This window comes from Amia ocellicauda, chromosome 3 (assembly GCF_036373705.1).
Source record: "Amia ocellicauda isolate fAmiCal2 chromosome 3, fAmiCal2.hap1, whole genome shotgun sequence".
Lineage (NCBI taxonomy): Eukaryota > Metazoa > Chordata > Actinopteri > Amiiformes > Amiidae > Amia > Amia ocellicauda.
The window spans coordinates 42,764,616-42,836,704 of record NC_089852.1 but is presented as its reverse complement, the minus strand read 5'-3'; the positions used below and the strand labels follow the sequence as shown (position 1 = coordinate 42,836,704).

The window sequence follows — 72,089 nt, the reverse complement described above, 5'->3', positions numbered from 1 at the left end:
CCTCCAAACGGTATTTCAACACATTTTTTGTTATTTTATATTGTTTTGTGAGAGAGGCTTTGGTTATGATAAAATAAAAACACAGCCTCTCTCTGCACAACACAAAACTTTTTCCTTTTTTTCAATCTGATTAAGTTTCACATTTTACAAGGCACTGGGGGCTATTAAAAATGAAACATGATTTCAATATCTCTTAACACTATGAACACCATAAAGCAGCAATGTACATCCATTTCTGAGGAGTTTTTTTTGTCCTTTCCTTTATTGGCATATTGTACAAATGCAGTAGTTGCACCATGCTAGGAAATGAAAGTAATTACTGACAAGTTTGGCTTATCGTCTCTTCTGACAACAAGACCGAGGTTTGTATTCTGCTCATTACTCTGCGAATATTGCACCTGTGTCTGAGATAAAGCAACCTTCACAACCTCTTGTTATTCCTGTTCTGTGTCTTTCAATGACCCATTTAATTCTAGGTTTCGAGGGTGTCTGTGGATGTAAGTCTAAACCAATGGAGCATTTTCCTCCGTTTTAACCAAAAATAAGTATATGTATTCCTGGTTAAATCATCTGACTGCATCAAACCTGAGCAGATAAAGAACAATATGGGGGTCTCTGGTATCCCAGATATTAAGTAGGTATCAAGCAAGGCTAAACTGAGACAAATCTTTCTCTTTATTGGCCGGATTTCAACCAGTCACAAGGGCGTATTTCTACTTAACAAACGTAACAATGAGGATTTGATTATCCCTTTGTAAGTCCATTCGGGCCTCCCGACTTCGAGTGAAATGACAACAGAATGTCCCCTTAAAGAGATATATATATATATATATATATATATATATATATATATATATATATATATATATATATAAACAGATAGAATGAAAGACAGGTGAGTACATAAGCTCACCCTTTCAAACAGATGGGTCAACAGCCAGGTGGCGTTCATCCCACAATAGCAGACAAAGGTTTGTCCTGATCTTATTCTACGAAACATGGGACAGGATTATCGTCTCTTTCGTAGTAAGATCAATTTGATCACCTGACTGCTTAGAGGGGTTCACCAAGGTACATTGGCAAGATAATTCAAGGTTCACTACGACTTCCCAATTTTCCACTGAGACAGCCTGCTTTAAAGAGCTTCACATGTTTTGTTTTGTTTTGTTTTTCTACATGTTGGAACAGAGCCTGGTGTATAAAGCCAGAGTTGCATGTTTGAGGATTTGCAAACTATGTGTTTTCACATGGGAAACAAATAGCTGAGATAATGGTTTAAGTGTAAAAGAAACAATCAAACAAAGAAAAATACATATTTATAAAAAGAGCTACAATATTTCTTAGTGTAACTTGTAACTAATAATAAAACATAACTCTTAAATTAAAGAGGCAATACAGCACATCAGGAGTCAATAAGTAACAAGACAGCTAACTCTATCCACAATTATGTATATGAATTTAGCAGCTTTGGTGTTAAATGTATAAACCAAGTCTACCTATATACATCTAAGTCAATATCAAAAAGAGAAAAGAAAAAACAGCCACAATAAAAAGATCCCTATTAAACCTATAACACTTTCAGACAGAGAAATCCGCCTGCTTATTTCAACTCCAACTACCAAGCACCCCTTTTCATTCATTACACTCAACTGTGTGCCGTATTAACTGTACAGTAAGTAGCGTTGCTATATATTTTCAGTGCTTATTAGTGTCCAATTGAGCTTGTATCAGATTCGCCCCCAGGCATCTTTCAGAGGAAAAAAAAAACATTAAAGCAGTTTCCTACTCTATCTATCTAATGATAAATCTGTTGTTGTAATTATGTTTGTATTTTAATAGACGGAAATGAGAGCACTCCAAAGCACAAGTGTCATATAAATCACCACTGTTCTGTTTTTATATAATTTGGAAAATTATAATTCACAGTATTGTTTTAAAAAGGAAAAAAAAAGCCAAAAACGTTAGTGATGGAACGGAAATTCAAATTTGGAAGACGACATGATTCCTGCTGTAAAATAAGGACACATTCAAATCCCCTAGTGTATTAAACCCTTTCACCTTTGTTCAGTTTAGCATAAAACAATCAAAGGAGATATGGGTCTACAGCCAAAGATGTATGGGCACAGCAAATGAAAGTAATACAAAAATCCTCCTCACAAGAATTAATACCAAAAACCCTTCATTGCTTTTTTAAATTCTCTGCCAAAACTTCTTGACTTTCTTATTAAATATAAGATATGTTCTCATGACTTTGAGTGATGGATCACTAAGCATTAATTGTTTTCCCCTGGTGTATAAAAAATACATGTATTTATTATTCATGTATTTATATATATATCCTCTAGTGTAATGACCAATAGTAATTTCTCACAAAAATACACATTTGCTATTCATAAACATCCATTCATTAGTTTATGTTTAATTGGCCTTTTTTTTTCCATTCACAAGAAGTAAATTAATCTGTGCTATAAAAACACAGAATAAATACATTGCATGTAAATAAAGTAACACTGAACCAATGCTTTTTACAAATTACAGAAGGGATATTAATTTTATTTGGATCACAAAATATATATATTTAATTTTAAATATATATGTAAATATGTATATATATTATATATAAAAATCAACACTGCTTTTAAGAAATTAAATATCACTCATATATTTGGTAAAGATCATAAGAGTATTATAAGTTGATTTGAAGATATTGTTAACAGCTATATAGAAAACTGTAGTCCATTTTAAACATTTCAGATGATCAAAGTGACCGATTAGACTGCCATGAGTCTTGGCCTACAGCAAGCAATAAAAAAACAAATGCTGAAAATGCCACGAATCAAAATTCCTTTGAAAGAAAATTAAATTAAGATAGTGGCAGCAGCCATCGGTGAAACAAAGTCAAATACATAGATGTATGTTTAAATATATAATTTTTAGTTTTTCTTGCTGAGAATACGATTGTACCCTTTACTTGAATTATCAAATGGGAATGCAGGAAGCTCTTTTGGACTAGTTTCTACCACTTCCGGGTCACCTGCGTACAGTGCGGCCTAACTCAACAAAACTCTCCCTGAGCTGACATTCATTATGGAGGTTTCCATAGAGACAGCTCCAAGGAGCATGTGCTAGCCTAAACCCAATTCTAAAAGCACACATTTTCTGGAATCGAGTCTTTCAGCTGAGCAAAGAGGCTGGAGTCCGACTGGTAGGCTGTAGAAACTGACATCAGCAGCGTCGTCCAGTAAACCACATCAGGAAAAAAATAATCAATTCACCACCGAGCAAGCCTGACTGCAAACCAGCATTGAAACGACAAAATAATACAAATACACAATTGCACAAAGAAAATTCCACTCCTTTGTCAAATGTTCTTTTCCCCTCACAAATCATAGACATTTTAATTTCAGTCCTCAATTCAGTTTAAGATTAAACCGTCCAGATAAAAAAATGACCATCTGAGTATAATAACTAATTTCATTTGCTCAACCCTTCCTAGTCAGATTTGTATCCTTTCTTATTTTTAATGGACTGGAGTTTCAGATGCGGTCAAGCCAAGTGTAGATGATGATAAATGCTTATTGCTTGAGAATGCATGCAAAGGCAGGGAGGAGGTGCCATATCACTATAAAGAGACCAAAAAAAGAAAAGAAGAAGATTGGATTAAAAAATGCTAATCAGATAATTGTCTTAGCAATGAAAAGGGGGGAAACTGCTGTTTTAAAAAATGTTTTTATGACTGTTCATATTTTTGTATTTCAATGTAAAGCTGTTTCGGAGGCAGAACACAGGATATAATTTGTGGTGGCTTATGACCCCCCTCCCATACACACACACACACACAAAAACACAGGCATACACACACACACACACACACACACACACACACACACCCTTCCCAGCTTAATGAGAATTGATGATTGTCCCTCAAGGTGTTGAGAAATGCGTATCTCTCCTTCCCTCCCTGCCTCTCTTTTTTTTTTTTTTTTTTTTTGCTTTGTGCTGTACAACCATGGCCCCTCTCTGCGCTCCACGTCTGCGGTGCGTCCTCCCCTTCCTGCAGGCTTCCTGTGCGTCCAGCGCTTGCCCTCTACGTCCAGTTCCCATTCCTCACCTTCCTGCGCTCTTATTTCCCCTCCATCTTTCGTGGAGATCAACCAAATAACCCCCTTTTCTCTCCCTCTCCCTTCCTATCTCTTCCCCTCTCTCTCTGTGTCTCTCTCTCCACCCCCCACCCCCCGCCTCGCTCCTACTACACTCCTCACTCCTGGTGTGTCAGTTCTCCATCCATAAACACACATGCCTTTTTATAGAGGCACCCTTAAGATGAATTATTGTTCAATCAGATTTAATTTGAAGGGAACCTGTTGTTCGGTGTGTGTGTGTGTGTGTGTGTGTGTGTGTGTGTGTGTGTGTGTGTGTTTTTGCATGTGTGTATGTGTGTGTGTTTGTGTGTGAGGGGGGGTGGGGGGGATCATAATTGTCTTTGAACAAGGTCTTTTAGTGTTGTGAATATGGCATCTCTTACAAGATGTGTTAAATAAAACAACCCCCCAGTTTTATTTCATGGATTCTTAATAGGCTACTTGGCCCTTTGCGAGCTCTTACAAAGGCGGCTGCACTGCCCATTAATCTCAATAAGCTTCTAAGATAATTTGTCTCCAGATTTTTTAATTTAAACTATTCTTCTTCTATGCATGGAAAGCTGATTTTATTAACTTTATTATTTTATTACCTCCTCCTTCCTACACAAACCTGGGCCTAAAATATTTAGGTGTATGCTTGACATAACTAATCTCACATAGCTCGCAATTGCATGAATTACACTACCCACTATTGAGCACTTGCAATGCAATTAACTTATCAGCATTTTAAACATCTGGAGATGATCTAGTGGCAATTCAGAAAGATTCCCCCCCAAAAAGGCTCACACATTGGAGGTAAATTATTACAGCCAAAAACATCTTTTAAGTCAATGAATATACTGTAGAGAGGGGGGGTGGTTGAGGAATACAAATGTACATGTAGATGCAGCACGTCACTCAATTCAGGGTCCTTACGACTGCATGACATCATTTGGAAACGAAGGCTTTCTTACTTGGAATGCTGAAGTCATTTCGATTAAAAAACAAATCAAAAATCAAAGTAACAACAATTAAACCAACGAACAATAAAGTGCACTGCATAATTACTTTGACATTAAAACAAATAAACGCATGCAATAGTAAGCATACAACAATTCCGGTGCAATAGCACAGGCTGGAGCAACCACGCATTATCAATATATATTTTTTGAACAGTCTGGTGAAACTTAATGTGATCTATACTGTATTTATTAAATGCACAATATGCCTGCAGTTAGGAGCAGTTTAGCCCGGGGATGTGACGAGGTAAGCTAGTTTAAATGATTACAGTGCAATTCCCTCCTAGCTCCCTCTCCCCTGTCTCTCTGGCTTCAGTGAAATAAAGCAGCAACAGTACAATGTTACAATTTGCGAGACAAGCCACTGCACTGTCTTATCCTCTGAACAGCATGAAAACACTTTTGCATGACGGATTGGGAAGTATTTTAACTTAAGAGAGGAATAAAGAACAGAACTTACCATTCAAGATGCTCTGGAAAAAGATAACAGCCAATATCCACATGCCCTGCTCCTTTCAATCCCCCCAACTATGCTCTTTTCTTCTCCCTCTGCACACTTTTCTCCTTAATATTGTTATTTCCCTTCAATTTGTCAGTGGCAAGGTTACAGAGGCTGTAAGCTAAGGGAAATCGGTCCAGCTTTTTTACTGGTAGCGTTTGCTCTTTCTTTCTGCCCCCTCCTCTCTCTCTCTCTCTCTCTCTCTCTCCCTCTCTCTCTCTCTCTCTCTCTCTCTTTCTGTGCGCTTGGAGGATGTCTGTGCGTCTGTGATGGTCTTCGGTAAAGCTATGATCCAACTCCACTGCGCTCTTGATGTCGCTCCCCCAGTTGCTGTCCTTCTTTGGCTCTATGTGTTTCAGACAGAGATGCTCGAAGATGGGCTGAAAGGGGAGGCTTGCTTTGCCAGAATTAAAGCCCAGGTGTGTTGCTGAGTCAGAAACAAGGTTGAAGAGAGGAGGCAGGTCCAGAAGAGGACGCACAGGTGGGAATGGACACACACACACACACACACAAAGATTGCAATCATCAACAAACAAGCACAAAATTAAAAATAAATCATATTGTAAACGAATTTATAAGGAAATAAATGCATTCTTTGCAAGAAAAAAAAAAAAAAAAAAAAAACAGGACTGAAATCATAGGAAAAAAGAAACCATAAACGGTTGCAACTAATCCAAACCGAAATGAATTTAGTGGCCAAAGCAGCCCAGCCCCGATGATGTGAAGCAGCAGTAGTAATGATTAGACTCCAAACTCAGACCCTCTTCACCACCTCTCTCCATCCAGCAGGCAGCACGCAAACACATCTTCCCACTGCTGCTTTAATCACATTGATCCCTGCGCTCACCCTCACTGCCTCAGAGCATTACAGAATAACCCGCTCCGCGCACTCCGCGGCCGCTTTCATTCGCCTCGCCTTAAAGGTGCAGCAGCGCCCGCCTGCCTGGTGCGGGGCGAGGTGCGGGACCGCAGAGCCGGGAGTACACACACACACACACACACACACACACACTCACACACACACACACTCACACACACACACACACACACACACACTCACACTCACACACACACACACACACACACACACACACTCACACACACACACACACACACTCACACACAAACAGAGAGACACACTGACGAACAGAGAGACACACTGACGAACACAATCATAGAGACACACACACACAGACTCACAATCACAGACACACACACTCAAACAATCACCCACACACACACACACAGAGACTCACACACAAACAGAGAGACACACTGACGAACAGAGAGACACACTGACGAACACAATCATAGAGACACACACACACAGACTCACAATCACAGACACACACTCAAACAATCACCCACACACACACACACACACACACACACACACACAGACTCACACACACACACACACACACACACACACACTCACACACACACACACACACACACACACACTCACACACACTCACACACACACACACAGACTCACACACAAACAGAGAGACACACTGACAAACAGAGAGACACACTGACGAACACAATCATAGAGACACACACACACAGACTCACAATCACAGACACACACACTCAAACAATCACCCACACACACACACACACACACACACACACACACACACACACACACAAAAACAGAGAGACACACTGACGAACACAATCATAGAGACACACACACACAGACTCACAATCACAGACACACACTCAAACAATCACCCACGCACACACACACACACACACACACACACACAAAAACAGAGAGACACACTGCCGAACACAATCATAGAGACACACACACACAGACTCACAATCACAGACACACACTCAAACAATCACCCACACACACACACACACACACACACACACACACAGACTCACACACACACACACACACACACACACAGACTCACACACACACACACACACACACACACACAAACAGAGAGACACACTGACGAACACAATCATAGAGACACACACACACAGACTCACAATCACAGACACACACACTCAAACAATCACCCACGTACACACACACACACACACACAAAAACAGAGAGACACACACAAAAACAGAGAGACACACTGACGAACACAATCATAGAGACACACACACACAGACTCACAATCACAGACACACACACTCAAACAATCACCCACGCACACACACACACACACACAGACTCACACACACACACACACACACACACACACAGAGACTCACAACACAATCACAGAGACAAACACACAAAAACAGAGAGACACACTGACGAACACAATCATAGAGACACACACACACAGAGTCACAATCACAGACACACACACTCAAACAATCACCCACACACACACACACACACACACAGACTCACAACACAATCACAGAGACAAACACACAAAAACAGAGAGACACACTGTCGAACACAATCATAGAGACACACACACACACACACACACACAGAGACACAGACTCACAATCACAGACACACACACTCAAACAATCACCCACGCACACACACACCACACACACAGAGAGACACACACAGAGACTCACAAACACAATCACAGAGACAAACACACAAAAACAGAGACACACTGACGAACACAATCATAGAGACACACACACACAGACTCACAATCACAGACACACACACTCAAACAATCACCCACGTACACACACACACACACACAAAAACAGAGAGACACACACAAAAACAGAGAGACACACTGACGAACACAATCATAGAGACACACACACACAGACTCACAATCACAGACACACACACTCAAACAATCACCCACGCACACACACACACACACACACACACACACACAGAGACTCACAACACAATCACAGAGACAAACACACAAAAACAGAGACACACACTGACGAACACAATCATAGAGACACACACACAGAGACACAGACTCACAATCACAGACACACACACTCAAACAATCACCCACGCACACAAACACAGAGAGAGACACACACAGAGACTCATAAACACAATCACAGAGACAAACACACAAAAACAGAAACACACACACAGACACACACAGACACACAGACTCACAAACACAGACACACACACTCAAACAATCACCCACGCACACACACACAGAGAGAGACACACACAGAGACTCATAAACACAATCACAGAGACAAACACACAAAAACAGAGACACACACACAGACACACAGACTCACAAACACAGACACACACACTCAAACAATCACCCACGCACACACACACACACACACAGAGACACACACAGAGACTCACAAACACAATCACAGAGACAAACACACAAAAACAGAGACACACACACAGACACACACAGACTCACAATCACAGACACACACACTCAAACAATCACCCACGCACACACACACACAGAGAGACACACACAGAGACTCATAAACACAATCACAGAGACAAACACACAAAAACAGAGAGACACACTGACGAACACAATCATAGAGACACACACACACACACACATACACACAGACTCACAATCACAGACACACACACTCAAACAATCACCCACGCACACAAACACAGAGAGAGACACACACAGAGACTCACAAACACAATCACAGAGACAAACACACAAAAACAGAGAGACACACTGACGAACACAATCATAGAGACACACACACAATCACACACACACAGAGACACACACAGACTCACAAGCTTAATCACAGAGACACACACAAAATCACACAGACACACATACACACACACACACAGAGACTCGCAAACACAATCACAGATACAGACACAAACTCACAAACACAATCACAGTTACACACACAAAATCACAGAGGCACACACACAATCACAGACATGCAAACACAGAGACACACAGACACACATACAAACAATCACAGACACACACACACAATCACAGAGACACACACTCAGATATGTATACATATATATATACACACACTCTTTACACACACACTCTCTCTCACTCTCACACACGGACACACACACATGGCACAGGTGCTCTGGGATGAAATATGAAACGGGAGAATAACAATATCCCTATGTATATGTGCAAAAAGATAATTTTACAATTTTCTTTTATGAGGCTATGTGTGATGGGCAATTACAATGCACCGTTTACTTTTTAAACTGTATGTCTTACAGTTCCAGCAGATGGTGTTGTGCATGATGGAGCTTCTACATGTATCGATTGACCTTGATTAACAAGGCCAATGGCTTCCCACGCACAAAGGGCAGGGAGTTTAGGACACAGTATTCTTCCCCTGTGGTTGCACAGGCAGATACCTTGTAACCCTTGAGTGACTGGTTAATCTTTACCAACTATTAAGGTAACCAAAATATAATTTCCGTGAATTAATTTTTGTTTTCCTGAAATCTAGTTCACACAAGAGTGCATAAACAGTGCCTGAATAATCACATCAAATTATCTCGACATGAAGGTGAAAAGGATACAGTTTGAATTGAGAACATCGTGACCCAGTTGATTGATATTAGTTACACGAAAGAGTTTTAGTGATCCCAAAATGAAACCATCACGAAAGATGAAATAAATAACTATCCCAAGAAGCCTTTGGTATTTGGCGATGCACTTATTACTTAAATGGACTGCATGAAACCCAATGTTTTATTTTCTCATTAGTGCACACAAACAAAAACATTCATTCTCATCGGATGTATGACTACAAGAAACGAAGAAGGAGATGAAAAAACTAGAAAAAAAGAAAATCTAAAATGCCCACAAGCAAGAGTGTCTATAAGCATCAAAGTCATCTTGCAGTATTTATATGTGAAACAACACTGCTGTTGTTTTCTGTCCAGAAAAAAGGGATGGTGTGCTATATTATTGTTCACCAAATAAATCTATAACATTATTTTAGCTTTCCTTCTTTCTTTCTTTCTTTCTTTCTTTGTATGTAAATGTAGTTTAAATTTCCCCAGTTCAGAAAATCTTTTACACCTGTTCTAACAGGGACATTTGCACATAAAAATTGTGCCACCCAGTGTATTTTAATGGCAATGATTGGAGCATGGGAAGAAGTCGAGCTGGTCTCTCTTTCTCATAAATATAGCACCGTGATACAGTGGGTTTCATTTTTTTTTTTGTTCTTGTTCTGTATTTGAAGTATGTTATATTGTATTCTGTAATGACAGGAAAATATTAAATCTCCCAATAATAAAAAGTGTTACAGCAAATGGAGCTCTGGGTATTTTAGTTCCCCACCCTTTGGGTCAGTTAAAACAGTACAATGTTTACCCATTTCTCACTACTGTGTTGTTCATCTTTGGTAGTATAAATATTTGTTGGGAAATAATTTAATATCAAAATCAGATATTTTTCTATGCTGTGAAAAATAAATGGTGTCTGGTTTTAATACTAAAGCAAAATGAGTATGCAGTATTAGTGAATTATTATTATTATTATTATTATTATTATTATTATTATTATTATTATTATTATCATCAGATATACTTGTTTACTATCTGTTTGCACTGGGTGTTGATGGTGAATCAGTCAGAATGAGGAAGGCTCTGAAGCAGGCTATTTTAATACATTGCGGCCTGCCTTTGTTGTGCCTCAGGTACTACTGTGTTTGGTAGAGTTTAACTGGAGCTTCTCCTCCTATATGCAAGTCCTGTCTAATAAGCTTAGCATCCACATCAGACCTGCACAGGCACTTAGAATACAAGACCTGTCATCAGTCACTGCCTGCAGCCAAAGATTCAGACTTCAGATGCATCACAGAGGCTTGCCTACATTATTATTATTATTATTATTATTATTATTAGTAGTAGTAGTAGTAGTAGTAGTAGTAGTAGTAGTAGTAGTAGTAGTAGTAGTATTAATAGTTCCTGTAGAATTTGAACAAAAATCTTTCCTCATGAAATGAAAATCAGTTTTAGTCCTGAAATGGCGCTCTGTCTCTTTCCCATTTTTATCCTCTCTTTCTTTCGTTCCATTTTGAATCTGCCTGTTTCTCGGAGATGATGCCGCTCAGCCTGGTTATCAGTACAGCTCCAGGATCCTGTCTGCTGTGTTCAAATGCTGGACTGCTGTGTGCAGCTCGAGCCATTCCCGCAGCATCCTGAATGGTATTATTAGCAACCATTTCATGAATTCTGTGGCTTATAGCTCTGACGCTTTGGTTTTTTTTACTCGAGAAATGTTGCCCTTGCTCAGTTCAGGGCCTACATCATGAACCCTGGATCAAACCTATTTATTAAACTGGTCCAGCTAAGATTTAACCTTCTGAATTATTATAATTATTATTAATAATAAAGATAATAATAATGTTTTGTTTAAAACAACTGGTCACAGCAGTCTGACCGTCTGAAAACCAGCACAAATCCAACCCTGGACCGTGGAGGGAAATATTCTACAGTTCTGCAAATGTGTCCGTCTCTTTATATCACTGCATGCTTAAACCTTAAAATCATGTTTAATTTGATCATTTTAGCAAATAATTAGTTCAATTTAACAGTACAGAGCTCTGAAGTCCATGCAGCCCTCCAGGCCTGGGGCTACCACCCTTGATCTAGGGGCTAAGAGAGCATTTAGTTCCCCAAGGCCTTATTCAGATTCCACACATTGTGTTAAAATCTGAAAGGTAGTGTCTACAGAGGAGTAAAAAAAAAGTATCAATTATCCCGTTATAGATATGGGATCAGTTGTGCAGCCTTCAAATTAATTAACCCACCTGCCATCAGATATTATATTTTATACCATTGCTAAACTCCAAGCTGTGAAACTTTAACGTGTTCAGACCCCCATTTGAAATAAAGTGGAAGAATTGTCTGACCATGTGTCTGTTAACAAGAACAATGTTACTAAATTGTATGTTAATGCATTTCTCTGTAGTAGAATAAATAATTACGTATCATCCATCTCAATTCAAAATTTGGTCCAAGACTGAGTGTGTGTGGGTGTGCATGCGTGTGTGCGTGTGTGTGTGTTTGTTTGTGTGTCTGTGCTAGAGTGCCACTTTCGAAACTTGCAATTGTTTGTGTCTTTGTTTGGTTTAATTTAGCTCAAGGTCGATGGCACAGATGTTCCCAAACATTCCTGTAAATAAGGTGCATCTTAAGATATAATCTTGTTCAGTCATGTTCATAGATTGGAAAACAACTGAAAATGACAGAAAAACATCAGATCAATCACGGTCAAGACTCAGAGAGGGTGGTAGTGCATCCAGCACCCCTGTAGATTTGTGTCCATCGAAGCAGATCTTTGGGACTGGACAGGACACTTTTAAGAAGCACAATAAAACCTGCAAAATGGAAGCAGAGCTGACAAAGAAAAGGTAGGTCTGTGATTGGCAAACTTCAAAAAGCAACGAGTAGATTTACATAATAAGGCACAAGCAGGGGTTAAATTCCGAAGAAGAAAAAAACTAATGAAAGAGAACAAGAGAAAGAAAGAGAGATACTAAATCAGGCCAGTGCGAGTTAATATTCGTGTCTCTCTCTCTTTATTTTGCTTTTGCATGTTACAAAGCATATACAATATGTTACATGATTTTGACAGGCTGTAGTACTACAAAGACACTGAGTGCGCTTTAGGGGAATCTGTTGGTTCTAACAGGCTGCTATCACAGAATACATCTCACAGGGTTGTGTCATGGTGTGCTACCAACACAGGCAGAAAGCTTCATTGGTGACTATTAGGAGATTATTATAACCACGGCCAACAGAGGATAGCCTGTGGATAAACCTTCTGCACTTGGGGATCGCAGGAACAGATCTGGCCAGCAACAGGAGACCACCTAAAGGACTGTATGGCTCAGTGGGCTGATGATAATATATGGAGCATTGGGTCTGTGGTAGCAGCTGATTGCAGTACTGGCATGTTTTTTTATTTAGTTCTTTATGTACTATGTTAACTTATATTCTGGAATAGATCTGTCCCACTCTGACCTTTTCCTTCATTATAACCCAGAAAACTATAGGCAGAGCAGGCCTGTGATATGCTGATTCTAGTGTCTACCAGGTTTGCCATGAGGGGTTAAACTGGCACAGCCAACTCCCCTGTGCCAGGCCAACCAGATAGATAAACCATCAGTGCATCAGTGCTTTCTCTCCTGAAAAATATGGCAGTGCTGTCTTACCAGTGGCTGTTTCTCTCTGCAGAAGGTTATTTTCGTATTTCTTATAGGTACCATACCCTGGACAGGTAATATAAAAACACACAACATGTATGAAACCACTCTTTTAAGGGTGCATTTATGCCTGGCAGAGAGAAATAAAGAAAAAGATTAAGCAAAAAAGAGAGAGAGAGTAGGTAGCATCAGTAAGGTATATTAATCATCACAGGAGGGGAAAGACCTGATAAATATGACACTTCCCTCTAAAGCATTAATTATACAACAGGCCTATGTTACTTTATGTATTTGCATTTGTTGTGTTGTTTCTGCTCTTTTTATGGTTTATTATTTAATGCAAGTAGCTGTTTATATTTAATTAACATTCTGGATGAATTTGAAATGGTGGACAAAATAAAAACATGGAGTAAAGCAGATATTATTAAAACAAAAGATAAGTATGATTTCTCTTGTTAATGATGGCACAAATTTATATATACACTGTAAGAAAGCAAGTTGTGAAATATCCAGACAGAATGAACCAATTTGATCCAGCATTGATTTTTTCTTTAAATTAATTAATCCTTATAGAATACACAGCATGGAGCATTGTGTCTAGTTTTTAACCGTGAACGAGAGACTGTGTGAGAGGTAGAGATCAAAGGCAGAGCAAGCTGTAATATTTTATATTTTTTGTAATATTGCAGACAGCCGCTGTAGGGTCTGAATGCCAGTATACTGCCAAAGGCTTCAAGATACCTCTGCAAAAAAAAAAAAAAAAAAGAAACAGTTTCAGAAAGGGGTTTGGAGAACTTCGCAGGAGGGGGTGAGAGAGAGAAGACCGGTGAGTGAAAAAAAAAATGCTTTGAATGTTTTGAAGAGAAATGCATCCAAATGAACGCTATTGATTTGTTTTCATTATCATTGTTTGAAAAGCTAAAAACAATGTAATTTAATCTACATTGTTAGATGCATGCAGAGAGAATCCAGTTGCTGTTTACATATTCTGTAAGTGCTTGGAGATTTGATAGTATTACCAAACTGCTGGAATATTTAGCTAATATCCACTAGTTCAATACCTGTTTACTCATTTTAAACTTCCTCATAGTTAGCCTGGAATAATATCCAGAGTTACCGTTAATATTCTGCTAGATTTCCTCTTTTTCCAATGTGAGATGTCAGAAGCGTACTGTGTGTGTTGGGAGTGAGCCGGGGGGGTTATGCTATTTTGTGGGACAACAGGTGCGTACTAGCGTTGGTTTTTCAAATACCATTTAGGAAACAACTGGGCCATGTCCACAGTCTATGTACACTGTAAATTACACTGTTAAGGAACATGACACACACAATGAGAAAAAAAAGGCATAGATTGTATTTAATGATGTTCTCCAGCCATACTTTTGATTTCAACTGTAGTCTGAGCTGGTTATCAGTGCCAGCTCAGAAAGCAGTCAGAAAACAACCTTTCGGCTTCCTGTTTCTGCCTAACATATGCCGCATGTAAAGTGCTGTTTTATTGTTTTACAGCTATTTATTAATACCCAGACCCGAGGGTGAAGAGGATTTAGACCCGGACACATCAATTGCCGATTCATTGTGGGAAGAGTTCATGTAAAAATAAATAAATAAAAAGTGGCGCACATTTAATCAAATAAAACTTAATAACCCATATCAAAAACACACTTAGCTCACAGATAAGATTGTCGTAAAACTGTCTAAAGTCATAAAGCCCAGAGAAGTTGTCAGGTTGAGGCCTTCTGAAATATTTGCTCACCTTGAGGGAGTAATGCTCTGCGGCAAATGTGCAACAAAACCCATTTCCTCAATACCAGCTTAATATGAGTGCTGTTCTGCTTGTGTGTACAATTATCAGAAGCATCAGAACTAATGTGTATCTTAGGAGTTTAAACCTTACTGTTCTACTCGACCAAAGACAAGAATCACTGATTAGCCCAAAAGCACAAACAAAACAACATATCAACTTCTTGGAACATCACTGAAAGAGTTTTTGTAACAATAATGCATTGTCTGATTTCACATTTCTCTAATTCCCATCTTGACAACTACATAAATGATCATAAATTAGGTAAATCATATTACTCTTAGAAAAGGGAAAACATGCAAGGAACAAAACTCATTATTTACAGCATGCTTTGGGAATGGAATTGTTGGACTCTGTTCTGTGAAATAGTGTAAATGGCAGTGTAAACCTGTCCTGGAGTATCCCTCGCCCTGCTGGTTTTTGTTCCAAATGAACTCTGAATTGCTTAATTGAATCCTTAATTGAACTAACAATCCACTATACGGTTCAATTATGTAATTGAGAGCTCTGTTGGAATAAAAACCACTAGGGCGGGGGGTTTGAGAATCCCTGATTCTCGAAGATTGACAGGAGAAGGAGAGAAGTCTTGAAGGGCTAGACCCCCTCTCTCTGGAGTGGACTGACCCAAGTCAGACAGGTTTATTCCAGTATTGGTCTTCCCTCTTCAGATACCATGAATAAGACTGTTCTTTTCCCAGTTTAATATAGGCAAATTTATAGAAACTTTGCTGATTTTATAATGGAATTGTCATCCTTTTTTCTTGCAGTTCGGAATAAACTTTTGGAAATGCCAAGGAAGGCACCAGACATCACAACTACAAAGCAGAGATAATGGCACAAATCTTCTTCTTTGTTAAAGAGTCATTTTGTAGGACTGTTTCTTTTCTAATCCAAGCCCTGCCAAAATCTGTTCTGATTATATGTCTTTTTTTTTTTTCCCCAACAAGACACCAAACCTTGACTGAATTGTAAGGTTCTAACTTACTTATGCCACTGGATTTCTTTTAAGGCTTCCTCGGGTTTTAAACAGCCGTAGGCAGACATGACTTAAAAGGGGTATTCATTTTCAGTGCTCTGCTCCCTTGTCTGGCAGCAGTGTCTGAGAAAATATATCTGCCCAGATGAGTTTCATGGGGTTAAATCATGCTGCCTAGTAAAAGAACTCAGCTTTAAATCAATACCTCTGTTTATAAATCACTGTGCTTTTACTGTTTTACGCCACGATTTACAAGTTGAAGGTTATGATGTAATCACAACGCATTAATATCAGCGCAGCCTAAATCACTGCAATAATTATGCACACGGCTGATCAATACACCCACTCAGCAGTTTTTGGCAGTTTTTAAAATACTAGCAGAGGGCCAATATTAAAGGGGAACTGTAATTTGTTCCTCACAGTTGTCACCTTTATGGCTATTTTATTTATTGAGGATATACCAACGCAATGGCTCTCCCCATCAACCCCCACTCCCTCGGAAATTAGAGTGAGTGACTTCCAGGTCATGACAGGAGGCATGTATCTGACTCGATAGCAATGTCTTGATTAGATGGACACACATGAACACAGGAAGCTTAATAACTATAGACAAGGGGGTTTCATTGAGCTTTAGGTTTCTATTGGTTTCCGTTGGTACACTCTGATTCTTCCCACTGACGTGCACTTACTCGGACAGATCGTAAAAACCCACGCGTATTGATTAACAGTTTTTGTTTGGCAAAGTGATAGTACCTCCCAACACTGCTCTGTGTGCAGAAAAAATGTGTTTATTATTTGTGTGGTTCTTTAAAATGAAACTGTGAATTATGGGTAATTTAAGTCAGAAAGGGATTTTTAAAAACAACTCCCAAGCAGAAAAAGTTTGCTGCACTGGCTTCAGGTTGAGGCCAGTCACTCCTCAGGGTGTCATGCAATCAGCAAGCATGCCAACAAGGCACTAAACACACAGTCCTGAGCACGGGGACTTGTGTACAAACTGAGTCAATCCACATCGATTCCTCCCATTGATTAATTATGATTTGGTTTTCAGAGCCTCAGCACATTGCGCTTGCCTGTATATTACTCACTCAGCATATGCAGGGTGTACGTTTCTCTTTCCATTTAAAAATTACATGCTGATTAATCACAAACAAACTCAGAGCTGTGTTTTTGCTGCTTTACCTGGCTCTGAACAGAATCAGCAATATCTAAATGTTGGGGGGGGGGGGGGGTTATATATATTTTCCATTACCAGGATCATTTTTGTCCTTATTATTCCCAGGATATATAAAACAATGAGTGTAAATTGACCAACTGCTATACCACAAAATATAGAATTTCACAGACAGGAAAAGAGCTTATGCTGAGAATCAGTAGGTGTTAAAAAATATGCAGTTGTTTTATTTTAGCAGAAGCAGCCAACATATAATAAGATACACATTAAACATTACATTGCACATATTGAGTCTTGTGTTTTCTGGTGTGCTTGGCCATTGCCGGTTGGTTTTAGTAAACAGATGAGACAAGCTGCCCTCGAGCCACTGTAGGCGCTCTGCTATCTGAATGTGAGGTGCAGCCGTGGATTGAAACACAGACTCCTGGCTAGGAAGGTTAAGAGAATTGGGTTTTTCAAACGGAGGCCCTGATTGATACTGTGGGATTCTGATTCATCTTATCAGTCGACTAATCAGGAAAGGCACCTTGGGCTAAGAAGTTTCAACAGATTCCCACAGCTCAAAGACGGAGATGTTTCTTTAACACTGCGGGAAAGTCATTACAACCAGTTTTGAGCCCCCACTGTGATCCTGTGCTGGATGATGCGGTTATTGATAAAGGATGGATCTTGTGTGTTGATTGATTTGTCGTAACCATCTAAAGATTTTAAGGAATGGCGAGGAGATATGCCATTGGATACGGTAACAATGCAATGGAGCACAGAAGAGATGATCCCCTTGCTTGTGTACTGTAAATGATCCCAAGCGATTTACTCAAACACTGCCACGGTCACTACAGGAGGACACAAACACAATCATGTTTGAAGGCTACATTAGGCGTCGACGGGGCCCGGATACTCACAGCACCCCCCATCACACCGATAAAAGAAGGAACGATACACCGTCTCAGGTCACCAAGAAATCTGGCACGAGATCCATTTTAGGCGGGTCTGTAATCCCCAAAGGCAGAACCTTGTTTTGACAACTCATTTGAACTCCGGTGTCTCTACAGTAGAGATCAGATTCCCCCTCTTGCACCAGTACAATGCAGAGCTGGCCTTCTCCTTGTCATTTCGTGTTGCTCAAATTCCATCGCACTATGCCGCCTATTAGCTCAGAATAGAAAAGCCCTAAGTACAGTAAAACGATCCTCTTTGTTACCCCAAACAATGGTGCTGAGAGAGACAAACAGCCAGCCTGCGTCCAAATATAACAGTGTGTAGTGTTTCATGTTGGCCAGACTCATCCAGCGTGAAAACCTATTGACGTGCCCGTGTTGGGTTTCTCCGCAGCTCATCCAGGAAACCCAGTCAAATCATTCAATTTTGAGACACATGGCAGCCCTATAAATATCTCAGATGAGTTGAGGCAGTTTTTAGTGGGTGGATTCCCTCACTCTGCAACGCTCTCTGGAGTCTTGCATTTGATCTTGTTGTCCTCAAGATTTAAGAAGAAAGAAGAAAGGAAGAGGGAAAGAGCCTGTACTATAATTATCTGCAAACCATTTGTTTCTTCATATGTTATATATACTTATATGGGTAAGCCCAGGGCAAACATTGTGAGTCACCTGCTTATAGAGTTTTAAAGATAAATAGTTAATGAAAGTTGGTACAATAGACGTCCTTTTATATATGTATTACTGAAAGCTGCTCAGCAGAACTAATTTAAATGCTCATTCAGTGTCATTGATTCAAGTTTTTTGGCCCCTGAAATGTAAAATTGTTCTCAGACCATACTTCATAATCACTACTGCCTTGCTTCTCTCGTCTTCGTTTTCAGAGGTCACATGTCTTATTTTGCCTTGTGAGTGAATGTTTATTGGCCGGTCAATACAGGATAAGTTTTCTCAGATGTATTTGCTGAAGGATGACCCCGTCCTAGCCTGTGTTTGTAGCCCAAGTCAGTCACATGTACGGTATAGTTCCAGGAGCGAAGAGGGATTCAGTGGTCTGTTTTTTATGGCCTTTTACATTATTAACGGGTCCATTAAAAAAGCAGGTCTGGTTTAATAAGATTGCAGTGTGGGATATCTCTTTAGAACTGAGAACACAATTAGCACATTGTCTGGTTATGGCAGAATTTAGCTTCAACCATTACAGTGAATTAATAAGCCCAGATGGGTGTTGAGGTATGGTAGTTGAGGCTGGTTTGGGTTAAAAATTAAGCTTTAATCTCTGGCTGTTGTGGCTTAATTTGGTGTCAAAGAGAACAGAACATACCCCTGTCCTTTTATATTGTTACATCTGTGCGCCACACTTCCCCTGTTCATCATCAGAGGTCATCGTCTCCAGAATACTAACCCTGTCTCTCACATTCCCCAGCAATCATCCCATTAACATTCCTCCGCACCTTGTGCACTCGCACCATTTACAGTCTTCTCCCATTGGCCCAACAGTACACATCCCTGTCCCCTGCTTCCCTCCATTCTGTATTTAAACCCCCTGTTCCCAGCATTCAATGCTAAGTCTTGATCTCTCCCTAGAGTCATTTCTAAGTATTCCCCATCTCTTTTGATTGCTACTGCCTTTCGACCTCTTATTGCCTCCTTTTGATCATCGCTTCTCGGATTACCCCCTACGGACTTGATTGCTCGATGGTCTGACTTCCTGCCTGCCCCCTTGTCCATTCTTCTTGGATTCCTTTTGCTGGCACTCGACCCATGCTTGTACGTCTACTCTGTGCTTCTCCACACCTGGGTTCCACCTTTCTGCCCCTCGCCAGGTATTACAGAAGACTTAGCCCTCTATGGACCCAGCGGAGAGTACTCAACGCAGTTCAGCTATGGCTGCCCAGGATGCCTGACTAGATGAGCACAACTCAAAACTCCAGCAGATTGCGGACACCCTGAACTGCATTCTTTTACGCCTACCAGAGAGCAATGCTCCCAACCTCTCAACATCAGCGGCTGCGGTCACGGCGCCTTCTGCTGTATCTGCGGGCCCACAGCTGAGACGTGGAAGGTCCACTTCGCTGTCCCGGATAAATATGATGGCACTCCGAAAAGATAAGACGGATTTTTGTTGCAGTGCTTCCTGTACTTCACCAACCGACCCACTGCCTTCCCTGATGACACCACCAGAATTACCTTCATGATCACCCTTCTGACAGGGAGAGCCTTGCAGTGGGCTGCAGCGTTTTGGACTCATCATGGTCCCTTCACATGTTCCTTGAGGGTTTTCCGCGCACACTTCAAGGACGTGTTTAACCACCCTGTGGAGGGAAAGGGGGCTGGGGAGCAGCTTCTTACTCTTCAGAAGGGCACGTCCTCCGCAGCGGATTATGCACTGAGGTTTCGCACCCTGGCGGCATGCAGTGGATCGGACCAACCAGCTCTGTTGACAGTATTCAGATGAGGATTACATGCTAATCTGCATTCTGAAGTAGCATGTTGAGACGGGGATCTGGGATTAGAGGAGATCATACAACTGGCGGTTCGCTTGGACTGCTTGGAGTCCCTCAACCACAGCATTCTAGTCCTGACCCGGAAACCATGCAGTTAGGGCTCACTCGTCTTCCGAGGAAAGACAGAGGGGGATGCAGCAGCACCTATGCCCATATTGCGGCCAGGCCTGGCACTATCATGAGTCCTGTCCAACTCATCCAAGACCGCTTCCCGAAGCACCTGCGAGTGCTGGATAGTGTCCGCTCTTGACCTGCAAGCAATGTTTCTTCTCGGCTAGTATCACGTGGGAAGCTACTAATGCCCTGTGTTGCTTGATTCTGGTTCTGCCGGCAACTTCATTCACCGGACAACGGTGATTAAACTGGGAATTCCCCTGATGACCATTCCCATCACTCTCCAGATCAGCTGCCTGCATTTGGAAACACTCTGTCTGTTTGTCATCGACTCCCCTGGGGCTGACATTGTTCTGGGACTTCCATGGCTTTTCTTCCATGATCCAGTAATTTCCTGGACTAAGGAGGACATACTGTCCTGGGGACATAGGTGTTTCTCTCACTGCCTGTCATCTGTGCCACTCACATTGAAAGTCCCCTGCTTTCCACACCAACAGACATTCCACAGGGTATCAGGTCCTGTCTTTAAAAAGACCCAAGCCACCAAGTTGCATCCTCATTGTTCATGGGATTGTGCCATAGACCTCCTTCCAGGCACCTCTCCACCTAGAAGGCGCATTTATCCACTGTCTCTCCCAGAGTCTCACGCCTTGGAGGATTATATCAAGGAGGCATTAGAACAGGGCATCATCCGTACCTAAACGCCACCCACAGCAGCAAGTTTTTCCTTCATGGCCAAGAAGGATGGGGGACTTTGGCCGTGGACTGAATACGAACATTGTGAAATACCGCTACCCGCTATCCCTGGTACCTGCTGCCCTGGAACAGATTCGTGGAGCAAAATTCTTCACCAAATTGGACCTGCACAGCACATATAATTTAATCAGAATCAGAGAGGGTGACGAATGGAAGATGGCGTTCATTACACCCATTGGACATTACGAATATTTGGTCATGCCATTTGGTCTTGTCAATGGCCCCTTGATCTTCCAGGCATTCGTCAATTAAGTACTGAGAGTTTCTTATGTTTATTATGGTAATCATTGCATGAATGGAGCTTGTTTATGATGGACAACTATGCCAGTTCTGAAAGCCACACAGCAGTTTTAATTAAACCCTTCAAAGTTGTCCATCTAGTGTACAGAACACAAACAAAAGATGAGCACTCAGTTTGGGGAAAATCACACCCATGAGTCACCCAGCCCCATTACTAATGATAAATAGCAGTCAGTACGTGATCTACAATTTTGTCGTCAATTATCAGTGGCCAGTATAATTACACAAATAGCACTGAGCTCATTAGAATGCTTAGGTCTTTTTTATTGCTGTTACATTATTCAAGGTGCATTAAAAAGATTGCTTTGCCTTTGGAAGTACAAGAGTTCCAAAGGTACTCCCCCTCCTTGCCCCCAACGCCGCCACATAAATCGGGCCTGTTAAAAAGATATCGTTCGAGGTCTCAGGCACATAACTTTTAAAGGCAATGTGGAATGAAGTAAGCAGTTGAGATTTCAATGAGGCGACGTGTTTCTGTGGGATGAAATATGAGGCTGCATGTGCTCATAAACACACAAGTGCCAGCTGAGGTCTCCCTCTGCCAAATTGTGAAGCAGCCACCTGGGCTGAATGAAGCCCTCATCAAGACGAGCTCCCGGGCTTTGTTGAAGACCTTCAAGGAGTGCCATATTGGCTTGGCTTTTACATTGTAATAAATTAGTCCAGACACAGTTTTTGAACCCTGTGTTAATTAGAGAATAGTTGTGGGAACAATACAGCAATAGGCTACTGCCACAGAACTCGACCTGGACTGTTGTCACATCCTTGTGATCTATCATGTATGTACAATATTGTGCACATTGAACTGCTCTCACCTGCAGCCCAGCAACTCTAAAACATCCACCAATAATATCACTTTGAAAATACAACAGGTATTTTACAATGGCAAATGCCAATGGCAACAATACAGAGCATGTATCAAATTTCATTCCCTCGCTCTCGTCGATGAGCAACGATGACAATTGCCTTACCTCATCCAATCCCCAATAATCTTGTGTAAATAAGCCTGGTCTATGATTGGAATATCCCTTTGGTTTCAGAATCTGACAAAGCTTACTTGACAACAGCCGAAACCAACACAAACTCTCCCCTCACCGCCCCCTCCCCTTGCATTCTCTCTCTCTTCCTTGTGTCTGTTTTAGCATCAACAGTCATTCATTTACATCCTCCAACTTGTCTTGACAGCCGCCCTCCCCCCCTGGCCTCCCAGAGCAATCCAGTCCCATGGCACCATAACCCCACCCTGCCACTGAAACCGCTGCTTCCCTTCCATTGGCTAGCCTTAGGGCGCAGGGCAACATATCCATTGCCAACCTTGATGTGCTAAACTAGGGCACTGAGGGAGTGAGAGTGAGGGAGGGAGGCATAGGGAGGGAGGGAGAAAGAGACATCACTCGTAGAGACGTAAACAGCAGCAAGACAGTTAAAAACAAAAAGCTGTTGGGTGCAAAGACTTGCATTTCCTTTGCATGTATCAGTACTATTTATTGGCCAGTTGATGAAGCTCTCTCACTATTTGGCAACACCTCTTCAGAAATTCAACTTTACTTAAATGCGGGCTGTGGGGGGGAAGTTCAGGGAACCTATACAACAAAAATAATAATATATGGTAACACGAACAAGGTTGAATGTGGAATAAAACAAGCTACAATATCTAGTAATACACCAGGCTTTCCAGCCCCCCCCCCAAAAAAAATCACATTTTGTTTGTGATTAAAATTCCACATCCTCCCTCTCCATTGCTCAGCCCTGACACAGCCTCACAATAGCCACCAAGGGCTCAGAGTGGAAGGGGGCTCTGCTAGGTTAACAAATGTACGAGCATGGCTGTAATAATCATCTTGAATTTGACTTCTGCAGCTCACAACTCCATCCAATGCAAGGTCGGGATGTTGCTTAGTAACCATGACATATAACTGACCTTCTCTGTGTGGTCATAAAAATGTATGAAGTCCCCTTTTCCTTTCCTTCACTTTATCCCTCTCCCTCTCAGCAGGCCCAGGCACACACACATCCACATGCACGCACATGAACACACACAGCCGAAAGCACACACCTTGCATTCTCTTATTGCAGCATCTGTAGTGTCAGTGCTTGTATCTGCTTGTGAGAGCCAGCAGTCGTGTTTTTCCATTGTATGCTGACCAGGGTGTAGCAATATGAGTTGCAGAGGGGGTGGGGGATGATTCAGCTAAAGACAGACAGATCAGCTGTGACACTGAAGACTGGTTTTGAATGGCTGTAAGTGAAAAATTGTCATTTATAATGGAGATGATAACAAAAATGTAATAACAAATAAGATCAGTCATGTTAAAGTTGGCTTGCGCAATTTTAATTTTGTTGACAATAAGCCGCAGTTCACAATTATTGACCTGCAAAAATGAAAGGCCTTAGAAACATGACTGTTTGATATATAGACATAAAATCATAATTTGCAAGATTCACAAATAAGAAACGAACAGGCACCCACCAGCAGCCATGGCCAAGAGATCACATTGCTGCGCTCTGCAGTGAACTTTTCTGTGTTCCCCAGACGGAGAAGCAGTACACAAAAAGGGTTGTAATGCCAAGGGCTACACTCTTGTTCTCACAGGGCATACAGATGTTTAGGGTGGCAGTGCTGCCACAGTCCTTCTGCTGCCATGGGAACATATGTGCAGCGAAGGAATAGCTTGCCATACACAGTACACATCTGTCAGTTAGCTCAGAAGCAGGGCTGGCAGATGGCACTCATACACAGTACCAGGAAGTGGTACATGGGTGCTGAAACATACACAGTTGGTATTAGGGGCTTATGGTACCTGTTCTGGACCTGCTTGGCCTTTGGCACGATGCTCTACATATTTGAGGCTTTTGAATTTCACTGTTTGACCAATATGAACTTAAGCAGTGATGGTATTAGGAGGGATGATTATGAATGGCCCTGCTTTCAGGAGAGGTCACACATAACTATAGCCCGGATCACTATATAACCCTAATTTTAACACTTAGCTTGAGTTGAAATGCAAAATGTAACTTTATGAAAAAACAAATGTTCTGTTAACAATCTAAATGTAACCATAAGACTTGTGTTACCTTGTTCTGTATTCATAATTTAAGCTTAGTCAACCTTCCTAATTTGGGATTTCCATATTTTGTTTTCTTAAATATCAAAATCTTTAGGTAATACAGATATGGCAAACACATCAATCATATTTACAATCTTTATGTTCAATTGTGAAAGCAGACAGGTTCCACAATTTAAAAAATAAATTACATTAATAGGTGACCTACCCCCATTTTAAGGCCAAGCAGCAGCCTGAACCCCAAGCGTTGCCAACACCAAAATGTCAAATGTCAGTAGAAAAGAAATCCCAACATGAACAAAAGCCCAAGTTTACTGGGGACTCTAACCCTAATCCTAGACTGGACCAAAACATAACCCTAATCTGAACACTTAATATAAATTCACAGATTAGCTAAACCAATCAAAATAATGCTCTCTAAACAATCTTAATGTAGACCAGTCCTACTCATGTCATCTGTATCCTTTTTTATTGCAATTTTTTAATTATGCTATAAATAAATGTCTTTAATGATTTATTGACATTCTCAAACATGGACTATGAGTACTTTAAAAAGCAACAGATTGCTTTTTACACTGAGTATGTCCGAATCATGTACATATGAGGTTTGTTTCTCTTTCTGCCCTTTCTGCTATGACGCATGGGAAAGTGGAGCTTCCATGTCTCCTCCAGGTGCTCTAGAACTCCTCCGGAAGGCAGCTGTGCCTTTCGGTCCATGTCAAGTAGAGACAGCTGTGCAGGAGGACACTTAAAATTCAATATTGGAGCAACAGAACTTTACAAAAAAAAGCTCATTTACAAAGGCGTAGAGTAGTACATCATTCCAGTGCATGTCAATTCTCTGCTTTAATACTGGCAGAAGCAGGGCCAGGGCCAGGGCCTACAATACCTTATCCCCAACAGGCTGTGGCCTTGAGTTCTTAGAACCTTTATTTTCAGCAGCTCTTTCCTTTCATGTTGAGATGAAAGCTATTACAGTGGTTCCACGCGCAAGTTTGAAGCAACTTGTAACTCCGGCTGATGCTCAAAAGGTTAGAGCCAATCCCTGCTGCTGCATCTCAATGCAGTTTATTCTTAGAACTATTGAAGCAGAGCGGCGTCTTGGGAAATGAGGGGTCAAGACCACGTAATTTCAATTCCGCAATAAATAAACCATTTTACATCTCCTTGTTGGTTTCTGCATTTCACTCGATAATATGTGCTGCATCTCTCCAGCAGACATGCACGTCCTCAGCGCCATATACAGGGGCCTGGGTCTGCCAGTGCTACCTTGTCCACATGTGACTCGAAGTACCTCCCATGATGCACCATTTGTTAGATATTACTAATAAAACATAAAAAAAGGACCCAACATTCCACCTTAACACATAAGCAACATCAGCACCAATTTTCACTCTTTCCCATTGGCTAATAATGGACAAACTGAAGAAATAGATTTGATGATGGACAAGTCAAAATCTTGCTTTCTGTCTATTCATAGGCATCATTTAAGTTGACATCAGACCAGGATGTATGGAACATTTTTTTAGCCTAGATCAAAAGGCTTGCTGTAAAATACACTTGAAACCATGATGATTTGCAAAAAAACAACAGAGAAGCAAAGCTCTTAGCAGTACTATGACAGATGAACCCTAGTTTTGCTGCCCTCTTATGCACTTTAATAAAACAAACACGTTTCTGATAGAATACACTGTTGTTGAGTCTTTGATAGTTGCTAACTGCACTTTTGACAAGTGATATGAAGTAATCATTTCTACACAACAGGACTGTGCCACTGAAATATTCACTCGCTCTGCCCTGTTCCCTGCTAATGAACAGGCAGGTAAATGCTAAACACAAAACCCAATCACCCAATCCACATCTTAAAGAGTAGACAATCAAGAACTGTCCATGGGTCGAGGTGCACACCATCCCATGACCATATATGCTTCACAACATCCTGTGCGGTAGTGTTCATGCTAGACAAAGAACACCCCCACCAATCTACTTTTTATTATTATTATTTTCATGGTCCGAATGCTTACCCATGAGATGAATTGACGCCAAGCTCAAATCAATAGCATTTCCCCTGCCTGGCTTACCATTATTCTGTGGCTGCTTGTACCCACAGATGAGATATGTGTGCCTGGCCATCCGTCAGCAGGACAGCTAATCATTTAACAGTGCTTGTATGGCATGTAAGTAACCTGTCACAGGTGTGTAATTAATGAAAGGACAGGGGAACAGCTTGTTAGAGATCCGGCGCCTGAAAAGATAACTGCTGTCTGTTATCTCCCATCTCGGCGTTGTTGTTTTGAGGCCTTGCTTCTGTACGGCAGAGGCTGATTGTAGACCAGGCCCTGTTCTGCACTCCTGCATTTCTGAGGTGTAGCCCCTGTATGTTCAGAAAATACGGTCACCTGGGGAGGGAACAGAAATAAAAACATTGTAAATGCGGAACTGAACCTGTTGCTGTGGATGTGGAAGAGAAAAAGAGGATGTATTGCAGTATTTTCATAAATGTTCAATCTGTTTATTTTACTGGAACAAAGCACAGAGTATGAAGGACTTAATACAAAGCAAGACACCATTTCAGGCCTTGGTTTTCACCCCCACTGTCACTGACCAGTCCAGAACAGGACTCTGAATATTGGATGGATTTAAGGTCGAACAGTCAGATCGGACTGCTGTGTTTGTGGTCACATCAAGTGTAGGTGGGATGAGGAACAGTTTGTAAATGAAATTATATCGTAAGACAGTTCTTTTGAAGTTTAAAATGTTGTAGGGCCCAACATTTTTGAAAAAAGATGAATCTGTGATAATTCACAGTATTCCAAAAGTTTTAGAAAGGTTTCCACATTTGGAACTAGTATCACTTAACTCTCTTTAGCGAGGTTTTGATAGAGAGGAATTAAATAGATACATCTCTCAGCTTCCCTGCAGTCCGTATGAATTTGATTCAAAGGATCAACTGTAATGCACACAGTGATCTGGAAGTAAGAGCACTCACAGTGAAAACTGAGCTCCTGCTCATTCCACACAATATGCCCAGATCTCCCGCAGTGGGGGGGCGGGACCCCCCGAGGAGCAGCCGCAAACACTCAGGAACAAGCACGGTGAATTAAGAAATTAGGAAGGCAAGAGAGAGAGAAACAAAAGAAAAAAGGATCTGAAGAGAGGTGGACATTTTAAACTCGAACCCTTCATGCGTGTGACGCTGTACTTACATTCCCTGATCTAAAGAAACCCGGCAGGCCTGACTGTGATCCGTGGTCTAACCAGACCAGTGCAGAAATTGCATGACATGGGCCGAACAATACCAGCTCCCAAGAAAGGGCCAGGGCTACGCAAGGGGAGAAAATGAGATTTGCAGCAGAAACATGTGGCCAGGTCATTATAGTACATCCCCCTTAATCCCAGATTGTCCAGCTCTCCCAGGCTGTAATTACACAGTATCCGATATCGCACGGAAATGCCAACAGATGCACGTTGTCTAAGACGAGCATTATGTACTTAGAGATGTCCCAGTAATTCTGCATTACTAGTTTGCAAGGCCTGTGATTACAATGCTGCACAGTGAGACTGGGGACTGTGACATGGGGACTTACAGCAGGTTTACTCCTTCAGGTGCGCTTCAGGTCCAGAGATCTGTGATTTGCTGCCTACATGGCCTCTCAATCTGACCCTACCTCATCTTTAAAAAGCTTACCTTTGAGGGGGGGCGGGAAACCTTTCACATTTGGAAAAACAAAACGACAAATGCAAACATAAAAATCAAAAAGGAAATTGGTATAAATAAATAAAAGTAAATAAATATAAATAATATATATTTAATTTGTTAATTAATACTACATTTGGTATGGATAGAGCTTTTTGTTTTGGAGAGCAGTGTCAGGATATGCAAGATGTCTTCCAGTGACACAGTCTGGCTTTGACTGCTTACCAGGCAGTAGGATTTGCCTGAAGTGACCGAACGATTAGAAGAACACTTGTGCATCAAAGGGAAAGCTGAGGAGCCCGGCCAATACCAGGTAGAGAAAGTGTGGTTCATAAAAGCCCCAATAATAGAGCGAATTGAATATATCTATATAATTGTATGTAATTTAAGATTGTGATAAATTAGTCTGCGTTTGAATAAGCACTCACAAATTCTTAGTGGTGAGTATTAATAAGAAAAGCAAACAATCAGTCCTTTAAAAACAAGAACACTATAACATTATTGCTGCAACCAGTAATCCATCAATAAGGAGATACACATTACCATTGTCAATTGGTTCAGCACCACTAAAGCAAATGGAGGCCATCTCTAAGGCGGTGCATTCATTGTGCCCAGTATTCGAAGATGGCAGTCAAAAGACATCTGAAGGTCGGGGAACAAAACTGAGTTTTTCCACCTACATACTCTTCCAGAAAAGTGATCTTTAATCCAAATTAAAGGGGCACACCACACTGTGTGGGAAATGGCTATATGAATGTAAGCAGTCATTCCTCCACAGGGTCTAATATAGTATTTTATTTTATTTTATTTATTTATTTATTTATTTATTTTTGTCTGTTTTCAATCTGTAAAGTGCTCTGCGGCTCCCGTGCAAAGGATGCTATACTAAATACAAATTGTATTGATGGATTGATTTTGCAGTTATGTGATAGTAAACAAAATAGAAACAAATCAAGTGAAAGGAAGACCCCAGTTTTAATTGTGAAGCATATATCAGGGCACACACAAAAACAGAAGAATGTTTTACAATGTGTGTGTGTGTGTGTGTGTGAGTACGAAGGTGGGGGTGGAGGGGGTCTTTTTCTGAACAGCAACAGGAAGATGGAAAGGGAGTGGGTTTGCTCTGCTGTTCCCTTCCCTATCATGGGTTATCCTCCTAGCTGTTCATCAGTCAAATGGAAGAAAGGTTCATAAAGATTAGGAGTTGCTGTTCCAGTAAAGAAGATTTGCATAGCAAACTGTGAAGCATTTGATTCTGCTAATCTGGGTAATTCGCTCTCCAGTGTGTCAGAGCACATTCAAGTCAAAAGCACTGCAGCAAATGGAGTCGAGGGCCCTCTGCTGGAAATCTCAGGCACTGCAGCACCAGGAAATTAGCTGTTCTAATTTATTTTACTTCACTTCATAATAGTGTCATGGGAACTTCCTTATTCTCCTGCTTTATGGCTTTATTCTCTGAGAAAGAAGACCACATATAAAACCATATGGACTCAGAAAGACTCAACTAAAGACAGTGCTGGAAGGGCATTTTAAAACAAATCCATTATAGCAACAAATCACCCTTGAATCAAATTGTGGCCTGTCACAGTTACAATTACTTACATGATATAGGTTAATTTAATAAATTCAATCAATCAATCAATAATGACTATAAACACATTTAGAAAGGGTGAAACTAAAATGAAAACCGGTCAGATTCCCTGATGGCAAGACGCAGACATGAGCTCCAGTTTTCAGGCACACCTTGCAGTGCATAGCCTATTTTCTCACTGACATGGAAAATAGAGGGCTGCGCAAGTCATATTCACAATCATCTCCTGGAATTATATTAAATAAAATGCATTATAAATATATACATTCGACTAAAAGTTTGGAAGCATCTAGGTCTAAAATCCTGAACACAGTGGAATGAAGACAGAATCTTTACAGGAAACTTTTACATATCTCTGTTGCTATGAAAAATGAATTAATGGGACCATGACAAATTTTTGTCGAGGCATAGCAAAAATATATTATTTTCAAGATCCCTATAACTATATATCGCTGTGTTGTACATTCATTTTTCCCAGACATGGAAAAAAAATCTGACTAAAAATGTTCCTTCTGTATGGGCACATAACGTATCATTTTTTTTCTTTTTAATTTTTATAATTTGGTTCATGGCATTGAGTACCAGCGTGTATAATGCAAAAAATCATGGCTCTCTAAAATCCTTGTCCGAAACCATGTTTTTAAAAATTATTTTGTGGAAAGACATGTAGACACGATTTGTGCCATCACTAGGACACAAGACATGACCGATATAATGTGTAAAGGGCCTAAGGGAGTAGTTGCCAGGGCACTTGTCTGTTCTCTTTAGAAAAAATGAAAAAATACCAAATATAGTCTTTGCTCCGAGCAAGCAATAGCTATCATGAAAGCACTAAATAAAAAAAGAAAAGAAACGCAATAGTCATGTCCATTTTATGTCATTTTCTAAAATTACTTTCATCTGCATTATAAATCATATTGCCTAACACAGCAAGTGGTATGCAAGCTGTGTATGTACATACGTGTAGAAATAAATGCTTTACAAACTATGACAATGTATAGAAAATGGACATGTATACTATACTTAGCAAATATACATAATCAATTCCAAAGTATACATTTTTATACTAAATATAAAGTTATAGATGGATAGATATAAACAAAAAGGAAAAACATATTTCTATAGCCTGGCAATGTTGCTCCTGAAAGTAAACAACATTTGCAATGTGGTGACTGGTAAACAGCACTCAATTAGTTGACCTACATAGCCAGTGAGTTTCCCCAACCTGTGATATTCTTTCCACACACCATGACTCCAAGGTGTCTTGTAATCTCTTTCACTACATTTTAATAAACCATGAGCATTGCTGTCTCATCTCCCTCCATGCCCCCACTCCCTGCTTTTAAAACACAAAGAAAGATAGAACAGGCTGCTTATCCCAACTTCACTCTGCTCGATCACAGGAGGTTGTGAATTAAAATGGTTTCTCTACTGGTAGGAACCACATCACAAGAAGATCAAATATTCTTAAAACACAGAAATGTGTGCAGCACCATATCATGCTTGTGGGTATAACATTAAAATGAATAAATCAGACAAATAAACATAGCAAATATCGGATAATATTGTTGGGTTTGATGGGGTATAAAAAGTTAGATTTGTTCTTCAAACATATTTTTGATCATTTATTATACTGTGCTCTATATGTTTCATAAAAGCACTATGTGGAATTTCATTACTGAATGATGTAGTGGCCAGCATACTGTGTTAGTTTAATTAAGAAGAATTTATACTGAGTGGTGATTCTTCAACTCTTCGCTCCTCTCCAGATCTCTGACCCTTCAGAGACTGGTCAGTTCTGGTCATAAAATGCATCAAATAAGGTCTGTGTTGTCTCAGTCTAGGGGAGAACAACTATCATTGTAGAAAGTCATCATTCAGCCATCTCGGCACCAGCTTGACACTTTTGCACACAATCAAAATCTACGACCTTGTTCTGGAAGGTGTCACTCGCCCCACGATGAAAGATGAAATGAGGTTGTAAATCCCCTGACAGGTACCTGATGAGCAGCCAATCAGCAGGCGATGTATCGATCTCATGTGGGACCCACCAATGGAGAATGTACCACGAGGGCACAGGCCGCAGCCCACAACTGGAAGACAGCCAATCAGAGCTCGTATTATTTCTCCTTAAAATGCGGCGCCCAAATGAATTTGCTGCTCCGCATGCTCTATGGAGTTCCCGAATATACAGACACCTGAGACACAGCCAAGTACTCAGCTCCCTTCGATAGGCAACGCAAGTCTATGTTTCGTGCTGCTTGAATCTCGTGCTGCTTGAACTCTGAACCCAGCCTCTACCATGGAGACCTTATTAAGAATTCTTCACAAAGTCATCAAACTTTGTGTATAAAACGTTCTTTAAGCTAACTTTCTCACCCGTTCACCGGGATAGGGCCCAGTCTGAACATTTTCCATTGTCAAACTGATTTGGAATAAATCAAGCCTGTAGCCACTCAGTCTACACTAAAGACTCTTTGTCCTCGCTATACCAGCAGAACACTCATCTTGCTAAGAGACAGTGTAGACCCCGAGGAAGAGCCGTCGCTTCAGTGGAAAATCGAACTGACTGAACCTCCTTATTTGTGCAATCATCTTTGGGATTTACATTCGAAGGTTCGCAGGGACCTGGCATCACCCACCGGACCATCGTTCCTCGCCTTGCGGACACAGTCCCTGGGTCCTAGCCTGCATCCTTATCAGCTCCTGACTAGTGTGGCCAAGATATTAGGAAATACTGATAGCTATCTGAACATTCAATATTTGTAATTTGTAAAACTCAATTTGTAACTCGAGACATTTTGCAACTTACATAACTAAGGGTTGCAGTTGTACAATAGCAAATCACATAATCTAGTTAAGCTATTAAACATTTAAATGTTTGTTATACGTATATGAGTGACATCATATATAGACAAGCATAGATAGACATCTTCACCATACTGCCATCAGGTATTTGAAACCATATTCAATATTAGCTAATAATATAGTGGTGTGTTGTGCCCAATCATAAATTGAAAGGTTTCCTATGAGATACAATAATGTTCCTTAATTTTCCAGATTGTAATGCAAAACACACATTCAACATTGTGCCAAACACATCTTAGTCTACCTTTCATAAGTAGATTGTTTAGACTGTACTGCTTCTTTAATTCTGCTTTAATGCACTGGGATAATATTGTAAAGTGGTGTGGCCTTCAGCCATTCAATTAGCAGGGAAAACCTCATTCACTGCACATTATTGAAGGACATTCAAACACTGTAAATAGTGCTTATTTTCCAAGTAGCAAAACTCAACAATATTTTCATTAAGACCGCATCGTCAATAGAAAGGTGTGCATTGAAGGGGTAGTAGTGTTAATGCAGAAAAGAAAGTATATTTCGGTTTCAGTGAATTAATTAAGAAAACTATAAATTATTTCAAAGGGTTAAAGAGGAACAATATTAGGCCTTCCCATCTCCATCTGAACTTACCAGTCACATGGCAAGCTGCAGTACAGGACTCAGACACAAAGCTTATTCATAAGACTCTAGTTGTTACTTACCCTCAAGGTTGGCAGCATATTTCATCAAACCGCACGGCAGACATTTTCTTCATAAGGAAATCAGGAATGTCATGCATTTTATAAGATGATCGCTAGGATTATAACCCTTTGTGCTGTGTACAGTATTGATTTTGCACTATCCAGCTGGTTCCAATGACCCTTAAGTGAAAGTTCACGCCGATATCACTATGGCAGTATATTACATAAACACATGATCAAATTTGCTTGCAAAAAGAGGAGGAATTATCCCATTAAACCAACATATGCCAAGGCGCATATAACACTCATGCAGCTTCCCTGGTTAGACTGACTGTCTCATCACCAACCCCCATCAGAAACACTTCAAACACTGACCTCTCTGTTAGTCATTGTGTTGTTTATGCTCCGAATCAAGGCAAACAAACTGGTTGACCAAAGATACTTAAAAGTGTTGGGGTTCAGGGGATAAGTTGGACTATTTACTTGAGGCCTAGAGAGGAGAAACTGAAAGAACCTTTAATGTGGGTCCCAGTTCTGTAGCTACTGTAAACATGTAAGACAATACTAATCAAATGCATCTTAAAAGCCTCGTAACTCATTGAACAGGATAAACATTACATGACTGGTACCCAAACACAATGTACATGTCTACTGTACACACGATATATCCATTGCTTTTTGAGTACGAAAGCAGCTCACTGAATCCGCTCTTGCTCAAATAATGCATCATCGTGTTTACCTTCTGGGAGAGGCTACTGGGGAATAGCAGCTATGGGGAAAAGCCAGGTGTTTTTTCATTTTATCTCCGTGTATATTTATAGCCCTAACCCGAGACCAAGTCATAACCCTAGCTGTATTAAAGAAGCACAGTTAAGAATTGAATTTCACCCCAAAGTGGCTATTTCCACCATTTCCCTTCTCAGGCCTGCTCTGACACCTACCCCAAAGGACCTCATGCAACTGGCAAAACCGGCCTTTTCTCGTTTGAAAATACTTTCTAACTTTCATATGTGAAAAGAGGCAAACATATTTTCCAACGTGGCCACAATGTTGCGAGGTTAAGTATAATGGTCGCGTTCGTGCAGCGTACATGTCCGCGTTTCTGCGCGGGTCTGCGCGGATCCACCAATGGGAGCGCTGGGATTCTGCAGATCTGCGCAGAACGGCGGAAATCTGCGCTACAACAACGTGACCAATCAAAGGCTGCATAGATCGGCCCTTTCCACCTCCCCCCCGCTAAAGTAAAGGAATTTAACAAACTTCGGCCCCGTGAATCGTCATATCCGTCCCATGGCTATCGGGAAGGTCTTGGAAATAAAGCCAATTTTTGTGTGTGTTGTTAATTAAGAGAGAAGTATCCGGTATGTTGCAGTGTTTGTTCTCTTCCTGAGGTTCGGCTCTTTGTTCCCATCAGGCGAAGGATCGGAAAAGTTTAGCTCAGTCTGCAGCACTTGTCATCATGTTTCACCCAAACACACAGGACTGCGCTGTGATCCATGGCTGCACCCTCTCCGTTTGGATTTAACTTGCGTTTTCCTGGCCATCCCTGCCGTGCTGGCGGACATTGGGGGCACATGAACATGGCCCTACATGTATTCTGGTTGGTTTTGTTGTTTAGGACTTGTAACTCTCAGTTTACTTTCCCCCTCAAATGTTTCCCTGGAAAGTTCATGTCCTCCGTGGATTTGGATCTGAGCCCCCTGCAGAAGAACAACGGGACCCCCACAGATGGGCTCTCTCTGGCTTCAGACCCTGCTGGCCAAGTCAGCTTTTTATCCATGTTAAACAACTTAATGGGCGATTCTGGCAGGGGTTACTATATAGAGATGTCGATTGGGACTCCTGCACAGAAGGTAAGCTATGAAAGCAAGTGTTTCTTGACTTTATTTATAGTGTAAGTTAAATCCTATTCTTTTGAACTCAATAGTACCTGCTACACAAATACAATCCAACTTATGTATCCAGGAAATGCAAAGCTAGTTATGCATGTGTAGAGGGGATATTTGTTTCTTTATCTAGCATACTCTGCCCTGTCTGTTTCTCCAGAATAAGTAAATTACACCAGTTTTATATATATATATATATATATATATATATATATATATATGCTGAGATATCAGCATTGAGTTATGATTTTGGACAGTAGTAGCAGGCATTGCTAGTGTAGATCTTTTCCAGTTTTAAGTGTTGAGGTGTCTTTTGTCCAATCTAATGTTCACCTTTTTATACCTCAGGCTATGCCATTGTTAAATAAAAAAAAAAATTCTTGGGGTCAAGTACAGTGCCAGGTTTTCTTGGGGTCACTAGATCAGTGGGGTCAGTGGTGACATCCCTGCAGGTGAAGCCCCCTGGATGGAAAGAGAAACAGAGGGAGACCAGGCTTACACACGCCAGTAAGAGATGTCATGCAGGTCTAGAAATGTATTTGGAGGGTGTAAGGTAAAGCAATACGTGATTTATTAGAAGCCTTGTGGAGTATTAGAGATGCTCTTTTGGGAAAAGCAAAACAAATGTGGGCAGACCTCATATCTGATGAGGGTTAGACAGGAGGATTGGCAATGGGTGCAGAAAGTCCTCTTCTCCAAGGCTGGGCTGGTGGCCTTACCAGACTGATGCTGTTCAGACCTGCTGGTCCTTCCCTGAGGAACTGGCGCTGTTCCCCTTGTCCTTAGACGAGACGCTGAAAAAGTGTGTATATAGGATTTCAGTTCTTTATTTTATAATGCTTTTATATGCTTGCCTCGTGCAATTTCCTTCTTGCTCCTGATGAAAAGGGAAATTTCCCTCAGGCAACGCGTAGATCTCTTGGTGCTGGTGATCAGACTGTATTATTGTGCTTTTAAGTAAATGGTACAAGTTAAAGTAGTTGTTAATATCTGCATTCACCATTATCTCCAGTATCACCAGTGATCCAGTATGGAAAACACTCAAGGGGGACTCTGGGTTTTTCTGTAAAGAAAACACATCGGCTATTATCTTGTCGTTTGGTCTTAAAACAGACCATTTTTTTTCTGTAATTGATGACAAGAATGCGTTAATATCAGGATATAATTTGGCAGCCACCCCATTACACAAACATGAAGCACAGAAGGTACTTTATGTTCCAAGTAGTCTTTTGCAAGTTGTCTGGGCTGGAGGTTTTTATTTGATGCCTCAAGAGACTTTCCTGTAATACACATTGATTTGAAAGGTTGCAGCATTTTTGGATATGTGAGGAATGAGAAGCGTTGCTGCATCAGGCATGAGATGGGAGGGAAGGCAGGATGTTTTGTGGCCACAGGCGGACACTAGGCTGCAGTGTGGTCTTTCTTGAGATCCTGAGCAAACCCATGATGCCCTGCAGTATGGGCTGTTAGCTCGGTCAGGCCTGGCTCACATGATGCACTATGGGCCTCCCCTGGAGTTACCGAGGCAGCTGACAAGGATTAATTAAAAACAAAGGGATAAAATAAGCTTTTTTTTTTAATGGCTATACAGATGTTTTCTTTTTTTTGTTGGAAGTGGTCAGGTGCTTATTTTGCACACAGTTCTAGATCCCTGACCTTCTACAACTCTTCCCTTAATATTGTGGCTTTTCCCAATATCTAAACATCTTCAATTTATTCAACTACTTCTCACTATGAAAATATAGTGTGAAAAAATTCAAATTATTTCACGGAACCAAATATTTAAGTCAAATAACGTTTACTAGCTTGTATAAGTGTAACCTTACAGAGATGTGGTTAAAATAATAATGCATGTCTGTCAAGAGGTGTTACGTGTTTCAGGGTTTCATCTATATGTAAAAATGATCCTTTGTAAATAAACTACATCGCAGAATTTGCCTACTAGAACAATATCTAGATCTTTTACAGATACACCACCACACACAATCGCATGCATTAATACATATAAGATACACTGGCATCAATATGTTGATGCACCACACAACTCATGTCCCATTTAAGGAAGGGCCTTTTCCAAAACATTTGGTCTTATCTACTAACAACAAAGTTATTTATCATGTTATATGCACTGTACTACATACAGTGAGGGAAAAAAGTATTTGATCCCCTGCTGATTTTGTACGTTTGCCCACTGACAAAGAAATTATCAGTCTATAATTTTAATGGTAGGTGTATTTTAACAGTGAGAGACCGAATAACAACAAAACAATCCAGAAAAAGGCATTTCAAAAAAAGTTATAAATTGATTTGCATGTTAATGAGGGAAATAAGTATTTGACCCCTTCGACTTAGTACTTGGTGGCAAAACCCTTGTTGGCAATCACAGAGGTCAGACGTTTCTTGTAGTTGGCCACCAGGTTTGCACACATCTCAGGAGGGATTTCTTGAGCAGGGGGACCTTGCGGGCGCTGCAGGATTTCAGTCCTTCAGGGCGTAGTGTGTTACCAATTGTTTTTTTGGTGACTATGGTCCCAGCTGCCTTGAGATCATTAACAAGATCCTCCCATGTAGTTCTGGGCTGATTCCTCACCGTTCTCATGATCATTGAAACTCCACGAGGTGAGATCTTGCATGGAGCCCCAGACCGAGGGAAACTGACAGTTATGTTGTGTTTCTTCCATTTGTGAATAATCGTACCAACTGTTGTCACCTTCTCACCAAGCTGCTTGGTGATGGTCTTGTAGCCCATTCCAGCCTTGTGTAGGTCTACAATCTTGTCCCTGACATCCTTGGACAGCTCTTTGGTCTTGGCCATGGTGGAGAGTTTGGAATCTGATTGATTGATTGCTTCTGTGGACAGGTGTCTTTTATACAGGTAACGAGCTGAGATTAGGAGAGTCCCTTTAAGAGAGTGCTCCTAATCTCAGCTCGTTACCTGTATAAAAGACACCTGGGAGCCAGAAATCTTGCTGATTGATAGGGGATCAAGTACTTATTTCCCTCATTAACATGCAAATCAATTTATAACTTTTTTGAAATGCCTTTTTCTGGATTTTGTTGTTGTTATTCTGTCTCTCTCTGTTAAAATACACCTACCATTAAAATTATAGACTGATCATTTCTTTGTCAGTGGGCAAACGTACAAAATCAGCAGGGGATCAAATACTTTTTTCCCTCACTGTATGATATTTTCCTCCCTTATTTGAAGGGGGCTAAACATGAAAGCTTTAAATGTCAGAGTTTGAGTACTGCCACCTACATGAAGTAATCATGTCTTCAGAAGGAAGTGGGGATTAGGACAGTTGTAATCTGTGTTTTGGTTAAGAAGTGGGTTATGACGTATTGGCCCAGTTTTATGTGGGGTTGGGGGGGGGACATTATCATGTAGAATTCCCGTCTCTACTAGTTCATGAACCATCCCTTCTCTACCTTTTGTGCATATCAACAAAAATGAAATACCCAAACCTTACAAACATCCAAACCCAGTACTTGATGGCACATTCCCCATTATGAAATTGTGAAATGTGCCACATACTAGTGGTCACGGAATGTAACGAATTTCTGATACATTTAAGATAATCGTGTTACAGAATTATTTCAAGAAGACATGGAAGGTAATTTGAGAAGCTATCAGTCAAGTAAGGCGCTCTGTGTCTGTGCTCCTACCTTCACTGACCCTTTCTGCTAAGTTTGTTTCATGAGCAATGAGTGAATTAGCGTGATCAGAATGAATCAGCATTTGAAGCCATTGTTTGTCAACACTCCCCGTTTCCCGGTTAGTGCTCCTGATATGCCGCGGCTGCAGAAGGAGGCTGAAAGCAGGCCTACCCGTGATGTAATTAAGGATCCTTGTGCTAAACGAGCCAGTATTCAAATGAGCCACTAATTGCCACATCTGTTAACCCGTTGAAGAGGACGAGGTGTCACTGGAGTGTTTCACATCTGCTAATTGGTACAAACAGGTAGCAGATGCATCCTCTATGACTGAGTGGCTGCCAATTAGTGGTGTGAGCGCAATGAGGGGTGATTAGCCAGGCGCGCTGACTGTGCATGTGTGGGGGGGTGGGTAAGACCGATTCAGTGTCGGCTCTGCCAAAATGTTAAAAAAAAGGGGAGAAATGCCCTGCAAGTATAAGTATAAGATCTTGCATTTCTGTCTTACGAGTTTCACATCAAATTTGTTGAGAATGACACTCCTGTATGTATTCGGTTGTGGTTCCCTATTTTCTACAGCTTTCATTAAAATGTGACTCTTATGCTTTGGCATTACTGGCTAATGTAATGGATAGTCAATATCCTTATTTGTTTTTGTTGTTGAACAGGTCTTGCACCTTTCCTGTTAATGTTTGAGGACTCTAACAATCTGATCTAAGCATTCATAGGCAGTATTTACTTATCAAATGTAAATCTTAGTTACAAGGAATTCAACATGGTCACATATCTCTGAAAACCATATTTCGCTAAATGCTGCAGATGTCTTTACCTCCAGCAGAAGACTGGACTATGGAAAGATCTTAATGCTACTTGCATTGTGCGCGGTCCCCTTTATTCCAAGGGGCCTCAGATTGCTTGTTCTTCATCAAATTAAAGTGCTCAGTAAGCGAGTTAAATAGCCTAACAAGATTTAAAAAGGCAGTTAGCTGGAAAATAAACTCCCTTGTAAAGTGCAGCAGAGGAAGAACTATGCCAATAGCCCTGTTAATGATGAGAAATGCTTTTAATGTTCCTTTGGCGTCTGTAACTGAGATTACAATCGTCTGTTAACCGATTAGTTCATGCTTCTTGATCTATTGTCAGAGGTGACATCATTCCAGCTGACTCCCTTGTGACTGTAGTCGGTGCTTCACAATATAGGTCCAGAATATATTCTGCAAAAGATGTAGAACAATGATTTTGAATGGGAATTAACTAGTCTATACTTTTCCATTTCAACCCCAAAATCAGAACTACGATTGACAACTGTTTAATGAGTTGCAAAGAAATTGTTAGGCTGGTTTGTTCATCCTGCAGTGATAAAGTTGTAATTATATACCCATTATGTTTTACAGCTGAATATATTGGTCGATACAGGAAGCAGTAACTTTGCAGTGGCTGGTGCTCCAGATCCCTACGTCACACACTTTTTCAACAGTAAACTGTAAGCAGCAAGTATACCTGGTCTGTTGACAGTTACATTAGCAGTTTACCAACCCCATTTTAGGCCTGAACAACAGCCTGAACCCCAACCCCAAAATGTAAAGCGAGGGCCTTATAAATCTACACCAATTGAGTGCAGTCAGTAAGCAAAGCAACCTTAACCTTTTAAAAAGCCTATGTTTACTGGGGACTCTAACCCAGAGAAATATGCAACCCTAATTTGTTTCCTACATTAAACTGCATAAGTAAATTATGTAAATAATGCTCTCTTAACAACCTCATGTAATATAGAGACTTGAAAGGCTCACATAAGAAGTATACATGCAGAGCTTTAACCCCCAGTCTAAAGAGGGGAATAGCTCCCTTGCATGACCATGTAACACAGAAACTAAATAAATCTTAGACCCAGTCTTTTTCTTTCTCAGCTCCACTACCTACACACCCAGTTACAGGTCCGTGTCTGTGAGATACACACAAGGGAATTGGGAAGGGGAACTTGGCACCGACAGAGTTTCTATAACGAAAGGACCAAGTAGCACCATTACTATCAACATTGCTTCCATCCTGACCTCAGACGGTTTCTTCTTGCCAGGGGTGAGCTGGCAAGGTATTCTGGGACTGGCCTACCCAATGCTGGCTAGGGTGAGTGGACATGCAATGTCTTTAACATTATACCGGTTGGTATGTCTTCCTGCTGTGAGGACCAATAGAGGAAGTGCAGTATTGTACTAAGGTGTGACACAATTTGAAGAACAGTTCAGTGTTATCAAAAAGTAAACACTGGCTGGGTGTCTCAGCATATTTGAAAGGTCCAAAGTGGTAAGATTTTTACTATTTAGTTGTGGACAAACCATACAAAAGAACATAAGAACAGTTTACAAACGAGAGTAGGCCATTTGAGTATCTCTTCAAACATAAATAAATTATTATCTGATATCAATTGTATTTTATTTGCTTGTTGTACTTTGTCTGGAGTCTGATAGAGGCAAATATATTTAAGAACATGCTGATCAATTGCTAATTTATTATGAATGTTAAATTTGTGGTAGTTATGTGCTTATTAGTTTTCCAAGGTTAGCACCCCTTTTAATGCACAACTTGTGCTTGCATGCCAGCGATCTCTAATCTGAATACATTATCATGGATGACAATTTGTGCTTGATATATCCTTCATCTTGGCAGTTGATTTTTGCCCAATACTGAACTAGAACTTAATCTCTGTTGAAGTGCTTTCAGAGACTTTAATAAACCACATACGTTTCAGGGAAAACCTAACAATGTCTCTGGCCCTGGAATTTCCAGTGGACCAGTCCCAAATGAAAGCCCTCGAATGTTGGATGTCTTTCAGCCGGATGCATCGGTGGAGCCTTTCTTCAATTCCTTGGTGGAACAGGCGGCCATTCCCAATGTCTTCTCGCTCCAGATGTGTGGCTCGGGTGTGTCAGCAGCCAGTGATACCGAACCGGCTGTTGGGAGTCTGGTGAGTGGTCTGGACTTTGGTAATATCCCGGTGCAAAGCAGATTTGCTGGGTAAATAGAGCTGGACTTCCTATTGCCCATCATACCCTGGGGATCCTTGTTGTTTTCTCCTAATATGTATTTTATTCGGACAACAGTGATGGAAAACCAGTTGTATCATTCACACTCACACTCACACTCATGCACTCACTCACAACCTGGGATATGACTAGTTCTCAACAGATAAATGTTTCTATTACAAATAAGCTGAGGGAGCTTCTGGCTTCCCTGTGAAGTTGATCAGCAATGACTAAGTTGAAATATCCCATATGCCTGGGCCACCAAATTAAGTTAGGGAGTGGCTAATTAAGCTAAAAGCACATCCCTTTGGAGAGGGCATCTGTCACTCTGATTGTGTAGCTCATGAAGGGTCAGCAGGTCGAGCCACGAATATGAACTGGTGATACCGGAGCAGACGGTTCAACAGGGCAGAAGAAGTGAGCATCTCAATCTGCCTTCTCTATAGCAGTGCTGCTTGCTGGACTACCTGGAGAGCTTGAAGCAAATGTGTGGCAGCCTCTATGTAGACCAACTAAAACACACAGCATGAATCATCAAATTATGTATGACAAAACACTAATTGTACTGATACTACAGCATAGTTAAACATATCTATAGATGATAGTATTAAACTTGATGTTACAACAATGCAATATAATTTTTATTAATGTATTTCTTACTGCATTAATACAAGTATTTATTTTTATGTTCAGGTTATTCATATGCATTAACGTTCCTGTTTCAGATCATGGGTGGGATCGAACCAACTCTGTACAAGGGGTCAATTTGGTACACCCCCATCAAACAGGAATGGTACTACCAAGTTGAAATTCTAAAGTTGGAGGTCGGAGGCCAGAATTTAAACCTGGACTGTAAAGAGGTGAGATTTTTGCAGAAAAGTTGCGGATAGGGGTTGTTTAGACTTTAGGAACATACATCTGTTTCTGGTAGTCTTTTTCAGGCTCACAGTTAGAGTATCTGTAGTTCTTCACATTTCAATTCAATGCTGTTTGTTAATTTACAACAGATATAAACCCACAAGAGCGTCAAATATTCCATCAATCTCTTATTTGTTTATTATACATCTATAATTGTTTAGATTTGCCCTCAGCCCAATGATTGACATCTTCAGAGAATCACTGTAGAAATATAAAGATTGTTGTTGTCGTTGATTTCTTCATTGGCATTTTGTATCGAATGCTGTTGAGTCGGTCCTATGAAACCCAGCTCATCTGCAGCTACAGGAACTCAATAAGGAACTGTTGAATGTCTGCTTTTAGCAAACAAACCCTCCTCTTTGTATTTCTTCTCAGAATAGGGAAAACGTTCAAGCCTGTTTTACAATGTCAGAAATTTGTTGCATAACGGGCTGCTGGCATTGACAGAGTCTGGATAAAGACTGTGTGAGAGCCTGACTTCATCGTATGAATTTGGACAACAAAGCAGAGTGTCTTTTAGCTATCAAGGACGAAAACTGACATCAACAAAAAAGGGGGGAAAAAAGAAATGCTCTGCCTGAAATTCCTATTTATAAAACCTTGTCAGAACAGGAGCAGCCATTAGAGGCTTTTGTCTGTTCAAGGCCTCGACTAAGAAGCCTATTGAATTTCCCTCTTTTCTTTTTTCCCCATGCCAGTACAATGTGGATAAAGCCATTGTCGACAGTGGGACCACTCTCCTGCGTCTTCCTGACAATGTCTTTGCTGCTGTGGTGGGGGCCATTATCCGCACATCCTTGGTAAGAGAGTGTAGTTTGGTGAACTCTTTAAGCCTTGACTGAGATTAGATTTTCCACTTCTCACATCCTTTTGTTAGGAGAAAGGCAACAGACCCATCGTTTCCAGCACTAAAATATGTCTGAAAACCTAGTGAAAGAAAATGGCAGTAATTTGTTACACATAATTTATGCTGAATGACTGAAAGAAGTACCCTCTATTGGCAGAAAATTGATTTATTACAGTGTACCTCGCATCTTGTAGTTTTTCTATAACTGTGTTAGCTTGCCCATCTCTTTGGAAGACCATTTTGTCATCGTTGGTAGGTCCAACAATTCTCAGATGGCTTCTGGACAGGCACTAAACTGGCATGCTGGGTGAAAGGGGAAACGCCCTGGAAATTCTTCCCCAAGATATCCATCTATCTGAGGGGCATGAACGCCAGCCAATCCTTCCGTGTCACCATAATGCCACAGGTGAGAAATCTCATGGGGAAATGCCATAACCCCTGCATAAAAAGAATCCAATTCCTTTCCGACTATAAATCTTTTCACCATATGATTTCTATTGAGCAGAGCATTTTCTACATCAACATTGCTTTGAAAAGAGGAATGCAGTAATGCACACAAAAACATGTTCAATACAGTCAATTCATGTACATTTAGGATTGTGTACCATTGTGTTACTTACCACTGGCAGCACCAAATAGATTATATTGCACAGGTCCGACATTGAATGCTGCTATAAAGTAACTGGTTAGATCTCCAGTTTTCAAAGATTTCAGAATCTACTACTACCAATGTCTCACTAGAGGGCAGTCATGTTTCATTAAAAGAAAGCCAAATAGCAGCAGGAAAAGTGTGGCAGGACCAAACCAAGATTATATGCATCATTGTTTGCTTGTTTTTGAAATTTTACAGTTCATCGATAATTCGGAGAGACTGAACTCTTGCATCCATGCTTTCTGGTCTTTATTTACTGCTTAACAAACAGATTCAATTGTTTAATTAGGAAAATGTTCTTGCATGACATGACAGTACTTGTCCAGGGACTCTGAGCAGAAATTTGGCCTAGTGCCTTAACCTAGTGTACAATCAGTCTTAACTCATGTGCATAGCTTCACTGCGCAGTATAACATAACCCACTGGGCAAACTGCTAATAGAAGGTAAAACGTCTTTTCTTAAGTATATGTGGTCAGGAAATGGTGAAACATTTGAACATAGCCAGCGTGTTTGTATAGCGGGTGGAGAGCGTTTTTTTCCTAATCTGTTTTGTATTCCCTTCAGTTGTATGTTCAGCCCATTGCGGATGTAGATAACACCCTGGACTGTTACCGGTTTGGCATCTCTTCATCTACCAGCGGGCTGGTGATTGGTGCCACGGTCATGGAGGGTTTCTACGTTATCTTTGACAGGGCTCAGAAGAGGGTGGGGTTTGCGGTTAGCACTTGTGCCGGTGAGTAAAATAAAAAATCAATAACATAAGGAGCTCCCAGATATTTTGCTATTTCATTCCTTGTTATTTTCATTGCTTTTACATTTTAAGGAAGTCCTATCTAAATAGACTTGAATACAGAACGGAGAGAAACAGAACACAGAAACAGGAGAACTAGCGGATTCACAAGCTGTCTGTCCGTCAGCAATCCTCATTAACCTCAGACATTGATATCCATCCTGTCCCTTAGAAGGTGTCCAAATTTACAAAAGTTCCCACACTTTACATTTTTTTTGCCTTATGAAATGCAGCATTCCCAGCTCGTGTTGACTTGGCCCCGCGTGTGTGTTTTCCATTCAACAGAGACAGGAGGCTTGCCCATCTCGGAGATCGCAGGTCCATTCTTGGCGACGGACGTGTCCTCCGACTGCTCCTCGGAGCCGGCCCTGCGGGAGTCCGAGCTGTGGCTCATCTCCTACTCTCTGATGGGCCTGTGCGCCTTCGTGCTGCTCATACTGGTCGTCCTCCTGCTCCTGCCCTGCCGCTGCGGCCGCGGGAACAACCCCGGAGAGCTCAACGACGAGTCATCGCTGGTCCGGAACCGCATCCGATAAACAGGAAGGGTGGTGGAGCGATGGGACAATAAACACTACTGGGATTGCCTGAAACCGAGAGAGCAGATTATTCTGGGAGGAAACCTTGAAAGCAATAAATCGGTTGTTTTTGGGCAATTATTACAGCTTTTTAATGATTATTGGTGCACTGCATAATTTCATAAAAAATAAGTGCACCATTCTTGGATAACTGACATTTCCACCAAAGATCATAGCCCTACAGAGATCACTTTATTGATGCATATCTGTTGATTTAAAGGATGAGGCACAAAGCCATTCTGACTTCACCAAACACAGAGGGAAGCCAGTTCAAACTCTGCCTTCAGCCGAATAACAAAATCTTAACCTCATTATTGCACTGAAATATACCTTCTAGTGATGCTCGGTTGAATGGTGTTACTGTATTGTTTAATGATAAACATTTAAGATATTGAGATTCTTATTGAAAAGCTTTCGATTGTTCATTTCAGAAGATAAAGTGAACCTGATAGCAGTGCCAGATTTCATGAGAATAGTTCACTTTATGCCATCCTAAGAATAGATTAACCAGCTTAGAAAATAGTTTTCTTGAATCATTCGATTTGTATATGTTCTGTTGTTCAATTGTGTCATGGCTTCTCTCTTGATAATATATTAGCAAGGCCTTAACTGTATAAATTAAGGAAAATATCTATTTGATTTAAACCTGCAGTATTTATTTATTGGAGAGAAGCTGACACCCAGTAAGACTATTCTTTGCACATAATTCTGACATTGGAATTTGTTTTCTGGAATTTGGCAGGAGATTCTGGGTTCTCTGTATTGAAGTATTTCATTTTAGAGAAATAACAATCTAAGCTTTGCTCAGTGACTGCAACTGGCGGGCCGAAGTCGTATAATTAAGATGTATTTATTTGTTGTTGATCTTGTGTTTGTGCATATTTAAAAGTGCAATTTGGTTTATCAGCTAGTTTTATTATTGGTGTATTTTTATGATGGAAAAATAGTGGTAACGTCATCTGAAAATGTATGAAGAATATGTCGGAACTAATCTTAAGGGTTTTTTTTTATACTACGAAGGTGCGTCTCTGTATTCAATAGTAATTTGCCAGTGTAGTTTGTAGACTTTCTAAAGTAATATTATGAACCTGAATGTTAACACCACAGAATCTGTAGCTCTTAGTGGAGGTCGTTGTAATTCATTGTTTCTGAATTAACCAGTGCAATATGTTTCTATGCCAGATAACATTTATTTAAATGTATAAAATCAAGGTCTGCAATTTTTTTGTTATGGCAGCAATGGCTGTTTGGATGTAATAATTAACCAATTTTATATCTGACAACATCACTGAAATTTCACAGAAAAATCACAGAATGCATACATATTTTATAGCTAATAAAATCAACATGTTACACTCCACTTCCATGTGTGCATACTGAGAATAGAAATTGTTTGTTTTGTTTGATGTTTTACTTATAATTTTGTGGGGGAGATTGAGAAATTATATATTAGTAAATAAATACAGCATACACCTGCATACTTTGTTTAATGGTCTTAACTTGCTACACCAAAAACTAACAAAACAACAAAAAAGCAATTTATTTTTTCTGATTTGTGGCTTTTGTCAATATGTCAACCCTCCAGTAAAGGTTCCAAGCATTAATAACAGATTCTTAATTCATTATACCACCTTATCAATATTTCATCATGAAATAGGATCCAACTTGAATTGTTTTTTTTACAACAGCTTCTCTACCAAAAACAAACTATATTGTCCTATACAGCAGAGACATGAGTAGGCCTGCTAATCTGCAATATAATGTCATGGTCAAAACTAAAAAATATATATTTATTTAATAAGTATCCGGTATCATTTGATATACCGATCTTAATCTATGTTGGGCCTAATCAATCATGGTATTCCAAATGGTTTTGATACCTTAAGTTGTATAGCAGTTGGTTGTACAACTTAGAGGTGTACAATGAAAATTCACCTGAAATAAGTTTAATTGTGCTCTGTACTAATCTCTGTCCTTGGGTAGGACTGAGTGTTTGCTGCAAGTGGAATTTTACCAAGACCCCTGTAGTCTGGTCACTGTTTGCTTTATAGACCATACAGCCAAATACAAGCAGACTGCGTTACACATTAGCTCCAAGACAAGATAGCTTCCTACAGTGTCTACAATTTAGCTATAAGCAAACCACCTTTTCACCTATTCTTGAATTTTTAAAACTGCAGTAGCATCTGCAAGGGTGACTTCTTGACCCAATAACAAACTCAGGGTAATTAAAAACAGAAGTCTATTTTTATTGTCAGATGAAATCCCCTTTGCATGTTCCTCCTTCCAGCGATGGCCTGGCGTCCCGTCCTGGGTGTATTCCTGCCTTGTGCCCTACGCTTGCCGGGATCGGCTCCAGCTTCCCCGCAACCCTCGCCTGGATAAGCGGTTTCGAAGATGGATGGATGTTCCTCCTTCATTTGAATTATTTTTACTAAACTGTGTATATGAGTGATTCTCACGAAATTCTCATTTCAGAGTGATCCTCTTTGAGATTTGTAAAAATGAGATTGACCAACAATTTTATTTGGAGTATGCTTAGTAGGGTCTGAAGTCACTATAAATGTTGATTTCAAAGAGACTACTTATTTGTATATATTTTAATGCTTTTTTTGTACCAAGTGAATTAAATTACAAGTGAACATTTACTGGGACATTTTTTTTTCACGGTTTTTTTAATTGCTAGCTATAGTAATGGACAAAATATAATTATTTATTTATATATTTTATTTTCAACATTAGTAGATATGCGACCAAAGCGGGTCCTAGATGCTCTGTCGGATGCAGTACCTACCCAGTTCTGAGAACTCTTCAACAGATTTTTCCAATTATGCCACTTACAACACCAACAGGGGAGCGATCATTCAGTGTGCTAAAACTACTCAAAACATATTTGCATTCCACAATGAAAGACAAAAGACTTAATGGGCTCATGCACCTGTACATAAATAAGTACCTCAAACTAATTTAAGGCGTCACAACAGGAGACTTGAATTCACCTAGAAACTCCTACATCAGCAGCAGAAACAGCTGATTTCCAATGAAAACACATATTTGTAGGAGGGGCACAAATCAAAAATTGTGCATCCTCATCCATTTAAAAGAAAGACATGGTTTATCATTTCAAGGAACACTAAACATTTTCCTATCACTGCAACACTATGCTGTAAACAGCCTAGTAAAAGCATAACTTTTGAATTTTTTGGATCTGCACCTTAGTGTCATAATGTAATGTAATTGTTCACCTGTGATATTTTCTCACTACCTGTCAACCTGGGCAACAACATAATACATTAATATGAATAATATTATCCATTAATATTACAGATAAAATTACAAGTTCAAGTTAAAATTCTGAGAAATATGCTTTTCGTCATTACTGCAAACTGAGATTCTTATTACCAAAATGGGTCATAAAATTGTGTTAATGAGAAAATACATTGCGGTGATGAGGAGGCCTAGTGAAAATTGCTAACAATAGGGGCAGCCTTTTTGACTCGGCAAAAATGAATACATCATCTTGTAGAGAATTTTAAAGACGGTCATATTGATCAAAAATGTATAATCAAAATAATGATGATACCAATTTATCATCAATAGCGGTAATGAGAAGCTATACTGTCGGGAACAGGGGGTTTAGATACCAGTACAACATTTTTAGTGAATAAAAGTGAGGAGACTAGCATACTTTGATCCTCTCCTCTTGTTGATGCATCATGGGAGAATAAAACTATAATGATAATATTGTTATGATTTTGACAGGGCAATGAACAAATATTGCAAAATGGGTTGATGGAAACCATGTTTTTTTCTAATGGACATTTAACACAGATAGACACATGGACAGAGTATTTTACTTGTAATACATTAGATGACCATCTTTTTGAATTGGGGACACATTGTGATAATGAGAAATTAACTGGAAAATGCATAAAAAATCTTAAATAAAGACAGAACACATATTTATTGGATTAAGGTTTTACCATTTAGTTTCATAATGTTTTTTTATATTCAAATAATGAGAATCACACATAGATACACTAAAGGCCTGTGCGTGCCCTGGCTCTCCCAAGGCCTTTGTAATAAACCTGCTGAATCTTGATTCTGGATTCGGGACTCCATACTCCATTTGTGATACAAACAGACTTCTGCAAAGGGAAAAAGCAGTTTTGTTCTTTTACAGAATCCCAGCTGATCCCGATGCAAGAAAAAGACAGATTTCTGCTCTGCACATTTTTAAAACCATGTTATTCTACACTAATATAACCAGTACCCTCGTGTAACATTATATTAATACAACTTACATATTGTATTGGGTACATTTTAGATAAACTTATTAAAATATAATCAGGAAATTACAGCTGAATTATATATTGTCATCAGTGAAATATACTCTGCATAATCACACACACACATATATATATATATCCTTGTGTATTCATATACTACATGTATTTGATTAAACGCATGTATAATATTTAAGACATTTAAGACAATGCACTGTATATATTTGAAATGTATGTTTCACTGCTATATGCAATACAGAATAATTAAAATATATCTAAAACATTTTTAGGCTATTTTGGAACAATAGATTTTCAAAATCGATTTCCTCGCCATATTCGGATAATATATTGCAATACGGTAGGTTAAGATCGGTATTTATTTATTTATTTTTCATATGAGACTGTAGTGGAGTAGGCCTACTTGCCTTAAAATACCGTTATAACAATGATTTCATCAAAGTTTCACAATAAAAGGCAAAACATGCCACGCAAACATTACTAAAAGTTACTTCCTGTCCATTGGACCGCTTTGTTGGGTTACAATGTATGAAATGATAATAGGCATCATTAAACAGAAAGAATCCAGCTTACAATATTACAGTGCAACAATGATGGCAGCCTAGTGGGTTTTGTTTCTACAACGTTGTAGTGTAACGTTGTCGCAACATAAAGGATGTGTTCAGAGATGCGTTTCAAAGTGAATTCATTACTTTTTAATTACCTTCACATACACATATAATGGAAACAAAACTGTTGAACGTCAACAAGGCGTCAGACTGAGCAGCTGCTGAGAGAAAGTTGCCCAGACGCGTGAAGCCGCTGCTCGGTGCGGCTGGCTGGGCTGGACACTCAAGTGAGCCGTGAGCCGCTGTGCTGTCCCATCATGGGCTCTGCAACTGGGCAATGTAGCGGGAAGTAGCAGCCATGAAAACTGTGCACTCGGTATTTGTTCGTAATTAAAGCGGAATTCATGACTTTACACGACTGTCGTGTCGGTCCTCTACGTCATCGGCTGGCTCTGGTCTCTGAAGCGCACTCTCACCGAAGTCATCTGGAAGCATGTTCCTTTGCCCCGTAAGACTTTCAGGAAGTAGGTCGTGTTTTGTTTTGTTTTTAAAATGTATATTGATTTATATTCTATGTACAGAAAATGCTGTTCTTCTCGGTGTCTGTAACTTATTTTGCCAGTATATGCGTGCTGAGCATGCACCAACAGGTTGATTGTGAACATTGCGAGAAGGATTTCGTCGTCGCTTATTCCTGTTTCTTATTTGTTTTGCATGCGATGAAAACTCGCTCAGCTCTGTCACATTTCATGTTCCTGCAAATGCCTATCTGTGTTTGTGTATAGTCATTTAAATGGAAGCACTTTGTATTATTTCTTTGTCTTTAACGGTGGTTATATTATATTTTGAAATGCTGATGTGCAACTCGAGCTGGAGCTATAAAGCATTGAAATACTCCAGTCAATCTATTCTGCCATTATTATTATTATTATTATTATTATTATTATTATTATTATTATTATTTGTCCAGGGCGACTTATCAAATATAAGAGCAATACAAAGTGACATGAATAGAAGTGAAGTCAAAGAGACAAACAGCATGATCGATTTTTTAAATTTGAATGTATGTGATGAATTGGATCTTTCCGCCTATATGTATTAAAGTCCCTTCCTGTGAACCTGATTGAGGTTTTAGAAATCACGTAGAAAGCAACATCTTAATTTGCCTCCTTTTGAACATAGAGCTGAAAATGTCCTGACCTCTATGCATTTGTTAGTGGGAAAATATACTTTTATTATTTTCCTTATATTCTTTATGTTATTAAAGGTTTCATATTGTTAATTCAGTTGTGTATATAAAGCAATCATTAGTTTGTATTTACTGGGGGCTACTTTAGTTATTCGTTTCTTAGGGCATTTTGGTCTGTAGTTTGACCGTGACAGCTATTTATGTCTTTTGGTTATTTCAATCAACCAATTTTAGAATTATAAAATCAGCTGCTGCCTTTTGGTCAGTTCATTCAGAAACTGCCTTCTAGGATATCCAATCAGTTGAAATGGTGAAACAGGATAAAGGTTGTGTGTTTTGGGGGACAGGTATTTGATTAAGATCTTAAAACAATGTCTTTGATAAACATCTGCTGCCAAAAGAATACTGATAACAGTAACAAACTCACTTCTATGTTTATTATTAGGCATGTGGTAAATCTACAGTACTGTGCAAAAGATTTAGGCAGGTGTGAAAAAATGTTGTGAAGTAAGAATGCTTTCAAAAATAGACATGTTGATAGATCATATTTATACATTAACAAAATGCAAAGTGAGTGAACAGAAGAAAAATCTACATCAAATCAATATTTGCTGTGACCACCCTTTGCGTTCAAAACAGCATCAGTCCTTCTAGGTACACTTGCACACAGTTTTTGAAGGAACTGGGCAGGTAGGTCGGCCCAAACATCTTGGAGAACAAACCACAGTTGTTCTGTGGATTTGGGCAGCCTCTCTCTCTCTTCATGTAATCCCAGACAGACTCGATGATGTTGAGATCAGGGCTCTGTGGGGGCCATACCATCACTTCCAGGACTCCTTGTTCTTCTTTATGCTGAAGATAGTTCTTAATGACTGTCGCTGTATGTTTGGGGTCGTTGGCATGCTGCAGAATACATTTGGGGCCAATCAGATGCCTCCCTGATGGTATTGCATGATGTACAGTACAGTGAGGGAAAAAAAGTATTTGATCCCCTGCTGATTTTGTACGTTTGCCCACTGACAAATAAATGATCAGTCTATAATTTTAATGGTAGGTGTATTTTAACAGTGAGAGACAGAATAACAACAACAAAATCCAGAAAAACACAGACATGTAGGTCTACAATCTTGTCCCTGACATCCTTGGAGCTCTTTGGTCTTGGCCATGGTGGAGAGTTTGGAATCTGATTGATTGCTTCTGTGGACAGGTGTCTTTTATACAGGTAACGAGCTGAGATTAGGAGAGTCCCTTTAAGAGAGTGCTCCTAATCTCAGCTCGTTACCTGTATAAAAGACACCTGGGAGCCAGAAATCTTGCTGATTGATAGGGGATCAAATACTTATTTCCCTCATTAACATGCAAATCAATTTATAACTTTTTTTGAAATGTGTTTTTCTGGATTTCTTTGTTGTTATTCTGTCTCTCACTGTTAAAATACACCTACCATTAAAATTATAGACTGATCATTTCTTTGTCAGTGGGCAAACATACAAAATCAGCAGGGGATCAAATACTTTTTTCCCCTCACTGTATCTGCCTGTACTTATCAGCATTGAGGAGACCATTCATTCTGACCAAATCCCCAACTCCATTTGCAGAAATGGAGCCCCAAACTTGCAAGGAACCTCCACTCCGCCATTTTTCTGCACCCCAGTTCCTGTGTTTTCATGCATAGTTGAGTTGCTTGGCCTCGTTGCCACGTCAGAGGTATGGCTTTTTGGCTGCAAGTCTTCCATGAAGGCCACTTCTGACCAGACTTCTTTGGACAGTAGATGGGCGTACCAGGGTCCCACTGTTTTCTGCCAATTCTGAGCTGATGGCACTGCTGGACATCTTCCGATTGTGAAGGGAAGGAAGCATGATGCAGTTTCCTTGGCCGACCACTGTGTCTACGGTCCTCAATGTTGCCCGTTTCTTTGTGCTTCTTCAAAAGAGCTTGGACAGCATATCTGGAAACCCCTGTCTGCCTTGAAATGTCTGCCTGGGAGAGACTTGCTGATGCAGTACAACTACCTTGTGTCTTGTTGCTGTGCTCAGTCTTGCCATGGTGTATGACTTTTGATGGTAAACTGTCTTCAGCAGCCTCACCTTGTTAGCTGAGTTTGGCTGTTCCTCACCCAGTTTTATTCCTCCTACACAGCTGTTTCTGTTTCAGTTAATGATTGTGTTTCAACCTACATATTGAATTGATGACCATTAGCACCTGTTTGACATAATTGTTTAATCATACACCTGACTATATGCCTACAAAATCCCAGACTTTGTGCAAGTGTACCTAGAAGAATCGTTGCTGTTTTGAAGGCAAAGGGTGGTCACAGCAAATTTGATTTGATTTAGGTTTTTCTTCTGTTCACTCACTTTGCATTTTGTTAATTGATAAATATAATCTATCAGCATGTCTATTTTTGAAAGCATTCTTACTTTACAGCATTTTTTCACACCTGCCTAAAACTTTTGCACAGTACTGTGTTTTGTACAACTGTAGGGGAAGTGACGCAATTAAGCCCACATGCCATATAAGTTCACTTGTCTTTTATTTTGAAATACAAAAAAGACAGGAAATATTAGAAGGATGATCTGTTTCATGGCAATTTTAATGAGATGTAATCACTTCTGATAAGACTGTAACATTTTGTCTATCTGATGATACAAAAATGCTTCTCCAACTCACATCCTTAGTTCTTTTCTAGGAGGGCTCCAGGTTAACATGTATTTTTTTTTTGTGATAAACTTGTTGCTTCTTCATCGGTGTATCCTGAGACTTTATGAAACCACTATAACAGTCTATCACCAGTCTATTTTTTCCTCCCAGTTTTCCTGCGGGGTCTTGTTCTGCTGGTATCTTGCGTAGTAGCTTGGTATGTGGGACATGTACTTGCTGTTCTCATACCTCCTGATGTCCTCTCCGTGGCTGTGAGTAGCATTCATAAAGTAGCACTGAACTCTCTCATGGCAGGTAAGACATTGGTGGATTTTAATACAAGATAATCACAACTATTTTTGCCTTTGGTTTACCATTACTAATTTTCTGTTGACAGTTCATCTTTTGGTTACTAGAATTGTTCTCACTGTACAGCTCTTGCTTTCCCCACCCAAGCAGGTTAAACCCAAGTAGTCTGGTGTGTGCTATGTTTACACAGTTGCTAGCTATATTTACCCACGCCACTAGAATGGCTTATGTTTGTAGTTTGCTTATTATGAATGTTTTGTTTATATTTCCTATTGCAGCCCCGGCTCCCCAAAGACAGAGGTGTAATCTGTGCCCAGCAGGAACTTTTGATTTCCAGCTAATGAGTGGGGGGGGAGTCAAAGTGTCCCCAAGTATCTGCTTTAAGGATGAAATGTTAGTGTTGGTGCCTGTTTGTGGGTGTATAAAGCGGGTGGAGAATAAAAAGAATTGAAAATGGGTATAAATATATATATTTGAATAGTATAACATCAAAGAGCTAAGTGTATGATCTGATGAAAACATGAAGGTCTTGAAAATATATGACATTCAGATAGAAAATATGTATGTTTTTCCATATAAAGATTATCAGGTTATTCATAACATATATATGAAAAAAATAATCATTTACAAATGACATCCAAAGACAGGCATGAGATATGCATATATTTAATGGTTTAAATACTTAAACCATTTTCTAAGATGGAGACTCGCAGAACACTTAGAAAGATTATTTATTACAGTCTGTGTTGTTATAAAGGGAGTTTAGGTACTTGGTTACTCTCTGTGTAAAACATTTATAAAATATTTATTTATTGTGTGATTTATTTCAGCATAATGGGAGAAGGAAAAGACTGCACAGGAAGAGGAATTAATATTGCAGCTTTTGATGGTGAGAGTGCTGAAGAACAGAGCAACATAATTTCAATTACTTTGACAGGACTGATGTATTCCTTGTATACAATAATGCTGCTTATAATATACTATATATATACAGGTAGTGGACAATTTTTTTTTTTACTGCCTGAGTAAACGCCTGAGGGACGTCAAGTATATTGAAAGCAAGGGCCTCCACACTAGTGTGGGTCATGCGTTAATTAAGCAAATAACATCCCAGCATGCTTAAGGTCAAGATGGAAAAATAGGCCTGGTTGCCTAATTCTTATGGCTAGCATGACTGCAACAGGAGACCTCAGTGACTGTGAAAGAGGGATAATTGATGGGGCTTGTTTGGTAGTAGTCTCCGTGACTGAACGCTCAACTTCCTGATGTTTGAAGTGCAAGGCAAAACAGGCGAGCAACTGCAGATCATTTGACTGCAGATGTCAACCTGGGGTGGATCAAAAACGGTCCCCATTGTTGGGTTGCAGTGCACAAAGCACTCATCACCTCTGGCAATGCACGTTTGCAAGTCCAGTGGTGCAAAGAGTACAGGCAATGGACTACCGATTAGTGGAGAGATGTGGTCAGATAAATCATCCTTCACAGTGTTCTCAACAAATGGAAAAGTGTGTGAGATGCCAATCTAAAGAACTCAGTCCTGAGTGCTTGGTTCCAACAGTGAAGGGTTTGGTGGTTTGCATGTGGGGTGCATTTTCCCAGCATGTTTAGGGTGCACTCCTTCTCTAAGAAGGCAAGGTCAGTGTTAATGGTACTTAATGGTACTGAGGGATCATCTTCACCCCATGTTGCAGCATTTCTTTCCTACCAGGATGTGTGACATCCACAGAGCACGTGTGGTTGCCCAAGTTTGATGAGCATGACACAGTTATTATCCATATGTTAGGGTCTTCTCAGTCAATAGATCTAATCCCGATCAAGCTTACAGGCCAAACTGTTCTAATGTGGCGGCCCAACACCGTATTAAGTGACTTTAAATTTTTTGTCCACTACTTCTATATATAAATAGTGCCTATAGGAAGTATTCACCCCACTTGGACATTTTGTTTTGAACAATCTGAAATTGTGATGCATTTAAATGGGACTTTTCCCTTTTGATGTACACAACCTACTCAACAGTTTTTATTGTTATTAAAAAACTAAATGTCTTGGTTAGATAAGTATTCACTCCTATGAGTCAATACCTGATAGAACCACCTTTGGCAGTAATTATAGTTGTGAGTCCTTTGGGGTGAGTCTCTACCACGTTTGCAAATCTGGACTGTGCAATATTTGCCCATTCTTCTTGGCAAAATTAGATGATTAGTTTAATTTTACAATATCACACAGTTAAAGAACCTTCATGTTGCATAGCACCAGTATTGTGAAAACTTGTGAACCTTAACTTGTGTACATACCCATCTTTGCTTGTTAATGTATGTATTATTGATTCTAGTGTTAATGTTAAGTTCTATAACTGTTTTGAAAAAGACAAACCTCCCAGCCTACTCCACTATTTCCATTACTGACTATGAAATTCATTGCTGTCTTTCAGCCTCATCAGGGAAAGTGTTTGGTTGCAAGAGCTTTGACATGTGGGAAGGAGGTATGCATTGTTTATTTATTTACAAAAGCACAGAAATTGGCACTCAAACATGGCACTTTTACTTCTAGAATTTGATTGTTTTTGAGATATTGTCAGTTACATTGCACATTTCTATTGGTTATGGTTTTTATTAATTGTACTGAGATATGGATTAATATTTGAAACATCAGACAACTCTGGCATCATGGTGAAATTCCTCCGAGAGATTCCCAATGTTTCGATCATACTGATGGCAAGTTATGATGACGCAAGTACCAAGTAAGTACTGGATAATTTCAAAACCATTTCTATGCTACAGACTCTATCTCTGAAATGTAGTACTTAATCAAAACACAAACTTAATTAAGAGATAATGTCTTATGGCTTTAAAGTGGTTATAAAATATCCCTGGAGGTTCTTGTTTAGTGTTGTAGATCATCAGAGACCAGTTTGGCTCACAGGTGTGGAGTGTGTCAATCAGACTGCTACATTTGTTTGTAAAAATAACATCCCTCAAGATGTTTGTATACTGAAAATAAATCCATAAAGTAGTACTGAGCTGTAGAATGTGAAAAAGTGTACAAGAGCATCTGGGATGTTTTATATTTATAATTTTCAGCTTTTGGGGTTGATGGTCTTTTGTTACAGTTGCACTGTACTGTTATGAATTTAAGATGATAACATGAAAGGCGTAAGTACTGTCCTAATATAATAAAGTGTATAGTAAGATCAGATCCATATTATATGTCATTGAACTCGCTGAACAGAAAGCAGAATGTCAGTTGTATCAAGGTTGAGGGGGCACAGTGATGCACAAACTGTCCTATAGGGGGAGCTCTTACCTTGAAAACCATAAACTCTTCAATACACTCTACTGTGCCTTCCTTTGAAAAGACTATCAGAAGAAGTAAAGGAGGAGATTAAGAAACTGGGAAGTGTGGAAATTCAAAACATTGACTTCCGCTCAAGCTGGGTCTTTGTGGGATCAAAAGGATTCAGCTTGCCGACTGACCTGCAGAGAGAGAAGGTGAGGTACCATCCATCGAGCCTAGACTCCTTGAAGTCACACCTACAGGGTTAATATTATGTATTATATTATTAAAGACTTGTACAATTTATTGTGATGAAACAACATATTTCTGATGCATAAATAGTTACCATGGTGACCCACGGAACTCATATTGAACATCTATATACTGGAGAACAAATAAAAAAACTGTGGCCATTGATGTTATTTTATTGTGTATCAGAAATGTGTAGTTTGGTCACAATACATTTTTGAAAGTGTCTACTTCTTTTACAATAACAATACATAGGAGCTGACTGTACAGATGCTGTCTTAAATAAATGCTGAGAGCACAAATATGGCACTTAATTCATTTCTGACACAAACTGTAAGCAATAAATGTACAGTATTAGTATTTAGTAGTGTGCTTTTTTTGCACCACTGCTTTTTTGAATATATGAGACTAATCACTTGTTTCGGAGTTTGAAAAATTTCAACCAAGTGAACAAAATAATCCAAACTGTAAGATGGTGTTGTCTGTTTTACTTCAACAGATGCCATATTCAGCTGATGTATTGATTGCGATTTATTTATTTCATTACAGATTAATCATTCTGACAAATCAATGGACAAATATGTCGGCTGGCCTGCAGAAGTGCAAATCAAAGGTTGCATCCCACATCACTAATCTGAGACTGTATAGTTCCCTGTGCAAATCTTTTTAATATTATGAACCTCCCTGAGAATCCCATTGACGTCACCGAATTACCACCTCCCTTTTACTGTTGATAATACTGTTTTAATAAAACATTATTCAAAAAATAAAAAGTCTATTGCACTTATTTATATTTAAACAATTGTTTTCTCCCCAATAATAGCACTGGTCCATTCAGAAACAGTGGAAAGAGGAGGTTACCTTTGTTTCTTTTAATTTGTTTTCATTTAAAATAATGTCATTCAAAATTGTATTTCTAAAATATAATGGCCTGTATTACACTTTGTTTTGATTGTACCTTGTTTGTATTTCTATTGTAATGTTCGCTGGGTTTACTAAGGAATGAGACCAACTCATCACAGCAGTTAGAACTCGGACAGCTTTATTCACGATTAGACACACAGTTACAGACTGAAGACAGAGAGAGAGAGAGAGCACTCCCGCTTCCTCCTGACCTTTATGTCCTCCATGTGCTCCCTCTCACTGTCCTGCCTTTCCACACCCAGGTCCCCTTAATTAACCCTTTGCTCGCCAACCTTAGGTGTAGTGGCACATTTTTCACTTTCTCATGTTAACCCAAAGCAAATGATTTTCACACTCTCATAAAATATAAGTAAAATAGAAATATAGATATCCGACTGGAAGCAATCTGTTCAAACACAAAAGTCACGTTTGTCCCATCAACATATCAGTATTTTTTTGTATTTGTGTTTGTTACTAAAGTTGTTGCATGATATTGTTACTGTAATCAATAAAGGTTAAAGTGCATGTGTCCTCTCAGAAACCTGTTGAACAATGTGGATAAAGAAACAACATTTTGTCACTTTAGACACTATGTGAGCATACAGCACCTTATAATAAGCTTTCAGCTGGCTTATCATTGCAGGAACCTCTGATTTAATCACTCTATATCCCATGGTCTCTTTAAGTGAATTTCAACCCATTGATTTTAAAGTGTAAGTCCAATCCTGTGTGTAAATCATTTCTTCCATCTTGAAGAGTGTGTTCTGGAATTCTTCAGACCTGTCATCCTCCAGTTTGCGAATTTTACCAATTTTATCCTGGTGAGAAATAGGCTGATATAATTAATCTCCTGCAAATGTTTACATTCTGATTCATACTGTACCCCAGTTTTAACTATCATGAAATTAGCATAAATATTTCATTAAACAGTATTAAGATTTTTAATGTATTTTTAAATCATTGAAATTTGATAAACCACACAAGAATTATATTAAAAATGAGTCATTCAGATAAATAAATAATAGCATGTCTATTAAAATGTAATTTAAAGTCTTTGAATATAAATATTGTAGGTTAAGTATTATCTGCTGTACCTTTGTGTAGTTCAGAAGATTAGGCAGTTCACAGAAATGTGTCAGTGCTGTTTTGGTGAAAGATACATGGATCTAAAGATAAGAACAATAATAATTAATACAAATACATTTAGTTTTATATAAAACTATATTCAGTTACAAAAGTCCGAGTTACTGTATAAAATAAAACACAACAAACTTACCAGAAATCACTGACTGCAGACTGGAAGCTGGTTGTTCAATTCCTCTATCATATTTTTGGCTATAGCTTCAAATACAGAATAATTGGTGAATCCTGGCAACTGTCTGCCCCTGAATTTTTCAATAAATTCTTCAACCACACCAGGACATTTTTCTGCAACTGTAACACAATTATCAAACATAAATAATAATAATTGATACTACCAGCACTGTAAAAACTACCTGGTATGTTTTGTCTCTTATCTAGATTTCAATCTTTAAATATAAAAAATAAATACATTTAGCAAAGTCACCTGGCATGAATTCTCACTAACCAATGTATTTTATTCCTATTCATAATTCCATTTTAAATTGTAAATTTGAATGATTCATTATCATTATTATGTTGAGCTGCATTCTATGTTTAATTAAAGTTGGGTAAAGATTTTTCTATTCAAGTTTTTTAAGCAGCTGACAAAAGGTGGCCAGTTTGTATCATGCTGACTACTGTAATATTGAGCATTCTGCCCAATGCAAAGAGAACAGAGAATGGATAACGTGTAGGAGAAGGAGAAATGCTTACATTCAGACTCTTTATCTTCCAGAGTTTGATGCCAGTCTGAAAACTTGCCTCGAATAAAATGGAACAACTCCATGACATTCATAGGTTTGGGGGGAAAGTCGCCATTCACCAGTGCATTGATGTCACCACAAAACTCTCTGATTTTCTGGGAGTGAAAACATGTCAGAAGTTATTTGTAAATGTAAAAAGCACTTACCTGTTAGTTTTCCAAAGAACAGTCAGTTTATATTTTACTAACAGCATGTACATATTATTTACATTCATCCATTTATATTTGACTTTTTAATTTTGACTTGATCTTATTAATATGTATATGATTTTTAAGTACATCATTTAAAATGAATGGCTTAATTTACTGGATTATATATTATTTGCTGTTAAGTGCTACATATTATTACTATTATAATTATTATAATTATTATTATTATTATTATTATTATTATTATTATTATTATTATTATTATTAATAGCAGTAGTAGTTGTTGTAGTAGTTGTGGTACTAATATGATGTACACTGTGTAACATACCTCACTTAAATACTCATCTTAATTTCTCCTTTTCATCTTCTGGAAGCATGCCCAATAATTTCAGTTCACGTGCTGCTTCCTGAAGCTGCTTCAGGATCTCTGATTCAATGAAGGGAAGCGACCTCTATTTTGAAGGAATTAATGCATTAGTATAAGTTGCTTACGGATGTTATTGTCTTCATAATCTGTGTAGTAATTCAGCGGTTCTTGGTTTTTATCTCAATGCTATTGTTCATTTATGTTGGGAGTGCAATCTCACCAACATGTGTGTTTTTATATATAAAGCTCTGGGAAAAATTAAGAAACCTCTACAAAATGATCAGTTTCTCTGATTTTACTATTTATAGGTATGTGTTTGGGTAAAATGTTTGTTTTATTCTATAAACTACTGACAATATTTCTCCCAAATTCCAAATCAAAATATTGTCATTTAGAGCATTTATTTTCAGAAAATGACAACTGGTCAAAATTACAAAAAAGATGCAGTGTTGTCAGATCTCGAATAATGCAAAGAAAATAAGTTCATATTCATTTTTAAAGGACACAATACTAACGTTTTAACTTATTTGGTGGAATAACCCTGATTTTCAATCATAGCTTTCATGCGTCTTGGCGTGCTCTCCAAAAGTCTTTCACATTGATGTTGGGTGACTTTATGCCACTCCTGGCACAAAAATTCAAGCAGCTCAGCTTTGTTTGATGGCTTGTGACCATCCATCTTCCTCTTGATCACATTCCAGAGGTTTTCAGTGGGGTTCAGGCCTGGAGATTGGGCTGGCCATGACAGGGTCTTGATCTGGTGGTCCTCCATCCACACCTTGATTGACCTTTCTGTGTGGCATGGAGCATTGTCCTGCTGGAAAAAACAATCCTCATACTTGGGGAACATTGTCAGAGCAGAAGGAAGCAAGTTTTCTTCCAGGACAACCTTTCTCATGGCTTGATTCATGCGTCCTTCACAAAGACAAATCTGCCTTGCTGAAGCACTCCCAGATCATCACCGATCCTCCACCAAATTTCATAGTGGGTGCGAGACACTGTGGCTTGTAGGCCTCTCCAGGTGTGCGTCTAACCATCAGACAACCAGGTGTTGGGCAAAGCTGAAAACTGGACTCATCAGAGAAGATGACCTTACTCCAGTCCTCTACGGTCCAATCCTTATGGTCTTTTGCAAACCTCAGCCTGGCTCTTCTTTGCTTCTCATTGATGAAGGTTTTTTTTCTAGCTTTGCACAACTTCAGCCCCACCCTTAGGAGCCTGTTTTGAACCGTCCTCACTGTGCACCCCAGCTGCCATTTGCCATTCTTTTTGTAGGTCACTTGATGTCATCCTACAGTTGTTGAGTGACATTCGAATGAGTTGGCGGTCATCCTGGTCAGTGGAGAGTCGTTTGCTTGACCTTGTTTTCATGAACCGCCATCTTTGAAATTTTAAGGATGGAAGCAACCTGACGCTCACTGTATCTCTCTGCCAGTAAAGCCAGAATTGAACCCTTCTTTTCCTCAATCATTACTTTCCTTTTCAACTCTTTTGGTCAAAAGTCATTTTTTGATTCCAATTACTTTTTGAGGTACTACTAGCACTGTGTTGGAATTCAACAGACACTGGAATGGAATGGCTGCCATACATGTATAGATGCTGATTTAATTTGCATTGGTCTCTTATTTTTTTCCACAGCTGTATGCATGTATGTTTATTTATTTATTTATTATACAATAATATAACAGGAATTACTATTTTGTTATTCTCATTGTCCTAAATGGGTCCTAACCAAATGCAATACTTGTAAATGACAGTATCACAGTATCATATTACCTTGATCTGTGTGAACAACTCGCTGGAAAGCCTCTCAGCTAGGTGGTTCACACCAGCCTGCTTGTTGGTCAGCATTTGCCTTTAACAAGACACAAACATTTCAGAGTACAATTAATTCACCCTAAATATACTGTCCAGCAAATAAGTCATAAGCGTGGTTTTACTAAGTGGAAAATACACTTTTCTGCATTTGTTGTTTTTGCTGTGGCAATGTAAAATGTGAACATGTTAATCCTGTGTGCAAAAACACAAAATAGAGAAGATATACACAATATTTACTAATAAAAATACCAAATTACATACAATGCTGCAAACTCTCTGCTGAAGCAAAGCACTATTCTGCTGTCTGTGGGTATTGGGCTTGGGGCACTGAGGCAAGCTGGTTAGGCCGTCCCCTTCCCCTCGGGTCACAAGTAGCCTTTGTTTGGAGTTTGTTTATAGTTAGAGCACGATAAGATCATTGCTAATGATTTACATTAATTCCACGTTTGATGGTTGTTGTGGTAATTTGTTTGCTTTTGATTTATTGCATAGATGCATAGTTACATTAAATTGAACATGTACTTCTCCTGGTGTTTGTTGGTGGTTTGCCTTCGTAGCTACTTGTTAGATGAACATGTTGCATTTTTTCTATGCATCAGTATAATAGTACATTATATTGTGTGCTTGGGATTGTTCCCAGTTTATAAATACATTTCCTTAATTATTTATATTATTTGAAACAAGAGCTGTTGAGTGTGGGGATATGTACATAAAGATTGAAGCAGTGGGGTCCCCCTCTCCGACATTATTAATATGGGGTGGTGTAGTGAAGTATATCCACTAGGAGGCGGTACATATAGATGGATATAGATATTTATAACTAAATGGATGCATAAATAATTACCGGAAATGTTCTCTAAAAAACATTGTTTCAACTTGTAGAGCCTCGGAGAGTGACATCTTCTCTGGCCTCGGCAGCGGACAATCATGTATCCCTTTTTCAGAAAGATGACATCATTCCTGAGGATTTGGTTGATTCTGTCCTCCATCCCTTGGTCAATCAGGTCTGGTTTCATCATAACACCTAGGAAACAACCGTAGACAAAATACTGTACATAATGGTGATTTTATGGACTGCTTTGGTGGTTATTGCGTATGGGATTAATGAATTAGGCCCTATGATACCAAAGCCTTTAGTGCTTCAGGTACACCGCACACACAAAAAGTATTAGACATTACCACATAGATTACAGTGGTGCCATTACCCAGCGTCCTCTCTCCTTTGGGGTCCACTTCTCTTGCCATTTTCAATGCCTCAGTGGTGGCAATGTCAGAGGTACAAGGAATAACCACCAGGTTTATTGTTTCCTCTTTCTTGATGTAGGTGTGGATTAAAGCTTTTATCTGAAAATATAAGTATAGAACTTGGATTGGCAACTTCTAATAAGTGTCTTAGTTTCCAGCTCAGGATGAACCTGGACCTGAAGAGACACAATCCAGCAGCTTGTATAATTAAGCGAAATAATCAGTTTCTTAAGACTTGAAATGACTGCACATTATTTTTTAATAAATTAATAAATAAATAGTACTTAATTTGGGATTCCTTCTCACCTGCTTTCCAATGTCCTCAGGCTGCCTTCCCACTGCGACCCGAGTGATTCCTGGCAGGTCAATGAGGGTTAAGTCTGGACTTGTAGCGGATTCAATCACAACTGTGATCAATTCATCACTGATTTCAGAATCCTTACCTGCCAGTTCATTTTGAGCTGTAGAAATTAGTACAGGTTATAAATGAGTGGTAGATAAGTGATGTGTATTTGATCTCAATCAAGAAGCTTTATATATTGATAACAGGAGAGGAGAACCAAATTTAAGAGTGAATAAAATGCATCAAAAATGACAGAATGTACCAAGAGAAGCACAAAAGCTATAACTGCAACATGTGTTGTGGGTTCCTGTTTAAAATCATTTTTATATAAGGGGTAAGAAGCTCTCTGTTGTCTAATAAGGTAAATGAATAAAGCAATAATTTACCATATATGATTTCTTCCATCACTTGTTCAGGGTTTTCCAGGTCGATTGTATTATCTCTGTAAGACAATTGTCCCTGCCACACTCCGTCTTTATTGTTTTTTAAAATCAATTCCAGTGGGCATCGAGTCATACATCCTTTTTTTAATGACAAAAAATACATCAATAAATACATCAATTACATAGCAAATTAACTAACAATTAAACAAAATATATACTTCTGCAAATTCTTCTGTAAACACCTGTATTTTTAGAAAATTTACTGTAAATGCCTTTTGTTATTATTATTGTACACTTTATTTTATATTTGTGTTTAAATTGCAAATATGTCAAGCTCTGCATTTCTTTTTCTTTCTTTCTGGAAAGCCAAGGAACAACTTTGGGACTGAAACTCATAATGCACTTGATATGTGTAGTGAGGATAATTAAATATTTTCTGATTTCTTTCAAAAAATCTGGAAATGGAACCAGGAGCTATATATATATATATATATATATATACAGCTCTGGAATTTTTTTTCCAGAGCTGTAAAGATTGTAATTCTGTGAGAAACCACTTTATATTTAGTAATAAAAGTGCTCATCAACAGTGAAGTATGCAGTCTAATATAGGTTACCATTGGAGTCTGTGACTGCTTCTTTAGCACTGTCATTTTAAATATAACTCCAGTATCAACCAGATACATTAAAATGTTTAAAAATGTTTAAAACCTTACATAAAACATTAGACTAGTGACCGGTATTGTTTTTTTTGTACCAAGATAATATAGTACAAGCTTCTACCTTTATGTTTCCTTCATACAACAATGTTTAAAAATGTTTAAAACCTTACATAAAACATTAGACTAGTGACCGGTATTGTTTTTTTTGTACCAAGATAATATAGTACAAGCTTCTACCTTTATGTTTCCTTCATACAACAATCCTATAGCATTATACCATTTCTGCTATGCTGCATAATGTTCTTTTATATAAAATATGAATAAAGTAATTCATTATCAAGCTACTACTTTTCCAGAATAATTTATAAATATAAATAACTATCCTGTAACTATACCCATTAATATTTTCAATGTAATCTCCGAAAACTGCTGTGCTGCTGTAATGTGCTGTGATGACCAGTAACAACATAGATGAAACAAGCCTGTACCAGTTCCTCTTGGTAGCTGTACCCCTGACAGTGCCTCCAGCACAGAGCTTTTTCCAGAGCTCTGGTCTCCGATAAGCGCTATAGTTGGTAAAGGTATCTCGTTCTCAATTCCAAGTGATCGCAGGTAATCCACAAAATCGATACAAGGACGCACCTTGTTAGCAAAGTGAGTGTACAGTGCAGACGACATTATTTATCTATGGGGAGAAAAGACGTTTAATGTGAGGCTTTCAGGGTGTAAAGCAAGTTATGAATGATGGAAATCAACATGAAATTGACAGGGAAGTCTTTATTGTCAGGGGCGTGTCTAGGGGGCGTGCATATCACAAATAAAAGTTCAAATAAACCGCAAAATGAACGAATAATGATCCACTCACACAAAGCATAGTCATAATAAACTGTAAATAATAAATAGGAAACTTATATTTTATTGAATACAGATAAAGTGTCTGAAATAGCTAATCACTGTTAAACCCTTCATGAATATACCCCAGTGTATCCACCTGTGTACAATTTCCTATGTACTACTGAAGGATAAATAGTGTTCATTTTTAAGATGTTTGATTTATATTTATTTATTGTGATTGTGAATGAGAATTTAATGTAGCATTTCAATTCCATGTAGCACCTTAACGGCATAGTAAAGAAGGAATAAGTGGGAAACACTTTTTTATTATTATTTTGTGTCAAATTATAAACAAATAAAAGGCTGAGGTACCTTAGCATATTCATATATTTGAATATTCGCTTCTGCTTGTCTATATGTGATCTCACGTTTTTTATTTTCTTAAAAAATAACAGTGAGACGTTGTAGTGAAAAATAGCTAAAAGTAGGTTTGAAACGCTTTATAAGTAACTCCTACCCCTTACTCTGAGGGAGGAGTGATTGTACTCCCAAACTAACTTTCTGCGTAGGAGTAATTCTGAGATGTTTTATGAATAAAACTGGTGTCAGTGTTAGACTTTCAGGCACTGTGTGAGAGCAGAAAGACAATGTGAGCCATTGAGGCAGTGCTGCTGTGGTTCATGATATTGTATAAAGAAACCTGTATACTGTTTTATATTAATATTAGCATTTCAAATACTAGTATGTCAACAGAGTCAGCAAACTTGTCAAACAAGCAAATGCTAGCTAGCCTTTTTTTCAGGATTTATCCTCCAGTTCCTCTCTCAGCTTCTGCTTCTGATCTTCCTGTTTTTGTCTCAAGGCTGGAGATGTTACAATGTAACGATTGATGATTCCATTGTTCCATTGTGAGAAAACCGTGACATTGGACTTTTTTAATTCAATAACAGGAAGACACCTGTTTCCATGATAACCAACAGATGTAAAGACCACAATCTTTTCAGTTTCTGAAGCTTCTGACTGGATACTCAATGTAACACCCTACGTCATCTCATCTATAAAGCTTCTTAAATAAATATATTATTCTCTGTACTTCAAAGTCTTCTTCACTTCTTCAAAAGGTTCTTCATTGTACATTATATTATATATATATATATATATATATATATATATATATATATATATATATATATATATATATGAATTGTTATTTATCATTTGGTTACAGTTTCTCCATTATTTACCGATTGTAACAATCAATTTTAAGTTTAAGTTGACAGTGCCAATATTCTTATTTCTAAAGGTAACTCTAAAGCTAGCTTAAGGCTGGGTCTGTGCCCTCACCTTGGCCACCCCATTCAAAATGTTCTGGACACACCACTGTTTGTATTCACCATCAGTCATTGAAATTGGAAGGTTGAATAAACTGTGATTCTTTAGACCAGAATTGTACGGTAGTTTTTGTTAAGCAAATGGTATGTACAGTGGCTCTCGAATGTATTCACACCCTTGGAATTTTCCACATTTCATTGTGTTACAACATTAAATCAGGATTGATTTAATCAGGAGGTTTTGCCACTGATCAACAGAACATGTCCATAATGTCAACATGAAAAATATCATCTGCAAATTGTTCTAAATTAATTACAAACATAAAACAATAAACAATTTAATGCATAAGTAATCACCACTTCAGTCAATATTTGATATAGACACCTTTGGCAGCAATTACAGCCATGAGTCTATGTGGATGAGATCCCATCTTTTCGTCAGCACTTTTCATCATGCACATTTCATCACTGGGGACAGCTCGTCACAAATTTACATATTCATCAGCAAATTGCATATTCAGTTACAAATTACACATGGGCTTTTAGACCAGTAGTTGTAGTCGGTTTTTGAAAGTACATATTCAATTAAATAAATAAATATGCAGGGTAATTTGTGCCAAATAAATAAATTTCGATGTATTTCCCTTTTTATTTATCTATGTATTTATTTCATATTTGATTTATTTATTAATTTTGAAACAATTATGTTGTATATAAGGAAATAGAGTATTTAACACATACTGAAACCACCCCACACAGGTCCCCTTCGGTTAAAGGAAGAATATTGACGTGTAATTCAAAAAGATGACCCAAAGAACAGTTTATTCACACAGTAGAATACAATTAATAATTAGGCCAGATAAAAAGAGCAGACAATAACATTGAGAACTGTTTAACACTAGAACTGCCATAGACGCCTTTTGCACAGCTTTTGCAATTTAAAAGTAAATATCTATGCATATGTGAATTTCTCCTGAGCATCCGTTCTTAGGCCTATATGTTAATAAACATTTGAATGAAATACATATGTCAGGAGAGGTGCCTTATCACTTTATTATATACACTTGTTGTGTTTTTATGGTTGTTTTCACTTATTCTACTTTGTTCACGTGTTATTGGTTTTATTTCACTGATTGTTTTATTGGTTGATTATTCTTTTATGCACGAGTTTTCTTTTGCACCTGATGCGGCACACCTGCCTAATTAAGCAGGCAGCCTATCCCCAACCCACGGCACTGCTACCAGCATCGGTTCCCACTCATAACTGATGGCACGGCCAGCTATTTCAAACTGCCCTTGGACTAAGCACAGGAGGGAAAACACACAGTACACAGTGAGCAGTGGGGAAGTTGCATAAGGACGAGAGCTGCAGGACACGGGACAGGGTGGGACAGGGCTGGACGGGGCGGGACGGGATGGGACGGGATGGGGCGGGACGGGGCGGGACGGGGCGGGGGAAGTTGCACCAGAGATTGGACTCGGGCAGCTGGGAGGAGAGATGCACAGTGAAGGGGTGACAGAGGGACGTGCGCAAGCATACTTTGGTTGCCGGGGAGGAGGAGTGTTTATCTCAGTAGTGGGTGCATTGATTCTGATTTTTTTTTTCCTCACCCTGTTACCACCTCTTACCCCTTCTTACCCCCTTTCTGTTTTCTTTCCCTTCATTACTGGTTGTGCCGCGGAGTAAAAGTTGCAGCTGCAGGAAGGGAGCGTTGCACAGCAGGGCCTGAGCAGCCAACTTGCTGTGTAAAGGAATAGACTGATTGGGATTTTCTTCTCTGGAATAGACTCCGACTGCTCTGAACTGTGAACTTTCATTCTTTTTATTTGTATGTATTGTAGACTTGGTTAGGGTGGGATTAGTCTTAGTTTTTAGTATATAAATTGTATTTATGGTCTTAGAGACTATCACCCAGAGCATTAAAAGTGATTTTTAGCTGCTTAGTTTTAGAATATTTAATCACAACACAAACACACACACATTATCAGCTTGACAACTTGGTTCCACACAAACCACGGGGGACCGGGGACCATTGTGTGAAATATTCAACGTAGGATCACTATCTAGATACTTTTAATATTAATACAGTTGGGTCCATAAATATTTGGACAGTGACACAATTATCATAATTTTGTACTCTGCAACCACAATGGATTTGACAGAAAACAAGGAATTACGCCTACTTTTATATGTGGTCCCCCCCAATTTTAGGGACTCAAAAGTATGTGAACAAACTAACCTAATCATCAGAAAATAAAGTTTACAAATGAGAGGATGCCATTTGACCCATTGTTCTCATTTGGTATTCATTAATAACCAAGTGATCCAAGTACTGTCCAGTCTATTTTTAAATGTTCCCAAGTTTTCGGCTTCAGCCACATCGCTGGGGAGTTTGTTTCAGATTGTGATGCCTCTCTGTGTGAAGAAGTGTCTCCTGTTTTCTGTCTTGAAGCCCAATTTCCGTGTTTCCCTGCTGATCTGGAAAAGCTCCTCTAGTTTGATGTGGTCGATGCCTTTCATGATTTTGAAGACTTGAATCAAGTCCTCACATAGTCTCCTCTGTTCCAGGGTGAAAATGTTCAGTTCCCTCAGTCTCTCAGTGGGACATTCCCTTCCCTTGTCCACATTGAATTATCTGCCAGGTGTCGGCCCACAACTGAATATTATCTAAGTCCCTTTGAATAACCTGTGCTGCCGAGATTGTATCTGCTGAGCCACCTATTTTAGTAGCATCTGCAAATTTGGCAAGTTTGCTAACTATCCCAGAGTCCAGATCATTAATATAGATTAGAAAAAGCAAAGGCCCTAGTACTGATCCCTGTGGAACTCCACTAACAACCTCACTCCAGTTAGAAGCGACTCCTCTAATCGACACCCTCTGTTTCCTATACAGCAACCAGTTCATAATGCATCTACTTTTTCCCGTTTTCACTGCACCTCAGCGTGGCATGCCGTGCCGGGGGGTTTCCACTAGGGCTCAGCTTCACCTCCGCCTGTGCCCAAACTAATTTCAGGAGGCACAGTTTCGTATATCATATTGGCTGAGTCCCAAACTGGTCCAAGGCACGTACTGTGACATCCTGACGCAGCCT

The 72,089-nt window shown here is 39.3% G+C and overlaps 2 protein-coding genes and 1 pseudogene across 3 annotated transcripts; 2 read left to right on the top strand and 1 right to left on the bottom strand.

Moving 5' to 3' along the window:
- Positions 1–35,487: 35,487 nt before the first annotated feature.
- bace2 (beta-secretase 2) lies at positions 35,488–48,040 on the top strand. The gene is made up of 9 exons (XM_066699590.1): positions 35,488–36,072; positions 41,154–41,242; positions 41,667–41,883; positions 42,590–42,721; positions 43,505–43,639; positions 44,396–44,497; positions 44,801–44,950; positions 45,762–45,930; positions 46,273–48,040. The coding sequence occupies exons 1-9, from the start codon at positions 35,716–35,718 to the stop codon at positions 46,521–46,523; spliced, it is 1,602 nt and encodes a 533-aa protein (XP_066555687.1). The 5' UTR covers positions 35,488–35,715; the 3' UTR covers positions 46,524–48,040.
- Positions 48,041–51,763: 3,723 nt separating this feature from the next.
- LOC136746813 (protein FAM3B) lies at positions 51,764–59,856 on the top strand. Of its 2 annotated transcripts, XM_066699588.1 has the most exons (8): positions 51,764–51,938; positions 55,416–55,559; positions 55,832–55,946; positions 56,384–56,442; positions 57,985–58,035; positions 58,206–58,293; positions 58,909–59,041; positions 59,625–59,855. In XM_066699588.1, exons 1-8 carry the CDS (start codon positions 51,908–51,910, stop codon positions 59,706–59,708), a joined length of 705 nt encoding a protein of 234 aa, XP_066555685.1. In that variant the 5' UTR covers positions 51,764–51,907; the 3' UTR covers positions 59,709–59,855. The 2 variants fall into 2 exon arrangements, with proteins under 2 accessions (XP_066555685.1, XP_066555686.1); XM_066699589.1 differs by lacking the exon at positions 55,416–55,559 and having other exon boundaries at positions 59,625–59,856.
- A 2,489-nt stretch (positions 59,857–62,345) lies between these two features.
- LOC136746811 (interferon-induced GTP-binding protein Mx2-like) lies at positions 62,346–67,643 on the bottom strand (annotated as a pseudogene).
- Between the last annotated feature and the right edge of the window lie 4,446 nt (positions 67,644–72,089).

Excerpts from the sequence above, each read along its gene's own strand:
- bace2 (XM_066699590.1), top strand. The coding sequence starts at position 35,716 with ATGGCTGCACCCTCTCCGTTTGGATTTAACTTGCGTTTTCCTGGCCAT. Across the intron at positions 43,640-44,395 it reads TAAACCTGGACTGTAAAGAG|TACAATGTGGATAAAGCCAT; the intron begins GTGAGATTTTTG and ends TCCCCATGCCAG. Across the intron at positions 44,951-45,761 it reads GTGTCACCATAATGCCACAG|TTGTATGTTCAGCCCATTGC; the intron begins GTGAGAAATCTC and ends TATTCCCTTCAG.
- LOC136746813 (XM_066699588.1), top strand. The coding sequence starts at position 51,908 with ATGTTCCTTTGCCCCGTAAGACTTTCAGGAA. Across the intron at positions 51,939-55,415 it reads CCCCGTAAGACTTTCAGGAA|TTTTCCTGCGGGGTCTTGTT; the intron begins GTAGGTCGTGTT and ends TTTTCCTCCCAG. Across the intron at positions 56,443-57,984 it reads TAATATTGCAGCTTTTGATG|CCTCATCAGGGAAAGTGTTT; the intron begins GTGAGAGTGCTG and ends GCTGTCTTTCAG.